Source organism: Papaver somniferum, chromosome 9 (genome assembly GCF_003573695.1).
Source record: "Papaver somniferum cultivar HN1 chromosome 9, ASM357369v1, whole genome shotgun sequence".
NCBI classification, from domain to species: domain Eukaryota; kingdom Viridiplantae; phylum Streptophyta; class Magnoliopsida; order Ranunculales; family Papaveraceae; genus Papaver; species Papaver somniferum.
Window position 1 is genome coordinate 155,317,763 of NC_039366.1, and position 72,089 is coordinate 155,389,851.

Here is a 72,089-nt window from a genome sequence, read left to right on the forward strand (position 1 = left end):
TTAACATTTTGCTCGGTTCGAGGAGTCTCCTCCCTACGGTCGTCTCCTCAATTCCTTAAAAACCAGCAAATCATTTTTCCCCATCTACAGATTGGCGACCACAGTGGGAGATTAATCTCTCGGTAGCAATCTAACAATCTCACAAGATGGTTGGTCTTAGGACTAATTCAGCTAATTCAGATCAGAATATTTCAAACGGCAACATTCCTCATGTTACACCTGGCGGCATGGAAGGCAGAGGGATCCCAACTTTGGCAGAGTTGGATCAAATCCTAGAGGTCCATACCAGGAACATGGACCTGATGAAGGAGACGATAAACCACATCCTCGACTTTCTCATCAAATTAACATCCTAGTTAGGCGGTACCTCCGCTCCAGAAGTCTCAACACCGGGGACTGAAGCGTCATCTGACCCTAAAATCAACAGCTTCACCACATACGAGAAGCCGGTGGAACAAGAGGTCACACATTTGATCGAAAATCTATGTGAACTCCTGCACTTCTCCTGGGATCAACGCACATACAAATTTTCAGCACTCAACCAGATATCATCCAGCGTGCAAATAATGTCACCAACACCATCAGTTGAAGAAGTCTCCCTAGTGCCTGGGAATTCGATCGACAACATATCTTTTGGTGAAGAAGATCGCATGACGGATGAAGGACACAACCGAGCATTGTATGTCACTGGTTTCATCAAAGACACCGAATTTAGAAGATCTCTTGTTGACATCGGTGCTTATACCAACATTGTCACTATGAAGACTCTCAGGATGGCCAGGTTCCCACAAGGTAAAATCGTTCGCTATCCCATCCTAATGACAGGATTTGAAGGAAGTCAAAGCCATACATATGGATATGCATACATAGATTCGAAGGTGGAGCCGATTCGATCGAAAGCGAAGTTTCATGTGATCGAGCAAGAACCTGACTACCATATAATACTGGGACTCCCATGGCTCCATGATAACAAGGTGGTTCCTTCAACATACCATCAATGCATGAAGGCCATGCTCGACAACAAGATCGTTCGCATTCCGGCTTCATCATCTCCTTATGCTCCCGTCTATGATATTGAGTTCCTTGAATCTCAAAAAGGCATCCCGGAACCTCCAAGCAGGATTCACAGTACTCCACTTCCAAGCTGGAAGACTATCGAGAAGGCTGATAACGATCCGTCATCCTCAGCTGCTAAAATGATCAAGTCACCTACTACACCGACTAAACGCCATAATAATCAAGTCTCAACTCCAGGTACAAACTTCACGACCGATCGAGACGTAGAAGGGAGAGTCATTTATCGCCGACGGAAAGATTAGCAATTAATCGGGGAGAACGATGAAAAGTCTCCCCACCATGAAGAATCGTGTCAGAGTGAGCAATCACTTGAAGAAGAAGTCCAAGATGCCCCACCACAACTACAGGACGGTACTGACTCTGCCACCAACTATCTTGAAATAATCAACATTGGGACTGAAGACGATCCAAGGCCAATCCTGATTAGTTCAGCGCTATCACCAGAGGAGCGGACCGAGCTGATAAAATTATTAAAAGAATATCAAGATGTCTTCGCCTGGACGTACGAAGAAATGCCGGGTCTGGATGACAAACTCGTCACCCATCACCTGCACATCGTCCCTAGTTCCAAAGTTGTCAAACAACCGCCCAGACAATTTAGACACGAAGTCGAGGAGCAAATCAAGGTCGAAATCCAGAAACTGTTGGCAGCATGGTTCATCAAACCTATTCTTCATCCAACGTGGCTAGCAAATGTGGTACATGTTAAGAAGAAAAATGGTCAAATCAGATGTTGTGTCGACTTCAGGAACTTGAATAAATGTTGTCCAAAGGATGATTTTCCTCTACCCAACATTGACATGCTCGTCGATGCAACCAGTGGTCACGGTATGTTCTCATTCATGGACGGCTATAGTGGGTACAACCAGATCAAGATGTATGAACATGACGCAACAACAAGACTGCGTTCCGTACTCCCATTGGGAATTTTCACTACACTGTGATGCCCTTTGATTAAAGAATGCTGGTGCCACCTATCAATGAGCCATGACTTCCATATTCCATGACATGATGCACAAGCAAGTAGAAGACTATGTTGATGATGTGGTGGTAAAATCGAAGACTCGAGCATATCATCTCGAAGTTCTAAGGCAGGTGTTTGAAAGGTGCAGAGAATACAAATTAAAAATGAATCCTTTAAAGTGCGCATTCAGAGTTTCTTCCAGAAAATTCTTAGGATTCCTGGTCACGGCTGAAGGGATCAAAGTCGACCCCGACAAGGCAAAAGCTATTACCACCATGCCTCCTCCACGTACCGTGAAGGAACTACAGAGCTTTATGGGTAAGGTAAATTATATTCGACGCTTCATTCCTGGATTATCTCTACTCATTGCTTCGTTCACACCTCTGCTGAAGAAAGGAGGAAGCTTCACCTGGACAGTTGTTCAACAAGAAGCTTTCCATAAAATACAACAAATATTATTGTCACCGGCCGTCATGAGGTCTCCAGTGCAGGGACGAGCTATGATTCTTTACACAGCCTCCAGTGACGTCGTCATCGGCGCACTCCTCGCTCAGGAAGACGACGAAGGCGTCGAACGACCGATTTACTACTTCAGCCGCACAATGAGAGATGCTCAACTCCGATATCCAAAGGCCGAAAGGGCATGCCTGGCATTGGTACATGCAATCCAGAAGTTCAAACATTACTTACTATCTAACAGGGTCGTACTCATCTCCAAAGATGATCCCATAAAGTTCTTGCTATCAAAGCCAGCCTTGATAGGAAGACCAGCGAAGTGGCTACTACAGATGTCAGAATTTGACATAGCTTGCACGCCACCTAAAGCCATCAAAGGTCAAGTGGTCGCAGACTTGCTCGCCGCTTTTCCATGGGAAGACACAACAACACTACATGAATAAGTGCCCGGCGAATTCCCAGACATCTTGGTCATCAAGGAAGAAACATGGCTTCTATACTTTGATGGATCTGCCACCCCTAGTAGTGACACCGGAGGAGCGGGCATAGTGCTGGTGTCTCCATCTGGTGAAGTTTTCTCACATTCGTTCAAGTTGGATTTCCACTGCACCAACAACTCAGCGAAATATGAAGCCTTCCTATTAGGATTATCCTTGGCTAAGCAAGCAGGAGTAACACACCTCGAAATAAAGGGAGATTCAAAATTATTGGTCAAATAGATGAATGGAACATATTATCTCAAAGAAATCACACTTGCTCCATTCAGAATCGAAGCTCAGTGACTGTTGACCTATTTTGCTGACGCAACGATCGTCCATACTGTACGGACTAACAATAGGCATGTTGATCGCCTAGCAACTCTCGACTCCAAGCTGCAATTCAAAGGAGCACAGAAAACGATCACTGTACAGAGACGTACGGTATCATCAACTTGCCTCACTCAGATCGAAGACATTCCAGCGAACGATTGGCGAGCACCCATCATTCATGAATTGTGCAGCTCTATTTCAGAAGGAAAAGTCAGCCTCAAGGAATTGAAGAACTACTTCTTGCTTCATGGAGGGCTACACTATCGAAACCCCGATGGATCTCTATCACGATGTCTTGGGAGCGACGAATCGGAAGAACAACTCAAGCGCATACATGAGGAAGTCTGTGGGCAAACGTTAGTGGTAACACTTTACAGAAAGCTTCAAATAATGGGGTACTACTGGCCATCCATGGAGACTTAGTCAAGATCTTTACAAGGATCTTGTCCTGATTGCCAAACACCTCCTCATCACTTAGAGGTTTTGACGATCCACCACACTGGGGACTGGAGGGAGCCTTACATAAAATACCTCCAGGACAACGAATTACCACTGGAAAAGAAGCAAGCTGTCAAACTCATTTTGAAAGATAAGAGATTTGTCTATATCGATGGGATCTTATACCGCAAAAGCTTTGTTGGAAATTTACTGAGGTGCTTAGCCGAACATGAAATCCCTACAATCCCGAAGGAAGTACATGATGGAGAACATCAAGGAAAGAGGAAACTATTTCTTCAAATTCATGAGAAATATTATTAGCCAACCATGGAAGATGATGCAGCCGCACACGTTCAGAGGTGTCACCAATGCCAAACTCATGGTAATCTCATCCACACTCCTTGTCTCCCATTGAATTCTATGAATAGTCTGTGGCCTTTCTACAGCTGGGGACTAGATATCATTGGGAAGATCAATCCAGCATCTTCAAAACAACATGAATACATCATCATTGCGACAAAGTACTTCACCAAGTGGGTCGAAGCTATTCCTCTTCGAAGCACCACTAGAGTTACGATTGCCGCCTTCATCAAACAACACATAATATGCAGATTCGGAGTTCCTAAGCATATCATCACAGATAACGGAACTCCTTTTGCCAATCAAGATGTTGAGAAGCTGCTCAATAAATATGGGATCAAACAAATCTTCTCCACGCCTTACTATCCACAAGGAAATGGTCAAGCAGAAAGTACCAACAAGACTTTGGTCAGGATTATCAGTCGAACGATTCATGACAATCCTCGATCATGACATGAGCAATTACCCATGGCTTTATGGGCTTATAGAACTGCACCAAGGAGCTCGATCGGTACTTCGCCATATTCCCTTGTCTATGGAGCCGATGCCATACTTCCAGCAGAAATCAAAGTTCCCTCAGCCAGGTTTGCAGCATCCAGTGGTGTACAATGGGATGAGGCAGAAATCTCCAGATCAAGAATCGCTGAGCTAGATATGCTGGAATCAAGGAGGACCAAGGTGGAAAAATATTTGGAAGCTTACAAACAGAGGATCTCCAGAGCCTACAACAAAATGGTAAGACCTCGAACATTTCAAGTAGGAGATTTGGTATTAAAGACGGCAAAGCACATTCAACAAGACATGTCCGCTCCTAAGTTCTCTCCGAAATGGGAAGGTCCATATGTTGTTGTCAAATCAGTGTCTAGCGGATACTACAAAATTTTAGCAATCAATGGAGGAAAGGAAGGAAACATCATCAATGGAAAATGGTTCAAAGCTTATTATGCCTGATCCATGAAACAAACTACCTCTTCATCATTTCAGGCATTTTCAAAAATGTAATTTCATTCCTCCAAAGAGCATACGAATGCTCCTTTGTTCATTAAATATTTCATAAATGAGTAAAATTCGTTCATACCATGATCAACTGTTTCACCTAACTAGAAACTCAGATTTACACAAAAAACAACAAACATGAATGCTCACTCAGAGCAAACCATCTAGCAACGGATAATCCCTGTAAGAAGCCTCTTCAATCTTCTTCTGAAAAATCTTGGTCTTTTCCTTCAAGTCTTCGACTGCTTTCTCAACCCTTGCTGACTCCAGATCCAATATCCTCTCCTCATCCAGTAAAGCTGCATTCATGGAAATTGCATCAGCAGCCTCTGCTGCCTTATGAACCTTGATTATCTCAAGACGACGACGGAGCCAGCTTACATTGAATCGCAATATCTCACAATTCGAGATCATTTCATCCCATTGGTGCAGCTCATGGTTTTTGACGTCTCGCAAGTGCATCTGATTCATTTACTCGATGATCGGCAATAACCCCGCTACCGTGGTTAAAAGGGTTGGAAGAAAACCTTTCCACACTTCTGTAGTGGCAATGTGACCATACTTCTTCCAGATCTTGGTGTACAGAGATACATGACATTTGGGAACCACGAATCCGCCGACCATTTAATTGTCTGGGAAGGTATTAATCAATGGGGATTCGAATAAAAGTCCAGCGGTTGGGTATTTCACGAGCATGGAAACCGTCTCCGGTCTCCATGGATCCTACAGAATCTTCACATGCCTGGTTACTGCTTTCCTCAACCTCAACCACGGTCACAGACTTTCCACTCTTTCTTCGTCTAGCATCGACGACGACACGAATATCCGCCTACGATGAAATGAAGGAGTGTTAATCCCGGGACTCAGTATAATCTCAAGAGTCATAGGTTTACTTACAGACGATCTTGCTTCAACACGAGCCGATCCATACCGGGAAGGAGCTCTAACAGTGCGCTTAGGCCTTGCATTATGAGGAGTAACATTCTTCTTACAGTCCTACGACAAATCATTCTCTTGTGATCAACAATCTCGATTGAACAGAGAAAAGAAAGGAAAAGAAGAAGAAGTGCACAACTTACTGAGATAGACGATGCTATTTCACGCTTCGACTGAAGATCATCTTTATAAGAAATGTTATTGCTCGACATGGCGGCAAGAGGGTAGGATCAAAACTTCTCTGCACGATGAAGCTAACTCAGGAATGGAAGAAATATTTGCGTGGATCATAGATTTGGAGTCTTGAAGATATATATATGAGGCGATAGTCATACAGTCAACTCAATTACGAGTTTTAATGAAACCCTAGGCTTCAATGATCGATACCAAAGACGCGTTGGAAAATAACACACTGGATACTGAACATCACGGGTCAAAGGATAGGCCACTCGGCCTTGTACACGTCATGAATTCTCAGCCGTGTTATGTTACTTCTCATGAAAATCGACAAGTCATAATGAATTTGGATATATGGACATTGGTCCATATCATGGATTAGAAGAAATCTACGTTAACAAAATGTTCATCATTCAGAAGAAAAGTCTAATTGAAGTAAAGTCTTTAAACAGTCAAAAGAAAGATATCCACTATGAAGACTAAAAAGGGAACACTCTACCATCTAAAAGAAGATGGAAGTAAAACTACTCGTCGGACTCATCCGAATTGTCAGCTTCATCGTCACTGCCCTTCTCGGAATCATCTTCTTCAGAGTCACTATCAGGATCATTGATGAAGTCCGGTGGACGGAAGATAATATCATCATTTGAATCCGAATTATCTTATGCTGCATATTCAGCTTCAATTTTCTTCATCGTCCTCCGATGCTCTCTTTCATATCGATCAGGCTTAATGTAACACTCGGATGGTTCCCATGTGATCTCTCCTTCGGAAGCATCAGCATAAGAATCAGAAGGCACCCCATCCAAGAATTGACGCTTCTCCTTAACCCTCTGTCTCTTACGCCGGATGCGATCTTTTTCACGTTGACGGGCATCCTCCTTTTTGTCTTCAGCTCTTTTCTTTTTGAGTTCAGCAAAAGAGACTCTTCGCTTACCCAAAGGAACATTAGGCTTCGCCCCTTACTGGGTAACCTTAGCCTTCGATTTCGCTACAAGAGTGTCGGAATCCTCATCAGTAGATCCAAAGGAAGAAGAGGAATACCAGTAATCATAATTGCTGTTACTGTTGGTCGATATTTTCTGGAACCGGAAGATCAAAGATTACTACTATGTAAACAAACCAACATCAGAAAAAATGGTAAATTATAACTCTTACCTTTTATACTTCCACCAACAATAGTGATAGTAATACTAGAGTTAACACCTCAAAATCGTTCGTCTCTTCGAAAACTGCAAAAAACGAACGAAACTTTATTAATTTCAAAACTGATTTTTCATAAAATCACGGACACAATTTTCATAATGTGAACATTCACACAACTGACCTATGAAGTTTACAACAATAAAATATTTCATCATAAATATGTTGTCTATCTTCGAAGGTTCCTCAAAACCCACGTTATGATTTTTCAAAAAAACAGCAATTAATGCAACTTGCATACATATACTCTCAAGGATTTTATTTAATGAAAGAAAACTCATGCAAATAAAATATACCATCATATTTTACACAATATATGTCACGGCTGCATATACATAATTTTTTTTTTTATTTTTCCTTCGTATCGTCATTATTTATCTTTAAAACGAAGGTTTATTTCAAAAAATATTGTGAAAGCTCACATCTCATACATATGATAAAGTTTTGTATTTACATGAAAGCTCATAAGAAAATTTTTATCACTGGACACAAGTTCATCATACATATTTTCCTTCGTGTCATCGCTATTTGTCTTTAAAACGAAGGATTATTCCGATTTCATGAAAATTCACTCCTTTTATGATAAAACCTTGCTATACATGAAAACTCATAAACTAAGTTTTATTACTGAACCTAGGTTCACATACTAAAAAAAAAAAAATCTCTCCTAAATTAGGGATTATAGTTAGTTTGCAAAACTAACGATCGAACGAACATACGTTTTCAAAAAACGAGGGTTTTTTCATAAAACTCACACTAATATACCCACATGTATATAAATTCATCATGATAAAAGCATGAAAAACTCATGAGGATCATAAACATCAGCAAAAAAAAAATACACGTACCTGGTCGGCCGGAATTTGGCCGGCGGCAGACGGCGACTGGCGGCGGCGCCCGGCGGTCTTCCCTGCTGCTGGCGTGAAGGTGCTGAGATGATGGAGAGCTGGTCGTGAGAAAAAAAAGTATTAATCCCTTTTATATCAATTTTATTTCCAAAACCTAATTTTCTAAGGATTTTCTTATTGGGCCCGACCCGCGAATCCTAACCGACCACGGACTCGTCATCCAAACCAGCGGTTCAACGCCAATTTATACTCATCAAACGATGCTCCAATCATGACATTGAAGCCTTCATCAAGTCGTGGTTTTCTCATGCTCTCTCAATCCGGTAACGTCTCAACTTACGACTAAGTTCAATTACTGGTATTATTATTTATGGCCGGAAAATCACCATTTAATGCTGACTGAGGAACACAGCTTTCCTCAGTAATCAGGGGACTTAATGTAGATGGTGGATTTTCGACAAAGGCTAAATTCGTAAATTCATAATTATACGAAACTTTGATTCAACAATCAGACGTGAGTATCGAGACACGAATCTCTCATCGAATCCTCAACGGAGAGTACTTTCTCTCAGAGTACATGTAGATATGTAGTCTCACGACTGGACAACAACATATCTCATGAATACTGAATACTTTCAGTGATTATTTCTATATAGCATCACGAGATGGACAGCTCCTAGACAGCTTGCTCTGCTAGTATAGAGCGATAACATCTTCAGGAACAAACAACGAGTTTACCCTGACTATATGAAGGATATGACTTACCAACAAGCTCATATCGGGATAATTAACGCTCCTAGACAGCTTGCTCTGCTAGTATAGAGCCACAAAGTTAATTATTCCTAATTAAGATTGATTCTGCCGTGACATTCACTACTGAATTCCCAGAATAATCTATTATTGCTCCTATTCCATGGTCGAATCCACGACTGGTCCCATGGAATGGCAATAACAATTGCTCCTATTCCATGGTCGAATCCACGACTGGTCCACTGGAATGACAATAACCATTTTTCTGATTCTATGATCGAATCCACGACTTGATCTCATAGAATAGCAATAACTATATTATCTCATTACTCCGATTTCATGATCGAATCCACAACTGGTCTCATAAATGGTAATAGATAAATCTTAATTTGCTTCGATTCTATGGTCGAATCTACGATCCCATGGAATGGTAATGTTCACTTCATTATTATGAATTCGTAGTCGAATCCTCAGCTGATCCTATGAATTAATAATAAACATATTATTACTCAGTTTTGTGAATTATTCTCCACTGAATTCCACAATTAGTAATAAATAATTAATGATCGGGCGTCTGAGCTACCTCTAAGTAAGCCCCGATTCAAATGGTGAAGGTGTATCCAACGACGATACACTAACAGTCACCGCACGAACGAGTATTTCAAAAATTCAATGAAACGATGAACCTATGCAAAATAGAGAAGAAAATAATAAATAATTAAAAATATTGACCAGGGTGCTGGGAGCACGGACACACGACCAACCGACCGTGTCGTGGTCAATCCCACCCCAGTTTTATATTTTTAATGCATTTTTATTATTTTTCATGATTTGATGAAAATTCTCTCATTTTATCAAATTTCCTTCGTCTCGAGGAAACTCCTCGGTTTCATGGTACTTCCATAAATCCATAAAAAATAATATAAAATTAAGGAAAGGAGTGTGGGGCGTGACCATTGGCCAACCGGCCATGCCTTGGTCCCGACCAGCCCCACACCCCACGTTTCCTTATTATTTTATTATTATTATTATTTCTCTAATTTCATGAAAAACTCCTTGAATTCATGGTATTTGTGCACAAATCATCAAACAATAATAAAATAAAATAAATTATGAAAACTTGTGGGACCGGGTCTTGGCCGGCCAGTCATGCCCTAGCCGGTCCCACACGCCCCTTTGTTTTATTGTTTTATTATTATTAGTTTTCCTTGAATTCATCAAATTCCTTGATTTCATGGTATTTCTCTCAAATTAGGAAAAATTCCCTCAAATCATCAAAATACTTAAAAATATTAAAAAAATAGGGAAACTCGTGGGACCGGGCCCTAGCCGGCCGGCCAACCATGCCTTCCACGGTCCAACACGCCCTTGTTTTTATTATTTTAATATTTCTTGCTTCCTTGAACTCATGAAAACTCCTTCAATTCATGGAAACTCCCTAAATTCATCAAATTTCTCAAAATTCATGAATTTTTCATAAAATCATTATAAGATTAGGGAAACTCGTGGGACCGGGCCCTAGCCTAACGACCATGCCCTCCACGGTCCCACACGCCCTTATTTTATTATTTTAATATTTCTTGCTTCCTTGAACTCATGAAAACTCCTTCAATTCATGGAAACTCCCAAAATTCATCAAATTTCTCAAAATTCATGAATTTTTCATAAAATCATCAAAATATTATAAAATTAAGGAAAAGGCACCACAGGAACGTGGTCACGACCGGACGACCATGCCTTGACCACGGCGGTCCCACGCCTCTCATTCCTTATTTTATAATTATTTTTCATCATCTCATGGTGTTTTCCTAAGTTTCGTCGAAACCCTAATTTTGGCATATTTTCTCGAATGGATGCTCAATTGCACGCCAGAAAATATCAAAATTCTCAAGACTGAGACGCGGATGCCTTGGGGACACGAGCACGCTATCTTGACCGACCAAGATTGGCTCTTTGGCTTACAGGAGCCGGTCCCATCAAGTTTCACAGTTTTGACCTAATTTTCACAATTGCACGTATTAGGTCCAAGACTCTTCCAAATACTTTGGATTTTCACGAAGTGATCATCAGGCGGTCACGTGACAATCCAGGGACGGTTTCATGACTCCATGGTCGGTCCCTCGCCTCGTCGTAATTAATTAGGTTTTCTCACCTAAGGCTCAGACGAGCATTTTCGAATAAATGATTAAACTAGCATTTAATCATTTTTTCACCAACAAATCGTCAACTCTTAAGGAGTTCTTCGTATTTGCTCACGTGAGCATATGGACACTACATGGTTGATCCACGGTCCCATGTAGTCGCTCCCTCCTTCGTCCCATGGTTAAACTTCTGACGAACCATGAATTGATCATCAATTGATCAAATTAGGGTTTCTGAATCCAAGGATCATCATTCCAGATTCCAACCTTAATAATTTTACGACGACCTCGTGGTCATTAATTTTATTAATTATGCTCGGTTCAACGACCAGTATTCTAATTAATATTTTTGGTACGCTGCCAATAATCCATCAGATGAGCAACACATGCTCAGACGATCAAATATTCAACAATTCCATGAGAAACACTTGCTCATATGATAAATATTTTCTCAAACCAAGGAATATTGGTTCAACAATCAATATTCAACGATCCATCGAATGAGTAATACTTGCTCACTTCATCGTAAGAGCTATACCTCTGTCTCATGACATGTTCAATTCATGAGTTTCAGAACATCATGCTCAACTCAGCAACTACATGGACTCATCGTCTCATCAAACCACGAAGTCATCAATTGACTAACATACCACGAGACGTCAATCATGTCACTTTGGGGGGATATCACTTAGGGTTTTGGTCTGGCGGTCTACGGCACGTGTGTTCAAACACACGATGGAATGTGAGCAAGTCGTGCAATCAGTTGAAGGAATTCACGAGGTAGTGGGTGGAAAATCGACCAAGTCTCCACACGTTGAGCAACTGGTTTCAAACACGATCTCCACTTCCCCACTCCTTGATTCCATCAACCGTCACACTTCATGGAATCATGGTGTCTAAAATTCCAGCAATATAAATAAATCTCTGAATCATGATTGAATCATCATCAGTATCATCAATCTCACATCTCATCGACAACACGAGATCACCAACTCATCAATTGAGCAACTACTCTCAATGGAGCAATTTCAATCACTCAGAGCTTATCGTATTCGGAGGTCACACACCCACAATCTTTAATTACCATCGATTCCACACATTTCTCAGCTTCCCTCCTACAGATCAACCCATCCTCTCTTGTGACCGAATTTACTCTGGAACGGTCATTGTCTTAATTTAGGCCGAAGTATTACAGATTGATCTCTCGAATCTAAAGCACCCCCTTTGCAGCGGTGCATCTGTGTGAGGTTTAACATTTCGCTCGGTTCGATGAGTCTCCTCCGTACGGTCGTCTCCTCAATTCCTTAAAAACCAGCAAATCGTTTTTCCCCATCTACATCCGTTTATCCCAATAAACTCCTTTGTCGGTTTCTTAGATCAATCTATTTTACAACTACCAAAGTAATTGTTTAGACTATGCAATCAATACTATGAATCACAAAGAAATGTATTGATGCCGATCTACTCAACTAATCAATCCAATCTATCAAAAGATAAACCGATTATAGTTGGATCCCCAACCGATCAAGTTTTGTGCACACCAAAGATTATGAACTCAAATAAGAAATCTTCTTTGTCTTCAAATCTTCTTAGATATTCAATAAGCACCTACACACAATCAACTTGAATCTCTTGTGATCATTTAGACACAGAACGGAGTCTGTTAACGATGGATTATCACAAAACGTCTTTAGATCTACAAACAGTCTAAAGATCCACGTCGATACTTCGGTCTAGTTTGAGTGAATCTTATATCAGAAGAGAAGATTCTCAGGCATAAACAAACTAGGTGTAATCAAAGTTCAACAACCGTTTGTCAATCAAATCAATCGAAAACTAATAATAAACTGCAATTATCTTTATTCGCACCAACGGTACTCGTAGAGCTTCCCAATCAAAGTTTAACACGAGCGGTCGTAAGAGATTTTGCCTAATTAGGGTACTTTCCTCTCTTAATAGACGGCTCCACCAGTAATAACACAATAAGGTAGTTTTGCTGGCTCTGAGTATTAGTTTGCTCGAAATGAAAACTTCAATATTTATAGACCAAGGAAGTTTGGACACCAAGGAATTTCCAAAACCGAATATTCTCAAAGATATGCAATAAACCCAAAATCGGTTTTCATAATTCCTGGAAATGCTCTGTCCAAATATTGACCGAAATCTCAGTAGAAAATCTCCAATTAGTAAATGTACATTACCAATTTTTATTTTCTAAAGAAATGCATTTAATTACTGGAAATTAAAAGCATATAAAACTAAAAACCTTATTTAAAAGATTCTCAATTTATTTCGATCTGGGATTCTCCTTTAGTTATTAAGGAATATCTTTGAACAATAATAGATAAGAATTACTTCACGTGTTCAAAGTATGTCGACATCTTTACTTTGTAAATCCTTTTTCATATTTACAATCTTGGAACCGATTTGCCACACTTCCAAACGAGTTTAGAATTGGTTCATCTGATTTCCAAGAACTATGTGATTGATCAAAAACATTCAATCATCATTCATGGGTTTAACGGTTCTACCAAACACAAGTTCGGTTCTACCTCCAAGTGGCTACTAGGATCGGTCACACTAGTTTCCATAAAATGGCTAACTAAGTACCCGGATTGGTTACCACTTATTTATGGTACTTACTTGTGATCGGTTGCATAAGTTATAGGATCGGTTACACCAATTACTAAAACTTGTTAAGCTACTACAAGGATCGATTACACATCTTGTGATTAGTCCCACCAAGTTCTAGGATCGGTTACCCAATGACTAGGAATGGTCACACCAATTACAAATATCGATCATACCATCTGAAAAAGCGGGGGTCTAACAACACCACCCAATATTTCGCTTAGCAATTTGTATGGACTAACTCTGAAACACTTTCTAGAGAATCAACTAGACAGTCAGACTCAATCTAGGTAAAAATATCTCAAGGAGTTAATATCTCTCTCTTGTTTTTGATTCACTCAAGCTAATAGAAATCAGCGAGTCTATAATCAAACACAAGGAATAACTTGGACGGTACCAAAGACCAATGTCCAAGGATCAATCAATATCAATCAACAACCAAAGGTCGGATTTCCATTTGATTGATTCAAACGCACAACCTGTATTATTTCAATTATATAAACAAATATATTGCGGAAATAGAAATAACACAGACACCAGAATTTTGTTAACAAGGAAACCGCAAATGCAGAAAAACCCCGGGACCTAGTCCAGATTGAATACACAATGTATTAAGCCGCTACAGTGTCATGTACCTACATAAGAGAGGAGGGTGGCCCATATCATAATCAGAGTGGTAGTTAGTCTTTAATATTAATTGTTAATTAGTAGTTAATGATTAGTGTAATAGATGGTTTAGATGTAACCATCTGGGAGACTAGTGAGCGTCGGATGATGAGAGATAAACCTAGCTATTTAAGCTAGTGAAATCTGTGTCTGTGAACTTATCCAAAATTAACGAAATTGAATCGTTTAGTCGATTTTAGGCAGTGTTCTTCATTGAACCTGAAGGCTTGATTCATGAGAATCAGGAGGTTACCCTTAAGTCTCGATCAAACCTTGTCATCGTACTCAGGTACATGACAATTGGTATCAGATTCGTTCGATCCATGGAGCTTGATGCTGCGTTTCAGAAGGAGAAGAAAATCAGGGATGATATACAAAATCTACAGTGGCTGTATGAAGTTCATTCTCGAGAAGATAATTCACCAACCCGGGAGTATAATCTTCTGCAGATGTTGAAGCTTATCAGCAGCTCAGAGAAGAAGTTGGAGTCAGTCCTTGGTGTTATAAAAGCTAAGGATATTGAGGAAGAAATTCTGATTGAAGAAGTTGAAATTGATTCATTCATCCAAGTCTCTTCAATTCCATCATCCGAAGAAGAAGGTGATTCCCTCGACTGCAAATTGATTCCGTCGTTTTTCTTCAAAGAAAATAAAGATTCAATAATTATAGACCCACTAGCAGAAAAACCCTTACCTAATTTAGGTGATTTGAGTGATATTAGAGGTTATCAAATCGAAACTGCTACTGGTAAAATGGTGAAGTACGGCGAGCACTTATACCATACCAAACTGGTCTGTAAGCGATGTTTATCTCTTCCTTCTGATTATTCTCGAATTCAATTTGATCGAGGAAAAGATTTCTAAGTCATTAAAAGGTTCTGTTATTTGGCTGGTAGTTATGAATTTGGTTTTGATTCAGTTACTTCATGTTCCTTTGCGTTATATGTTTGTTCGATTTTGATGACCATTGACAGTGACAATGGTATTCATGAGCTGGTTAAGAAACTTGGGTACCACTCAGCTTGGTCGTTTAGTGAATCAATTATGTGTATGTTATGTAAAGGTGGTGTTACTAGTATTGCAGGGATATTGTTTTATACATTGTCTGAGAGTAACAAATCTGTGAATTTAAGTGGTGTTGGAGGCGATTTTCTTTTACAGCTTAAAATGGGTAGAGTTTTTGATCGTGGGAAAGGATTTGAACTTCTGGCAAGGTATCGTAACTTTGATGTGTGCTTGAAATTGTTGGATGGAGACTATAGAGTTCTTGTTCAAGAGTTGATTCAAAAACACGGGTACTGGTCAGAATCATGGTTTATGGATCCGATTGTCCGTATGTATGCTAAGGGTTACGTTTCTGACACTGCTGGAAAAATGTTTGTTAAAATGCTTCAAATGGATATTGTATGTTATGAGCATAAATTTTTTCTCAACCAACTGCCTACTGGGATATCTTCTCAGTGTTGTTTCAAGTCTGCTGATACGGTATTCGATCGTGGAAAAGTGTTAGATATTAAAGGGAACTTTCATTTTTTTGATGCTTATTGATTCATCTTTTTGATTGTCGTCGTATTTTTAGTAAATAGGATTCGAACTCTAAGACTTGTTAAGATTAATTTTAAAGGAATAAAATAGAGAGTTACTGGGTCTAGGATTTGGCCAAACTCATATGAATAGGTTCAATTATTCATTCTCAAACAATTATCGCTCGACAAATAAAACAACATCGACTCTTATTCTTGCCAAAGTAGATTCTCCAAACATTAGTTATAAATCGTAAGCATGGGACATCAAACATCTAAGCAAGCATGACCCATCTAATAAAATAATAACAAATTTTTTCAAATCATAATTCTATTTTAATTAAGTGCAAAAGTCAAATAGAAAATAAAAAAAATTCACCAATGTATGAAGTCTGGCTTCCTCCGTCGACCCAGTGTTGGGGTCTAGATTCTCATGATAAAAACACACTCAAAAAATATGATTTATAGATCAAATGGTGTTTTTATTAATAAAACAATGAATCTGCAACACTGTATAGGCGTTACAGAAATCACTGTTACAATATTTGTTGCAAACTAAAGCTACTTGTTACAATGGACTGTTACAAAATTTAAGACGCTAGGATGTTGGAAAAATAAGACACTAGAAATAACGACTGCAGTTTGCAGACTTATTTTCTTCGTGGCTTATTCTTCCCGCAGGTGATGATTCACTCTGCAATCTCCTATTTTACACTCAGTCTCTGCCCCAAACTCTCGATGTCCCTTCTCTTCGACTCTGCTGACTTATTTATAACCAACATCACCGAGATATTCCCCAGTGAATGTGAATAATCCCGTAGTAATTATGTTTATCTTCCACGGTCTGTTGTGAGAATAGTCTTCCTTCTTTAGCTCCATCTCGCGTCTGCATGGTTGCAGATTCACTCCTACACGCTTCTGTTGACCACGACAGCTCGTTCTCAAATAAAAACGGAAAGAAAATCTCACCAACTCTGCTCGGGATTAATGGAGTGTATCTTCTCAGCACGTACACCCTGTTTTCTTCTCTCCGATGATGTGGCCCAATTTTACCGGTTCTGATGGGATTACCAGTCCTGTCCGAGCGTAACACGCCTTATCCAACTGATTGCAGCGTTTTAATCTCACTAGAAATCTTCCAAATTCAAAATAGTAATATCGGGTTTATCGAAACACGTAACTCCTTGATTTATTCCATCTGATGTTCCAACCAATTCTAACCCAAACCATTGATCATACCATGCCTTATAAACTTAATCAAGTCGTCCCGTGAAATTTTAGCCATTGAGTCTCACTCAAACTCCTCTAGAATCAAAACCCTAACTCCGGCAGTTCAAAAGCAGTTTTCCCGCCAAAACTGTTCTTGCTGCTTCCATCAATCGTTGATTATCCAGCCAAATATAACTGAAACAAAGCATGTCACCACGTCTGTTTAGGCCCTAGGAACAAACCCATTTGATTTCAGCCATTTAGTCTCACTATAAGACCTCCAAAACCGAAACCCTAATTCTGCTGCCATTTTCCCGCCAAAAACAGAATTTTGAATTGTTGAAGATGAAGCTCCCCTATCCTGAACTGGGTGCGAATAGCAGATGCCTTTTGGGGTGACCTGGGGTGTCCCTTAGTAATTGAGGTGCCCCTTATCCAACGGTGAGAGTCCGAATAACACGCGTCCTCCGGGTACAAAAACCACTTTTCGAGCAACTTTCTCGATAAGAGCTTATTTCAAAAGAATACCGACAAACAAGTTTATTAGTGATAAAATGAGTCCCGGTTAATATATTTATGGGTGAAAATGCGTCGCACTTTCGTGCTCATCACTTATAAATTTGGTTTTGATACCTATACTTCTTGTATGATTGTTCTTACTGGGTCAATTTTGATGGATGCATACAATAATCATTCTGTAAGTAAGCTAATTCTAGAACCTGGCGATGTGTTTTTATTTGTTGAAAGTGGTGGCAGTCATGATGCTTGCAAGTTGTTGTATAAATGGATGCAGCAAGGGAAGGTAAGTTACGAATTGATAGTTGATGAATGTTTCATCCGTATATTCGATTTTGTGCGTAGAATGTTTGACCGTGGCAAGGGTTGAAACTCATTAAAGGGTATTTGTTATTTGATGGCGAGTATATATTCTGTTTCGATAGGGTATTTACTTATGGTTCATTCCTTATTAACGTGGATTCAATTTCAATGGCTTACTATGATAGAAAATTCTTTCATGAGCTTATTAATAAGAATGGGTTTGAATCAGATATATTGTTTGGTGATTCAATTCTATCGGTGTTGGTTAAAACTGGTGTTAATAGTAGGCTACTTGTTGAAATCTCAGAGATGAATAGAATGTTGATACTCTTGTTGGTTAGGGTGGTTGAGATTGAAATGGCAGTACTGCGAGGAAGAATGTTTGACAGTGCAGGATGGAGTTTGACTAGTGGTGAAACTAATACTCAAATGCAACTTCAACATGGTATCCCTAATGCTAGAGCAGTTTTACTTGGTAAATTTTTGGAGGTTAGTGCTGTTGAACATGTGCATGGGATTATGCTGCCAGAACGTTTAAAGGAGTTCAACTTTCTGTGGATGCTTGTTTTTTCAGTTCCCGCGAGCCTGAGAGCTTATTCACATTACTCGAGAATGGGTTACTTATTGCACTACTTATTACTTGCACCCAATGTTTATGGTCATCGTATGATGCCATTGGGAATTAAACTAGCATCCTTGTACTTCAATTTAAGTTGTTTGCAAACATTTTACTACTGTCAGAAATGGAGTTTAGCTTCTCAAACTGTGGAGAATTATAGATTTACTGGTGGTGTTCTGGTAAGAATGGTGGAAAGTCAGTTCATACTCATTAAGATTCAAGTTACCACTATGCTGCTGTCGGTGACCTTTTTGAGATGGAAACACACATTGTGCTTTACAGGACTAGGGAGTGTTAAAAATGCGAATCGGACCATTTCAGTTATCATATGGCTGATGGAAACTCAAGTCTTGCTCTTAATTCAGATTCTAGACGTGATGTTGTGGTTCGAGTACTTGAGGTGGAAATTCTGATTGGTTCCAACTGGGTGGAGTGTGAGATATGTTGGCTGGACTGGTACGAGTTGTATCTCAGTGGTATTCTTTGACGTAAACTGGACCTCTAGGAGCATTCTGTTCTGCAAATCTGAGGTACATTATCATATTGTAGCACCCTTCATGAAATTTCGCAGTTGGCGCTTGGCTGCTGCAAGAAGACTTTTCTATATGGTTAAGCATTCGAGTTGGATCTCCCTGTACACCTTGCACTGTGGAGTGAGCACAAAGTACTTCTCGGCTAGCCTTTACATTCAGGTTGTCTATCAGTGGGTGGATGCAGAGAGGGAGTCATTCAGGCTCAGGAAAATCGCTGATGGGGTGGTAAGCACTGTACACGTCAAGGTCTTTTTGGTTAAAATAAAGATGACAGTTGTGTTACACATGACAAGGGGAGAGGCTGCAATCTCAACTTTTGTTTATACTGTGGTGCTGGAGCAGCTCAACATTAGCCTTGAGTTGACTGCCATATGTTTTATTCTTTGTCTATCTATGGCAGCTAACGAGACAGTGGAGCAGCTGCATAATACCGTTTCATCTAAAGTTAAGACTGTCCATGTAAGTGGTACATTTATTGATGCCTACTCTACAGGAAGTTATGAAGACAAGGGATCGGTTCACTTTGGGGAAACGAACACTAAAGAGTTAACTCCAGTGGATCAATTTGAGAGAATAATTACGACTGTGCGACTCACATGCATTCTACCAGGAGGGAAGTCAACTGATGGGCTCGGAATAGAAATTTTATGGGCCTTACATGGGATTTTAATGGCGTTGAGCGAATTAGGCTTCTCATATGTATTGAAGTGTGCGACTAAGAAGTGGGCTTGGTATAAGAAATGTCAATGTACCTGCATAAGAGAGGAGGGTGGCCTGGAAGCTCAGCTCACATCCTTGAGAACAAGGATGTTTTCAATGGGAAGGAAATGTCATGTACCTGCATAAGAGAGGAGGGTGGCCCATATCATAATCATAGTGGTAATTAGTCTTTAATATTAATTGTTAATTAGTAGTTAATGATTAGTGTAATAGATGGTTTAGATTTAACCATCCGGGAGACTAGTGAGCGTCGGATGATGAGAGATAAACCTAGCTATTTAAGCTAGTGAAATATGTGTCTGTGAACTTATCCAAAATTAATGAAACTGAATCGTTTAGTAGATTTTAGGCAGTGTTCTTCATTGAACCTGAAGGCTTGATTAGTGAGAATCAGGAGGTTACCCTTAAGTCTCGATCCAACCTTGTCATCGTACTCAGGTACATGACATACGGACACTAGCCTACTCCAAGCTAACTTCAGACTGGACTATAGTTGAACCTCAATCAGTCTCCCACTGATCCAAGGTACAGTTGTACTCCCTAGATACTGCGCACTTGATTCCCTTGGATGATCTCACCCACAACTAAGAGTTGATACGACCCAAAATCGCAGGCTTTAACAATAAACAAATCTGTCTCACACAGACAAGTCTATCAAAGGATCAATCTGTCTCCCACAGAAAAATTCTAAAATTTTTTGTCCCGTCTTTTGATAATAATCAAGGTGAACAGGAACCAATTGATAATCCGGTCTTATATTCCCGAAAAACAGCCTAGTTAGAATTTTAAACCAAAAACCTAAAAACAAGAAGATGAAAATAATAGTTATGTGTAGTCATAATCATCGTTATTCAAAGCACTAGTTATTCTTCCAACTAAACCAAAAAGAAGACATATTAGGCAACAATAGTAACACTGGAAACTTGGTTTAAAACACCTTAAACCCTGTCAGCAACGAGAGATTGAACATGGACGAGTCCATCAGTTGCCTTCTTTAGTTCGTTTTTCAGAAAACCAAGATTCCTTGTTGCAATACTGAGATGCTCATGAACAACTTCAAAACCATGAAGAAGATTTCCTACCAGTTGTGAAGACAATTGAACTGGTAGTTTGTTTTCATGATCAACAACATGAAAGCATGTTATGGAGACATCAATCAATTCACTGGTCTTGTCCTGCTTGACTTCAACAACCTTGTTGCTTTCATCCATTGTGTACAAAAATAATTCAACTGAATCTTTTAACCTTATGGATCACAATATTTATAAAGCATTCAGAAACCCTAGGAACCATAACGTTCGTGTGGGTACAGTATGTGTACAAGCGGTCAATCGTCAGTGAGAGGGATGAACGGAGAGAAGAAGAGAAAAAATAACTTTTAAAAACAACAACCTTAAAGCACTCCTGCCAACATTCTCAAGATAAGCAACTTGAGAACAAAGAGCATCCTTATTGTTTAAAAGATGGATGCAACCCTATGCAGTCATAGTGCATTAAGATGAGCATTTGGCCCATCATTATTGACTTCATTTTTCTCTCCTTCAAGGGGATTTAGAGAAGAACCACACATCATAGTTGAAGAAGGTTTAAAAAGAGAGGAATTTGAAATACCTGAGCCAGTTGCTATCCAAGTCTTTTTGATGCCACGTTTGAGTTTATTGATTGTTGTCGTATGCGTCAAAAATAAATTACTTTCTCACTACTCAAAATATATAATATAAAAAGGGAAAGAAAGGATCGTTCCCACAGAGAGGATTAAGGTTCTCAATATGTTTCGATTTCTTATGTAAAACAAGGGGGGTATTTTCTGATATATGTAAAATAAACTGCAATAAAAGCAAATAAATAAAAGTAAACAAATAAACTCAAGGATATGTGAAAGTATTGGTCAAGGATTTCGTTTTCAGTCACTAACATGTTCTTGTCTTAATAACTAGAATTGATATTTAATCTCTCATTATCAAAATCCCTAAGATACCTAGTCGAAAGAATATCCCGCAATTTCCTGATTTCATCACACATACATGTTAAACGATGCAAGTATGAATTCTACCAAAAGAATAACCTAACTCCTTGCGCTAATCAAGTTCAATTCCCATGGAGCATTAAGATTCATGAAATTAGGCTAATCAATGCAATTGAAATACATTGCGCAAACAATTTGAACAAAGATCATGGTTCACATATGATTACAAGGATGTATCGCTACAAGCTATAACCATATTTATGCTACTTGTGTTCAAGGATTATCGCTCCATGATTAACCCTAAACTAGCAATAGATGTGATTACAAGTTCTACCAATTTGCAACTTGACAAAACAAACAATCAAATCATGTTATAATACATCAATCATATAATTATAATTCCAGAGAATCATGATCGATAAAGATGAGACAAAACTAATTCATTAAACCCAAAATCATGTTATGTGAAATCCAACTACATCTTTAACCAGTAATAAAACTCTAGCTCATGTTCATGGAGTTCATAACAAGAAGAAAAAGAATAGCTCTCATGTTTCTAAACCCTAGAAAAAAAGTAGAAGAAGAGATTCCCCCCGATTGATTATCCTAATACCTTTTTATAGGTTTACATTGCTTGGCCTTCACGTACTTAGTTTGGTTTAGGAACCCGACCCCAAAATAAGACCTAACGACTCCAAACGTGCCCTAAGGCCTTCCAACGTGTAAATACACGTTTCCTACTACCTAAGTTTGCGAAACCAGTACGCAAACTTCAAATTCCAGCAGAAAGTTTCGGAATTAAGTCTGCGAACTCGGTTCGCAAACCCAGTTCGCGGACTTCACTGTCTTCGGTATTCAATGAAAACTGTTTTGGCCACAACTTCTTCATACGAACTCGGAATGACGTAATTCTTTTTGCATTCTTTTTACATTTCAATTCTCTTCAAGATTATGATGAGAGATACTTAATTTGAATGAGTTAAGATAGGTCTTTGGCCTGTGTCTTGATTATGAGCGTTTTGCTCCTTTTCGTCGCTCTTCTTCCACTTCTCTTGGACTTGGGCACTTGGATACTTGGAATACTTCTCTTTTTAGATATTTTCAGCACTTTATAGCTCTTTTTTGGATGATTCACCTAATTGAGACAAATAAGAGAAAACCAAAGTAATAATACGAAAATATGCAAGAATAATAGCTAAAGCAAGTATGGAATGGATACTAAAATCATATGAATTATGCACTTATCAAATTACCCCACACTTAACTTTTGCTAGTCCTCGAGCAAACTAAATAAAACTAATCCTAAATACAACAACTCCATGTCGTGAAGACACGGTTACTCTTAGCACGAATAACAGGCCTTTAAACCCCTAGGTGTCCCTAGTGGGCGAGTTATAGTCTCGTGAGGGATTACAAGAGGTATACTCACAAAACCTACTCCAATTTATCGCCTTGGAAGAACCACTAAGGATAGACACAAAGCAAAAAGCCAAATGATTAGCTTGCATATTTTTTTTAGCTACAAACATCCCACATACATTCCAATCATCACACATAAGCAATTACTTACATGTGACATTCAACCTGATTGCAAAACTCTACTAAGATAGTCATCGTACTTGTTGCAACGTTTATCACAACACTTGCATACTGAAATCACATGGATAGATAAGAAAATGGAAATAGAAAAGTGAAGTGTGCAAATGTTGACTTAAGTGAAAGATGTTACCCACAATACTTGTATGAATGTCGTCAAAGGATATATATTTATTGCGCAATAGTTGAGAGAAGCACCCATTTAACTCGACCACATGATTAGATATTCTAAGTGCATGTTCCTTGTCAACAAGTATGTGATAGTTTCCTTGGATCCTGCACTCCACGCTTGCTTAGGCGACGGAGACAAGGACAACGTTTCACACATACTGTCATCCAAGTGTCAAGAACCTCATCAATAGTCTTTTTGACTTGCTATATAATGATGATATGGTTTTTGTTTTATCGACTATGATTATCCGCGATTCCGGACCTATCATTTATTAGTGTCGATTAATGAAGAGGAGCTTTATTTATATATAATTTTCTTTTCTTTTTTCTATTTTTTTTAATTGTCTTTTTTCGGCTCACTCTTTACTCTTTACGAGTGTTTTTTTTTTTGATAACTGGAGAATTTTATTGATTAATTTTTGTTCAGGCTCAAAATACCTGGATAACAAAGAAGAAATAATATGTTTATCATGACTGAACTCTTCAATCACTGACCTATTTATCCTAACTGATTTGGAAATAGAATCAGCTAACTGATTGAGTGATCTTCTGACATGACTAACTTTTGCATAAATGAAAGAACCTAACAAGAGATTAATATCCCTCAGAGTTTTCCTATTTTCCCATTTAACAAGTAGGGTATTATTGTTAATTGAGTTGATAACGGTTTCTGCATCTGCAACCAGATGTATCTTGTCCAGTTCCATTGCATTCTCCCATTGTAAACACTCCAACACAGCTCTGCATTCTCCAGCCTCCGCATCCATCACTCCAGATGCATAAAACAATCCCAGAACCACAGTCGTTAGTGTCTCGATCAATAGAGGCATCAACATAAAATTTAAATACTTGAGACTCCTCCTTGACATGCTCATTGTAGTTATAACTAGGGATACTATCATGTGTTTCAGTATCAATAGGATCTATTAGAAGTTGTGCTATACTGTCTTGCTTAGAGGGACTGAAATTTAGAATATAATGGTTAATCTTAGATACAGTGGCAACTGGGTTTAGAGACTTATCCTGAAAGACGCAATCGCATCTTTCTTTCCATATCACCCAACTCCCTACCATTAGGCGAGCTCTCCAATTCTGCAGTTCATCCAAGTCTGCAACTTGAACATTATGAAACCAGGAAATGATCCATTCCTTAACTGTCTGACAGTTGTTGAGAATTTTATCGATGTTAACATTGAGGATCTTCCAAACTTCTTGAGCATGCTTGCATCTGATTAAGAGATGGTAAAGGGTTTCGTCTTCTTGCTTGCAGATCTGACAGTGAGTTTCTAAGTTGTGCATGGCCTGAGATAATATGACTCTAGTAGGAAAAATGTTCTTCAAACATTCCCATATAAACATCTTTATCCGATGTGGAAGCTTCATTTTCCAAAGAGTTTTCTATACAACAGATGGAACAGTATCAAGTGCAACCTGATTATGAACTCTTGCCTCCGTAAGCTTATTATACGTACTTTTTACAGTAAAGTCACCATTCTTGCTGGGAAGCCAACGTATTACATCCTCTCCATGCTGAGATATCTGCATTTTCTTAATTTTTTTAACTACTTCCCCTGTGAATAACTTATTAAGAAGTGTGACATTCCAGTTATTGGTTCCATGCATAATCAACTCACTCACAAAGACATATTGCAGATGAGTAGGGTGGAGTGGTTCAACTTTTATATCCAAACCGATAATCCATCTGTCCATCAAAATTCTTGTACATGTACCATTATCTACCTCCATCATATAATGTTGCTGAATAATGCCAAGACCAAGTTCAATGCCCTTCCATGTCCATGAATAATTATTTCTTTCACCGGATAGATGTAGGAAGTCTTCATTCTTGGAGTACTTGGCCTTGAGAAGTTTTTAAAGTAAATGATCAAACTGATGAAGAATTCTCCAAGCAACTTTAGCTAAGAGTGCATGGTTTAATGATTCCAAATATCTGAAAGCTAAGCCACCCAAATATTTTGAAATGCACATATTCTGCCAAGAGATTAAATTTAATCCCCTATTAGATTTAAATCCCCACCAGAACTTCCTTTATATTATATCTAGTTTCTTCAGAAGAGTTTTAGGGATCTTAAAAGTACTCATTTGATACATGGGTATCGCATTTAGTACAGCTTTAACCATAGTTGTTCTACCATCTTGATGAATATTAATGCCCTGCCAGATTCCAAGTCTTCTTTCAAAAGCAGATTGTAACTCCTCAAATGCCTTGACTTAAGACTTACCAATGATAAGTGGAGAGTGATGTGACTCAATAATGTTGTAGTAAAAAGGTTCGTTGAGGCTTGTGAAAGCAATGGATTTTTAGACTTATAAAACTTAAAAGTAAAGAAAACTTATTACAAAATTGACTTCAAGATATTAGAAAACAACCAAGACACTGATTTCACTATTACACAAGAATAAATTATGGTAAACAATCCAAAACTCTAATTATCTTTTAAGACTCTTATTTCTTAATTCACAAATAATCTGGAAAATTCTCAAAAATTAACTGTATCCCTAAGCATAGATTATCTAAACAAAGCATAACCTATCTAATTGAATCACAACTAATGAAGAAATTTTTTGCAAACAATTAAAAACTCTGCAAAAGCAGTGATTGAGTGAATTATAAATTATAAATTAGAGGAAATAAATGATTACCAATTATTCATGCGTAAATAGCTTCCTCATTTCCTTGGTTGTGGGAGAAATTAGCCTCTCATCATGTTGGAAACACGCTCAAAAGTTGATTTCATTTATGCTCAAAGATGGGTTTACAAATGATAAAAGTGTGAAAATAATTAAAGTTACAGAGAACGATATATGTTGACTATCGCTGTCACTGTAACAAATAAGACTGTCCTGCGACAGTCGCTGAAACTGTAGCTTTTAAGACTGTTCTGTAACAGTCGCAATCATTATAGCATAAACGACACAAGGGTGTGCGTCTTATGTTCTTCGTGTTCTTCAGCAGCAGCAGAAAAATGGCAGCTCTGTAACTTGATTTTTTTCGACTTTCTGGTGCTCTAAAACTCTCCCAAACTATCTTTCCCCCTTACTGATATCCCATCACCTATTTATAACCCAGAAACAACAAAATCTCACGTAATAACTTCACATAATCCTCCATTACTCGGTAGTGAAGAAAAATATTCTCGGGAATATTTTCTTCCCTGATTTGCTTTCTCATGCGCCTGTTGTACACGGAATTGATCCAGCACGTTTCTACCTAATACCAGTAGCAGTTATACATGCAATATCCTTACGAAATCTCCTCAACATGGCACAAAAATCCCGAGTATCTTTCCCATATGTGTCTTTCCCTGTTTTCTTCTTGCGAGTTATACTGCCAAATTCGATCGAAACAAACACCCATACCAGCTTTGTTGTGACATATCACGTCTACCCACTAAGTTTCAGGGATTGAATCTCACTAAGTCACGTCTGAAATTCGATCGAAAATTCTGCCAGCAACTGTGACTATTTTCCCGCCAATTTCAATTTTCAAAAGATGAAAAAAAAGTGCCTTGAATCCATTTTTCGGGTGCCTTTAACACCGGGTGCTCTGGGGGTGCCCTTATCCAAAATGAGGGTGCCTTTAGTAATTTTCTTCGGGGGTCCAAATAGCACTTTTTGAGCAACTTTTTCCACACAAGTGTATTTCTCCAAAAACACCTACAAACACACAAAGCATCAAAATTAGTACAAAAATCGAGCACTAACAATAGAGACATTGAGTACAATTTAGACACAAAAATGTGTCTATCAAATACCCCCAAACTTATTATTTGCTAGTCCTCGAGCAAAACTAATAAAAATAAAAACGAGTTAATCTCGGGAGGGTTTACCAGAGGTGTACCCACAAAACCATGACTTCTACTTGGTCACAAGTATCCAAAGAGCTATGAGGACATACATATTCTCAACCTATCTCCAAGTAACTAGAATGCTAGAGAAATTAAAGGTGTCAGCTCTAAAGCTGACTAAAGAAAAGGGGAGACACATCTGCAACACTGCTAGATAAAGAGATATCCGCTAAACAGCTAGATAAACATTGTAAGATGCGTCCGCTGATTTATAGATGGATAAGATTAGGAGAGAGATAAAGATAAGAGGGACATCTGTTACACAGCTTGACTAATTACGTGTGATGAGTTAAACCAGTGCTAGAAAGATCTTGTGCCAGATTGAAAGCGGACTAACAAGGCAACCAAAATGCACCTTTCTTCGACTCTCTCATAGTGCTCAGTAGAAAAAACGTCTTCTTCGGTCTTCAACTGTTGATGATAAACTCTCGAACCTCATAGAACCTTGACAATTAATTCTTCTCTTCGATTTCTTGCTTGACTTAAAAATTTCTACTTCCCTATGGCCTTATTGAACAAAGAACTAATTATAGAATAAAACAAACGAAATGATGATTTTTTTTTTTGGAAACAAAAATTACAAGACAACAATTTACATGATGAGAGAAGGACTTTCAAAACTTGGATCTTCGCAACTTGTGATGTCTTGGTATCATGAATTCTAACAACTTATATCATTTGCTCTTATAACTTCAACTTTGATTTTTGAATTATTCTTTTCTATTGTTGCTTCTAAACCTAAAACGTCTTCAACTTTCTTCATAGATTTTGATGTCTAAAACGTCTTCAACTTTCTTCATAGATTTTGATGTCGCTCCGCTTGTTGATGATGATAAGTTTCTACTGAGAGAGAGTCGCAATCCAGTAACTAAGACTACATTGTGAGGTTTCTTTGTCTTTCTGGCATTTCCTGACCTACTTGCCCTTCCATCATGCATGGTTAGGTCCATCACGGTTACCCTCTAAAAGGAACAAGTTCTCTCCTGAATTTCAAGGATCTCAATGTCTTTTTCTCTAATGTCTCAAAAGGTTGTTATCCCTAGCATTCCAATTTCTATCTTTTCGGTGAGAAACAGTATGTAAACTTAGCTAACTGGATACCATGTGACGCTAGAAGTTTCAAAAGTGCAACTAAAAAGTTCTTCCCCACCCCCAAACTTAAATCTAACATTGTCCTCAATGTTTCTAATGAAAGAGCAATACCAAAAGTAAAATAACACGAGGAGAAGTTGGAAAGATAGTACCTGGGTGAAGAAAATCAAAAACTAATATACAACGTACAACTTCCTCGATGGTCAATCAAGGGTAATCAGGGTCCTCCAGAGGGACCTCCTCAACATCACCTGTAGCAAAAGGGCTCTAAAAAGGGTTTCAATCTCTGACCGTTAACCTTCAAAGAACTACTACCATACGGTGTCTCAATTTCAACAACTCCATGAGGAAAGACAGTGCGAACAATAAAAGGACCCGTCCACCGAGAACGTAACTTCCCAGGGAAAAGATGTAAACGGGTATCATACAAAAGAACTTTTTGACCTGGAGAAAATGACTTCCGTAAAATATTTCTATCATGCACAAGTTTCATTTTGTTCTTATACTCCTTCGCACTATCGTAAGCATCTATACGAATCTCGTCCAACTCATTGAGATGGAGTTTCCTATGGGCTCCTGCCTTGTCAAGTGAAAAATTTAGTTGCTTAACAGCCCAGTAAGCTCTATGTTCTAACTCAACAGGTAAATGACATGCCTTTCCATACACAAGCCGATAAGGCGACATTCCAATGGGGGTCTTAAACGCAGTGCGGTAAGCTCATAAGGTACCAGTAAGCCTAGACGACCAGTCTTTCCGATTGGGTTAACTGTTTTCTCTAATTTACGTTTTATCTCCCTATTGGAAACCTCTACCTGACCACTAGTCTACGGATGATACGGGGTAGCTACCTTATGTGTAATACCATATTTCTTCATCAGAAGCCTAAAAGGTCCATTACAAAAGTGCGACCCTCCATCACTAATTATAGCTCGCGGTGTACCAAAACGTGTAAGTATATTATTTTTCAAGAACTCAATCACAACCCTATGGTCATTGGTTTTACACGAAACCGCCTCAATCCACATAGAGACATAGTCTACGGCGACAAGGATGTATAGGTTACCAAAAGAATTAGGAAACGGACCCATAAAGTCAATACCCCACACATCAAAGACCTCAACAACTAAAATAGGGTTCAAGGGCATCATGTTCCTACGGGAAATGGTTCCTAATTTCTGGAAACGCTCACAAGTAACACAGTAACTATGGGAGTCTTTAAACAACAAAGGCCAATAGAATCCACACTGCAATATCTTAGCAGCAGTCTTCTTAGCACTAAAGTGACCCCCACAAGCATGATCATGACAAAAGGAAATAATACTGGACTGGTCACTCTCAGGTATACATCTCCTAATAATCTGGTCTGGACAATACTTAAACAAATAAGGATCATCCCAAAAGAAGTGCTTAACCTCGGCTAAAAACCTAGAACGATCTTGTTTACCCCAATGTTGGGGCATTCGACCAGTAACAAGATAATTCACTATATTCGCATACCAAGGTGCTTGGGAAACAAAGAAAAGTTGTTCATCAGGAAAACTATCCCTTATAGGAGGGGAATCATCAGGGGAATCAACAACTAGCCTAGACAAGTGGTCTGCTACTACATTTTCGGCACCCTTTTTGTCTCTAATGTCTGGAGAGAACTCTTGCAACAAAAGGATCCACCTAACCAATCTAGGTTTCGTATCCCTCTTAGACAAAAGACATTTCAAAGCAGCATGATCAGTATATATGACGATCTTAGAACCTAAGAGATAGGGTCTAAACTTGTCTAAGGAAAACACAATGGCTAACAGTTCCTTCTCGGTAGTGGTATAGTTCAACTGGGCATCATTCAGAGTTTTGCTATAGTAAATCACATGAAGTAATTTGTTTTCTCGCTGACCTAGCACAACACCAATAGCATAATCTGAAGCATCACACATGATCTCAAAGGGTAAGTTCCAGTTGGGTGCCTGGACTATAGGGGCGGTAGTGAGTAAAGTCTTAAGCTTCTCAAAAGCCTCTAAACAAGCATCATCAAAGACAAACTTAACATCTTTTGCAAGCAAGTTGCAAAGAGGTCTAGAAATCAAGCTAAAATCCTTAATGAATCGACGATAAAAACCTGCATGCCCTAGGAATGACCTAATATCTCTTACGCGTTTTGGGACCTGTAAAGTCTTGATAAGGTCAACTTTGGATTTATCTACCTCTATACCCTTAGAAGATACGATATGCCCTAAGACAATTCCTGATCGAACCATGAAATGACATTTCTCCCAATTAAGCACTAGATTATTTTCCTTACACCTAGTCAACACTAATGACAAATGATGCAAGCACTCATCGAAAGATGAACCAAACACTGAAAAATCATCCATAAAGACCTCTAAAAACTTTTCTACCATATCGGAAAATATGCTCATCATGCAACGCTGAAAAGTCGCAGGGGCGTTACATAGCCCGAAAGGCATGCGTCTATACGCAAAGGTACCAAAGGGACAAGTAAAAGTAGTTTTTTCTTGGTCTTCTGGGGCAATAACGATCTGATTGTATCCTGAGTAGCCATCTAGAAAACATTAATGACTTTTTCCAGCTAATCTCTCTAGCATTTGGTCGATAAAGGGAAGGGGAAAGTGGTCCTTCCTAGTGAACTTGTTCAATTTCCTATAGTCAATACAAACACGCCAACCCGTGGTCACTCGGGTCGGGATTAACTCATTGTTATCATTCTGGACTACAGTAATACCGGATTTCTTGGGAACAACCTGAACGGGGCTGACCCACTTACTGTCTGAAGCGGGGTAGATAATGCCTGCATCTGACAGCTTAAGAACCTCGGTTCGAACTACTTCTTTCATATTAGGGTTTAGTCTTCGTTGCATCTCCCTAGAAGGTTTGGTATCTTCCTCTAAATAGATCTGATGCATACAAACAGTAGGACTTATACCCTTAATGTCTGCTATGGTCCACCCTAAAGCTTCCTTGTTGTTTTGAAGGACGGTCACTAGCCTACTTTCCTGATCACTATCCAAGTCGGAAGCAACAATCACAGGTAAAGTCTCAGACGGGCCTAAAAACACATACTTCAGGGTATCTGGCAATGGTTTTAGGTCCAACTTAGGAGGCTCTTCTAACGAAGGAACGAGGGTAGACTTAGAAACTGGTAGTGGTTCGAACTTAGGTTTCCATCCGTTACTAATGTCTAACAAAGGGGTTGAATCTAACAAAGCATTCACCTCATTAATCATATTATCATCATCGAAATCAATCCCAAAGTGATCTAGGCATTTCTCTAACGGATCTTCTAACAAAGTGTTTGGTAATGACTCCTCAACTAATGTTCCTATCATGTTTACCTCTTTTATGCTCGAGTCATCTAGTTCAGAAGGTAACTTACAAATATGAAAGACGTCCAACTCAATAGTCATATTACCAAAAGACAAGTTCATAATACCAGTTCGACAATTAATGATCGTATTGGATGTTGCTAAAAATGGGCGACCTAAAATCACTGGTATCTGGTTCTCTGGGTCAGGGACAGGTTGGGTATCTAGGATAACAAAATCCATTGGATAAATAAACTTGTCGACCTCAATAAGAACATCCTCGATCACACCACGAGGAATTTTAACGGACCTATCAGCTAACTGAAGTGTCATCTGGGTAGGTTTCATATCACCAAGTCCTAGCTTGAGGTACACATGGTGTGGAAGTAAATTTACACTAGCTCCTAAGTCAAGCAAAGCTTTCTCAACACGGTATTTACCTATTGTGCAAGAAATTGTAGGGGACCCTGGGTCTTTATACTTAGGAGTAGTGGTATTCTGAATAATGGAACTCACGTAACTAGCTAGGAAGGCTTTCTTTTGGACACTAAGCTTACGCTTTCGTGTACACAAGTCCTTAAGAAACTTAGCATAAGCGGGAATCTGCTTAATCGCATCCAACAATGGTAGGTTGATAGTAACCTGCTTAAAAACCTCCAATATATCATTAAAGTTCGACTCGCTCTTAGTTGGAACTAGCAGCTGGGGAAACGGGGCTCTGGGAACAAAGCCGGGCTCAGCAGGACCCTCATTGGTCTCTTTAGAGACTCTATCAGTCTCCTCATTTTCTGGCTCAGAAGGGTGAACTACAGCATGTTCACTATCAGGCATCGCAACCTTATTGTCAACTTTCTTTCCACTCCTAAGGGTTGTAATAGAGTTCACATGATTGTACGATTTCTCTGCTTTTGGATTGGGTTGAGTTTGACTAGGAAACTTACCTTTTTCCCTCAAAGATTCATTTATCTGACTAACCTGGTTTTTTAACTCAGAAATTGCTTGGGAGTTAGCATAACCTATATTTTTACTTTCTTCTATCCCTTGAGCAACCATTAGGTTGATCTCATCAGAGTTTTTAATAAACGAGGCTAGAGTGTCTTCTAAACTTGTGATCTTTTTATCCGAAGGGTTCTGAAACTGGGGTTGACCTGAAGAGTTCTTAGCATAACCAAAACCTGGGGGAGGATGAGAATTACTATACTGACCTTGATTCTGGCCCTTAGACCAAGAAAAATTAGGATGGTTTCTCCAACCAGGGTTGTAGGTTTCTGAGTATGGGTCAAACTTCTGACGGTTCTCAAACCTAGCGTTGTTATAGACAGCATGGGATTGTTCTTCACTAACATGACCTTCCCAAAACGAGTTATTGGGATCTACTCCACAACTATAGACTTGAGCGGCTCTAATCCTATCATCAGGTTCAACAAGAGACCTATAATTAGGCTGATTCAATTCCAAAGCTTCTAACCTTCTAGACAAAGCAACAAACTTAGCATCTGACTCGAAGCTTGTATCTACCACATTGGTGCTACTTCTGTTGACCAAGAGTCTTTTAGGGGGGTCAACACAAGACTCCCATTGTTGGGATTTTTCAGCAATAGCTCCTAAGAAGGTAAAAGCATCATCAGCATTTTTACTGGTGAACTCACCAGCGCACATAGACTCGACCATGGCTTTGGTCGAATAGTCTAAACCATTATAAATAATCTCAATAAGTTTCATCTTATCAAATCCATGGTGAGGACACTGGTATAGGAAATCATTGAATCTCTCTAAAAACCTATAAAGAGACTCTCCCTCTTGTTGCACACTAGTACTAATTTTTTGCCTAACAGCTGCAGTTTTATGCTTAGGGTAGAATTTCATATAGAAAGCAGCAACAAGTTCCTGCCATGTTTCAATGGACTCATGTGGTAGGTTGTTCAGCCAGGTCTTGGCTTTATCTCTCAAGGAAAAGGGAAACATCTTAAGTTTCAAAACTTCATCAGTGAGGTCTTTTATTCTAACTGTCCCATAGATTTCCTCAAAGTCCCTAATATGAAAATAAGGGTTCTCATCATCTTTTCCTAAGAACATAGGGATCATATAAAGAATACTAGGTTTTATCTCGAAATTAGACGTACTGGCTGGCAATTTAATGCACGAAGCTCGGTTGGTCCTAGTTGGGAACATGTAATCTTTCAAAGTTGCCATCGCTGGCACAGCTGAAGTACTAGGGGTACCTTCCTCACGAAGAGACAGATTTTCAAAACTGAAGTTTCCAAAAAAGGGCTCTCAAAAGAAGAGTCTTCGAGCTCCCCGCCTTCACAAGAAGAACTACTAGATTTATCACTAATCAAACGACCTAGAGTGTTTCTTTTCCAAGCCCGCTCTCTGATAACCTCGGGCATACACTAGAAAAACAAAAGAAAAAGAAATGTCCTAAAAGGAAGGGAAGTTCTATGCAAACACAAACAAGGCTGACTCCACCACAGCAAACCTATTGATTTCTAGCAAACAAAAAGCATGATGGCTCCACTTAGATTGTTTCTAGAACAGCTTCTAATCCTTCGAATGGGAATTCATTACAATTTGAGGAAACCCCTCTGGAATCAATCCGAGTCAAAGTAAGTTGAATAGAGGCGAGGGAAGCTGCGTAGAGCTTTGATACCCATGGCCTCACCGCATTCCAAGGCGGCGCAGTCACGCATTCAACTCACAGAAACCATCATGAACTTCGAAGTATGCTCAAAAGAGTAACCAATATTTTTCGAACGACTTTCCTATTAATCTCGTTACCCTATAGGTCTCGTTCTATTCCAAATTTTAGGTTTAGGTTCACGTTTGGTTTTGTTTTCCTAAGGAAGGCAAGAAGAGAACGGTGATGAAATCCGAACCCTTATCTTGTATGGCCAGTCCTTGCCCTTTACTAGGAAATTAAAGCAGCCGTTTTCAAGTCCTCAGCATATATGCAAACGAAGGAATACAGTAACTCGTTGACAGGGGATTCGCGAGTGTTTCGACAAACTTACCTCCCGTTCCAGACGGGGTATGAACCGCTGAAGTCGACTCGGTCCACAACTCCAATATCGTGTACGAACCCGAGGGGCCGAGATGATATCGTAATCACCGTCCTTCTATGCAAACAGTTTAATATTTAATACTACCCTTCCGTAGGTTTTAAAAATAAAAGAATGTCCAAATGTCCAAGTCCAAAGTCCAAAAGAAAAGGAAAGTCTAAAAAAAAAAAATAATAAATAAATAAAATGTCTCTCTTTTCTCTCTCTCTTTTTTAATAAAAACAAAAAAAAATCTTCTTTCGCTCCTTTCGCTTTGTCTTTTACTCCAATTCTTTAAGTATTCACCAAAGCTTTAGCAAAATTTTCTTTCGCTCCCAATTCCAAAATTTGTAAGGAAAAGACAAAAACCCAAAAACGTAAAGAAGAACAAATAAAATAAAAACAAATAAAAACCTAAAAAAATCTAAAAACTCTAGCCTAAAGACAAGCCCGCGTCGGCGGCGCCAAAAATTGATGTGACTCAATAATGTTGTAGTAAAAAGGTTCGTTAAGGCTTGTGAAAGCAATGGATTTTTAGACTTATAAAACTTAAAAGTAAAGAAAACTTATTACAAAATTGACTTCAAGATATTAGAAAACAACCAAGACACTGATTTCACTATTACACATGAATAAATTATGGTAAACAATCCAAAACTCTAATTATCTTTTAAGACTCTTATTTCTTAATTCACAAATAATCTGGAAAATTCTCAAAAATTAGTTGTATCCCTAAGCATAGATTATCTAAACAAAGCATAACCTATCTAATTGAATCACAACTAATGAAGAAATTTTTTGCAAACAATTAAAAACTCTGCAAAAGCAGTGATTGAGTGAATTATAAATTATAAATTAGAGGAAATAAATGATTACCAATTATTCATGCGTATATAGCTTCCTCATTGCCTTGGTTGTGGGAGAAATTAGCCTCTCATAATGTTGGAAACACGCTCAAAAGTTTATTTCATTTATGCTCAAAGATGGGTTTACAAATGATAAAAGTGTGAAAATAATTAAAGTTACAGAGAACGATATATGTTGACTGTCGATGTCACTGTAACAAATAAGACTGTCCTGCGACAGTCGCTGAAACTGTAGCTTTTAAGACTGTTTTGTAACAGTCGCAATCACTGTAATATAAACGACACAAGGGTGTGCGTCTTATGTTCTTCGTGTTCTTCAGCAGCAGTAGAAAAATGGCAGCTCTGTAACTTGATTTTTTTCGACTTTCTGGTGCTCTAAAACTCTCCCAAACTATCCTTCCCCCTTACTGATATCCCATCACCTATTTATAACCAAGAAACAACAAAATCTCACGTAATAACTTCACATAATCCTCCATTATTCGGCAGTGACGAAAAATATTCTCGGGAATATTTTCTTCCCTGATTTGCTTTCTCATGCGCCTGTTGTACACGGAATTGCTCCAGCACGTTTCTACCTAATACCAGTAGCAGATATACATGCAATATCCTCACGAAATCTCCTCAACATGGCACAAAAATCCCGAGTATCTTTCCCATACGTGGCTTGCCCTGTTTTCTTCTTGCGAGTTATCTAGCCAAATTCGATCGAAACAAACACCCATACCAGCTTTGTTATGACATATCACGTCTACCCACTAAGTTTCAGGGATTGAATCTCCCTAAATCACGTCCGAAATTCGATCAAAAATTCTGCCAGCAACTGTGACTATTTTCCCGCCAATTTCAATTTTCAAAAGATGGAGAACAAGTGCCTTGAATCCATTTTTCGGGTGCCTTTAACATCGGGTGCTCTGGGGGTGCCCTTATCCAAAATGATGGTGCCTTTAGTAATTTTCTCCAGGGGTCCAAATAGCACTTTTTGAGCAACTTTTTCCACACAAGTGTATTTCTCCAAAAACACCTACAAACTTACAAAGCATCAAATATAGTACAAAAATCGAGCACTAACAATAGAGACATTGAGTACAATTTAGACACAAAAATGTGTCTTCCAGAGAGCCTGGGTATTTCTCATTTTTCTCCATGGTTTTAACTCCTAGTATGTTACTAAGAGTATTGCACACATAAGGATCTAGATTGTTACTATAATGCACTGAAGATTTGTCAAAATTAATGACCTGACCAGATTGTGAACTAAAATCCTACGAAACTTGAAGGAGATTATGCACACTGGTTAAATTTGCTTGAGTAAAAATGAGACAGTCATCTGCAAAAAGCAAATGATTAATTGGAGGAGCTCCTCTTGCTGCAGAAATACCTTTAATAGCCTTAGAATAATGAGCTTCTAAAAGAGTTCTTGAAAACAATTACATTGCAATGATAAATAGATAAGGAGATAAGGGATCTCCTTGTCTAATACCTATACTAGGAGTAAATTCATCACAAAGTGAGCCATTAAGAAGAACAGATAAAGAAGTAGTACTTATGCATTGTTGTATCAAACTGCACCAATCATCACAAAAACCAAAACTTTGAAGAACTTTCAAAAGGAAAGGCCATTCTAACATGTCAAAGGCCTTAGACATATCCAATTTGAGAGCTAACCAACCACTTTCACCTTCCTTTCTTTTCATAGAATGAACCAATTCATGAGCAATCATTGTATTATCATTAATCAATCTACCTGACACATAAGCAGCTTGATATGGAGGTATGATTCTTTCCATGAGTAGTTTCATTCTTGAAACAAGTATCTTAGAGATAATCTTGTAGGAAGTATTGCATAACCCTATATGTCTAAAATCTGCAGGTGTGCTGGCTTTCTTCTTTTTAGGAATCAGAGAAATATAGGTTTTTGTTTAGCTGTTTTGGTAGAAAAGAAGTTTTTAACCATGTTACAAACATCATCACCAACTGTATTCCACTGTGTCTTATAGAACTCAGCTTAAAAACCCTCAGGACCTGGAGCTGACCAGCTCTCCATACTTTTTAATATTTTCACAATCTCTTCATTAGTTGGAGGTAAGAGAAGTATTCTATTGTCCTCTTCAGTGATTAAGGTAGGAATATGCAGATAATGTTTTTCTTCAATAGAAATATTATTAGAAGAACTTATACTCTTAAAATGATTAGTTAGCATTGCAGCTGTATCATCTCTTGAGTGTAGCCAGTTACCTTCCCCATCTTGTAATGAATCAATATTATTCCTAGCTCTTCTCCTTTTTGTAAGAGTGTGAAAATACCGTGTGTTGTAATCCATGTCCTTTACAAAATTATCTCTAGATTTTTGCTTATGAAACTCATACTGAATTTGATGCCATTTATCTAGTTCCCTTTCAACCTCAGCAGCCTTGATATTATTTTCATGAGAATATGGAAGCCCTTGTATGACAGATAGTTGTTGTTGAAGAGTATCCACATTTTGGTTAATATCACCAAAGTGTATTTTGTTCCATTTAGAAAGAGTGATTCTTGTGAATTGGAGTATTTTGATGAGTTTATATCCAGGAGACCCTTGAACTGACTTATCCCAGGCTTTAGCCACCTCAGCTGCACATGTGCTATCATGTAACCAGGTCCTGAAAAACTTGAAAGGTTTCCATAATTTTGGTTGAGAGTAATCAGTAACCAGCATGATTGGACAATGGTCACTTCCCATTTGAGAAAGATGAAGAAGTTTAGAGTCTGTGAAACTAGTGTTCCAAGCCCCATTAACCAGTGCCAAATCAATTTTTGACCTCTTTTCACCTGTACCCATATTGTTGTTCGACCAAGTATGTCCTCTGCCTATAAAACCCAAGTCCTCTAAACTAATATCTTGAAGTATAGAGTTGACCATTCCATCACTTGATGAAGAACTCCCAGAAGAAGTATCAGTTAAATGAAAGTTTAAATCACCCAGAAGAACCCACGGTTGAGAAATATTTAAACCAATATTCTTAATGAAATCCCATTGCACTTTCTTCTTTGAATAATCACAGTATCCATACATAATGATAACAACCATTTTGTCTGGCTAGGTTCACTTTGAACCGCTGCATGTATCATATTATTTTCGCAGCTGACAACATCACACACAAAACCATCCTTCCACATAATAACAAGACCACCTGAAAGGCCAACTGGTTGCAAATATCTAGCATTTGGGTACCTCAAAGGAGACAATAAAGTTTTCATTTTATCCTCATGGATTTTGGTTTCACAAAGAAAAACTATATCAGGGTTTTGGGTTCTTATTAAATCTCTTAAGTGATCTCTAGTTGCTGGAGTAGTAAGACCTTGAACATTCCATGCAAGGACTCTCATGATTTCAATAGAAAAGAGGGAATAGCAGAAGAACCTAAACCTCATTTTTTTAACGTGCAAATTGTAATTAAGGTTACATGGGAAATTTAATGCGCTGTTGATAAAATAGAAAATGAATAATAAATGCAGGATGAGAGAAATAACAGTATGAAAAGAAAAATAATTACTAGCACAATAATTCAATAAATTATGAAAATAAAAACGGAGACAATGAGGAGATGATAAATTGGTTACCTGATTCCCCTCGATAGCAACAGTTGTTTGATTATCTCTGGAAGTGACCCTGTGAGTAGTCTGGTCAGATTATATGGCTGTCATTGCAGTGCTTTGTGAAGAAGACTCAGCAGAAAGAGCATTTTCGACACTGGTACTATCATCTCTCAGACGCTTGCCTAATCTACTTTCTTCCTCCTCACTTATATTCTCCTTATTGAGAAGAAAATCAAGATTGATAATTTCCCCATCTTTTGGAGGCACAAACACGGCTTTCTTAACAAATTTCTTCTAAGTGTTCTTCACAGCAGGAGCTTTATTCGATTTGATAGCAGCAATGTTCATTCGAAAATTTTCTACTTTCCCAACAAAGTAAGGCTTCTCATGAGCTGCTTTCAAGTAAGTAGCGGCTGCCCCACAAGCATCCTGTGAATGATTAATGACATAGCATTCCGTGCAGATGTCAGTTGGTTGTCTCTCATAAAAGAATTTTTGCCATTTTGTAACTCCAGCCATAGTTGAGCACTTTACTCCTCTTTGCATTGGCATCGATAAATCAACATTGACACACACCTTAACAAGATTATTTCCAACTGGAATACCATCTTTAGGTTCGATGGCAGTGACTTCCCCAATAACTTCACCAATTTTTGTGACAGAGAAAGCATTCATATGTTCTGGCAGCAAGTATTTAAGTTGGATTCAGAATTGTTGAAATCCCCAGTGCTTTTCAGTGTAGATCATGCCTGGGATATAGTCATGCACTACTAGTAAATGCTTATTAATGATCCATGGACGCTCTTCGATTACTTTGTTCAGCAAGTCCCATTCATTGAACTTGAAGATCATCATATTCGGCTCTACCTCCACAATTTTAAGATTTTCTTTTGTTAAGAAAGGCCAGGTGAAAGTGATATACTTTTCAACAGCATCATAGTTCATTCTACCTTCAAAGACAATTTTTCCAATAGCACACACCTCCCATTCTGATTCATCACTATTTCCAGCATTGCTTGTTCGATTGACCACAATAACTTCATTAGTATTACCCAGATCTAGAGTAGCTTGTTTGAACCTATTAACCAGCTCCATCACATTACTAGAGTTACCTTTTTCCATGATTTCCATAATTTGATAGTTTGCCTTATTACTTTTCTCCAAACTAAGAGTAGTTGAATAAACAATAGGGTTTTGACTATCTAAGGTTGAGTGCAGATTAAGTGGGTATAAAGGTAATTGAATATTAGGGTTGTGAGGGTATTTATGGGTGAAGAGATCACTGCTGAATAAATGCGGATTGGATTTGAGGCTAAAGTTATGGAAGCAAACTAAGTTATGATTTTCCTGAATATGGTAATTGATACAGCTGTTCATGAACGTATGTAGTAAAATTAGGCAACATAATAGCTTCATGCGACTGACTTTTTGAAATTTGAAATTTCTTGAATCTTGGCTGTGGCGGGATAAGCAAAAATCGGTTCTGAGCGGGTTGAGTTGACTCCGGGACTTCTTCAACAAAGCACCATATGCAAAAGCTTTGAAAACCATATCATCTAATCTTGGACTTATTTACGAGTGTAAGACAATTGTCTTATGGGGCTTTTATATAAACTCAACCAATGATTACCTTGCTACAACATCCATGGCAGTATCAGGATCCCACCAAATCACTTTAGAGAAACATATAACTGCAAAAATAAAAAGAAAGTGATTCGGTAATGATTAATTGCGAGGATGACTCTTTCAAACGACTACCATAGCTTAGTTTCGCATTCAATTACGAACATATATATTTAAGGATTGAAATAAATGGAACTTATTCTATAGCCGTAAGAACTGTTTCAACCTAAAAAGGTTTAGAGTGTCATCCTAATTAGCTCATAATTAACTCCAAAAGATGAAGTCTCAAGAATGCAAGAAATCAAAGAGTATGATTATTATGTGTATATGCAAATAGTAGAAACTAAATGCTCCCCCACACTTAAACTCAACATTGTCCTCAATGTTCAAAACCGAAAATTCTGATTTCTAACATAACATCCCTGAAAAACTCAAAAACTGTACCAATGCGTAGAGAACTAGGAAAAACATCCTAAACGAACGTTGTTCACCTACATATTTTATATAATGTGTAAAAAGGGAACAAAGTTTCGATAAATGGTCTGACTTTTATGGCCTCCGGACTGACTGACATGCAATCTGAAAAAGTTCTGGAAAAATACCGAAACTCAAATGTCCAGGCCTATCGCTCCAACTTAACAGACTCCGAATTCAGATTTTGTTTTTGTAAAAGAAAGGTATGTATGTCCTCTTTAAAAATTGGGGTCAACCACTCAAATCGGACTCCGTATGAAGTCTCAAGAGCTATTTTCGTAACAAGTGTGCAGTCAGAATTTTCTGACGAGAAATCGTCAAACTTTCATTATAGATATAGGACTTGTAAAATCTAAGATGGAAATGAAAGATATGAAAAACTAAGAAAATAAAAACATAAGGGATAGAGATACAAAACCGATGGGTTGCGTCCCATGAAGCGCTTGGTTTAACGTCGTCAAAGCCCGACTTGCAAAACGAATTCTCCATACACCAATAATCGGAAAAGTTGGGGATCCACCCATAGCACCTGGTTCGCAAACACTAGCTTCACACAAATATTAGTAATATAAAACATAAATGAATCTATTAACAGAAAAAAGTTTCCCCCACACTTATTCTTGTCCACACTTGGAAGTGGGTAAAGAATCAAGTATCTCTAAAGGCGGAAATCGAGAAACAAAATCATTCAACAATATTCTCGAAGCACATACATTCAAACCAATAAGAGGTAAAGGAGAAGAATCAATATGCAAAGGGTTAGACAAACCTATCACAATCTCTTGTATTACGGAATCCTCTTCATCCTTGAAAAACTCAAGTGAATTAATTACCTCTTGTATATCATGGTCCTTTATCTAACATTGCAACCATTCTTCGTCTGTTTCTGCCTTAACCAAAGTCTCGACATTAACAGCATCATTACAATCATATGCAAGTTCAATTGGGTCTTCCAGAATATCGGTCTTAACGGTCACATTCTCAACATATTCCTCCTTGTTATAAGGCACATACTCCACTGGGGGTCCAAATTTCACTATAAGGAACTTTTTTGGAACACTAAAAAATGCATCATCCTCAAGCTCCACCCTTTGAATAGGCTCTTGATCATTATTAAGATCAATGCTTGAGTAATCTACACAAGTGTCATCATATTCCTCTTCATCTTGATCCCAAAAATATTCCATTGTACACTCCTCTTTGTTGTCACCATGAGTTGGTTCAAGCAATGTATCATAATCACCGTCACTTTCATAGTTAACACAAGATTGGTCCTCGTTGAATTTAGTGTTGATAATCTCGAACTCATCCTTTTGAATAGGTGAATGATCATTATTAATATCAAGAATTGAGTTAGCTACACAATTATCAACGAAAGTGCCCAAGGATTGGCCTTTTTCAACATTAGCATCAATCAAATATTCATCACAAACCATATGCACATTAGAATTATCCATATCTTCCTTACATTGATCAATGCCTCTTCGCAAGATAGCCATACCTTCACGAAGTTCTTGGAGTTGCTCTTCGGTAGTCTCTTTAGCTTTTTGAAACTCTTGTTGTACAAAGTTGGAAAATTTTTCCAAAAAGTTAGAGACTTGTTGTTCACGAGCATAAGAATCCTCCCATCCCTATGGTTGATCACACACATACCTGCCATAAGGTTGTTGGTACATATGAGGACCACAAGGTTCCATGGAGTATTGGCCGTAACCAATGAATTGGTTTTGAATATACCCCTGGAATTGGTAGTTGTCATATTGTTGAGTTTGTTGAAAACCATATTCATTCATGTAGTATGCTCCTTCCATGAGAAACAAGTACCTGAAATAAGATTCTCAAACCAAGGTTAAAAATCAGAAAATAAAAAAAATTAAAAACAAAAATAAGAAACCAAAAACAAATGACAACCGCTGCCTCCCCGGCAACGGCGCCAAAATTTGATCGTTGTCCTATGCGTCAAAAATAAATTACTTTCTCACTACTCAAAATATATAATATAGCAAGGGCAAGAAAGGATCGTTCCCACAGAGAGGACTAAGGTTGTCAATATGTTTCGATTTCTTATGTAAAACAAGGGGGTATTTTCTGATTTATGTAAAATAAACTACAATAAAAGCAAATAAATAAAAGTAAACAAATCAACTCAAGGATATGTGAAAGTATTGGTCAAGGATTTCGTTTTCAGTCACTAACATGTTCTCGTCTTAATAACTAGAATTGATATTTAATCTCTCATTATCAAAAGCCCTAAGATACCTAGTCGAAAGAATATCCCGCAATATCCTGATTTCATCACACATACATGTAAAACGATGCAAGTATGAATTCTACCAAAAGAATAACCTAACGCCTTGCGCTAATCAAGTTCAATTCCCATGGAGCATTAAGATTCATGAAATTAGGCTAATCAATGAAATTGAAATACATTGCGCAAACAATTCGAACAAAGGTCATGGTTCACATATGATTACAAGGATGTATCACTACAAGCTATAACCATATTTATGCTACTTGTATTCAAGGATTATCGCTCGATGATTAACCCTAAACTAGCAATAGATGTGATTACAAGTTCTACCAATTTGCAACTTGACAAAACAAAAAATCAAATCATGTTATAATACACCAATCATATAACTATAATTCCAGATAATCATGATCGATAAAGATGAGACAAAAATAATTCATTAAACCCAAAATCATGTAATGTAAAATCCTACTACATCTTTAACCAATAATAAAACTCTAGCTCATGTTCATGGAGTTCATAACAAGAAGAAAAATAAAATCTCTCATGTTTCTAAACCCTAAAACAAAAGTAGAAGAAGAGATTCCCCCTGATTGATTATCCTAATACCTTTTTATAGGTTTACATTGCTTGGCCTTCACGTACTTAGTTTGTTTTAGGAACCCGACCCAAAAATATGACCTAACGACTCCAAACGTGCCCTTAGGCCTTCCAAAGTGTAAATACACGTTTCCTACTACCTAAATTTGCGAACCCAGTCCGCAAACTTCAAATTCCAGCAGAAATTTTCGGATTAAGTCTGCGAACTCGGTTCGCAAACCCAGTTCGCGGACTTCACTGTCTTCGGCATTCAATGAAAACTGTTTTGGCCACAACTTCTTCATACGAACTCGGAATGACCTCATTCTTTTTGAACTATTTTTATCTTTCAATTATCTTCAAGATGATGATGAGAAATGCTTAATTTGAATGAGTTAAAATCGGTATTTGGCATGTGTCTTGATTATGAGCGTTTTGCTCCTTTTCGTCGCACTTCTTCCACTTCTCTTGGACTTGGGCACTTGGATACTTGGAATACTTCTATTTTTAGCTCTTTTAAGCACTTTATAGCTCCTTTTTGGATGATTCACCTAATTGAGACAAATAAGAGAAAACCAAAGTAATAATACGAAAATATGCAAGAATAATAGCTAAAGCAAGTATGGAATGCATGATCTTAAGTTAATATCATTTATTTATGCAAGAATAATATCTAAAGCACTTATCATTTATTTATGCTGATCTTAAGTTCTGTGACCCGATAATTAATATGCATGAAGTTTGGATCAAGAGTCTTGGAACCACATTCTTCTACAGGGCGAGACAAGAAATTTACCCTTATTTTCCTATGACTTTTTCTCTTTACAGAGTTATTCAGGAAATCTGTAGCTCTGTTGTTGTTCTTTCTCCTACCTTTGTTGGCCTTTTTTGATCCAGCAACACAATCAAGAAGAAACTTACTACGGTGTCCTGTTTGATTGTAGAGCCTGTTATTTGGCCCAACAAAATGAGGGACAGGTTTAATAACTTCCTTAGACACCCATGTAAGAATGTTGTGAAGTTTTTCATTCCTAATCCGAAAACGACATTTCTGCTCAGGATGCCCTTTGTTTCCGCAGTAATAGCAGTTCAAGGGTTTGCCTGTCTTTATGCGAGTCGATTTAGAGGGAGAATAATTTTTTCCTTTAGATCTATTGCATGCTGCGAGCGGTTTCACATGAGGAATTTTCGCTAGCCTTAACAAAATTAATCTTACTAGTCCTTGGAGCGTCTATTCCTTTATATCCCAGTGGATGGGGCAAAATGATTTTCTGGTTTTTAAGGAATTGAGGAGATGACCGTACAGAGGAGACTCCTCGAACCGCGCGAAATATTAAACCACACACAGATGCACCGCTGCAAAGGGGGTGCTTTAGATTCGAGAGATCAATTTGTAGTACTCCGGCCTAAATCAAGACAATGATCGTTCCAGAGTAAATTCGGTCACAAGAGAGGATGGGTTGATCTGTAGGAGGGAAGCTGGGAAATGTGTGGAATCAATGGTAATCAAAGATTGTGGGTGTGTGAATTATGAATATGATAAGCTCTGAATGATTGAAATTACTCAATTGAGAGTAGTTGCTCAATTGATGAGTTGATGATATCGTGTTGTCGATGAGACTGTTGATGTTGATGATTCAATCATGATTCAAAGACTTATTGATATTGCTGGAATTTTTAGACACCATGATTCCGTGAAGTGTGGCAGTTGATGGGATGAAAGAGTGGGGAAATGGAAATCGTGTTTGAGACCAGTTGTTCATCGTGTGATTACTTGGTCGATTTTCCATCCACTACTTTGTGAACTCCTTCAACTGATTGCACGACTTGCTCACATTCTAACGTGTGTATGAACACACGTGCCATAGACCACCAGACCAAAACCCTAAGTGATATCCCCCCAAAGTGACACGATTGATGTCTCGTGGTATGTTAGTCAATTGACGACTTCGTGGTTTGATGGGACGATGAGTCCATGTAGTTGCTGAGTTGAACATGATGTTCTGAAACTCATGAATTGAACATGTCATGAGACAGAGGTATAGTTCTTACAATGAAGTGAGCGAGTATTGCTCATTCGATGGATCGTTGAATATTAATTGTTGAACCAATATTCCTTGGTTTGAGAAAGTGTTGCTCATGTGATGAATTGTTGAATATTTGATCGTCTGAGCATGTGTTGCTCATCTGATGGATTATTGGCAGCGTACCAAAAATATTAATTAGAATAGTGGTCGTTGAACCGAGCATAATTAATAAAATTAATGACCATGAGGTCGTCGTAAAATTATTAAGGTTGGAATCTGGAATGATGATCCTTGGATGCAGAAACCCTAATTTGATCAATTGATGATCAATTCATGGTTCGTCAGAAGTTGAACCATGGGACGAAGGAGGGAGCGACTGCATGGGACCGTGGATCAACCATGTAGTGTCCATATACTCATGTGAGAAAATACAAAGAACTCCTGAAGAGTTGACGATTTTTTGGTGAAAGAATGATTAAATGCTGGTTTAATCATTTATTCGAAAATGCTCGTCTGAGCCTTAGGTGAGAAAACCTAATTAATTATGACAGAGTGAGGGACCGACCATGGGGTCATGAAACCGGCACTGGGTAGTCACTTGACCGCCTGATGATCACTTCATGAAAATCCAAAGTCTTTGGAAGAGTCTTGGACCTAATACGTGCAATTGTGCAAATTAGGTCAAAACTGTGAAACTTGATGGGACCGGCTTCTGTAAGCCAAAGAGCCAATCTTGGTCGGTCAAGATAGCGTGCTCGTGTCCCCAAGGCGTCCGCGTCTCAGTCCTGAGAATTTTGATATTTTCTGGCGTGCAATTGAGCATCCATTCGAGAAAATATGCTAAAATTAGGATTTCGACGAAACTGAGGAAAACACCATGAGATGATGAAAAATAATTATAGAATAAGGAGGCGTGGGACCGCCGAGGCCAAGGCATGGTCGGTCGGTCGTGACCACGGTCCCGTGGTGCCATTTTCCTTAATTTTATAATATTTGTGATGATTTTATGAAGAATTCATGAATTTTATGAAATTTGATGAATTTAGGGAGTTTCTATGAATTGAAGGAGTTTTCATGAGTTCAAGGAAGCAAAAAAATATTAAAATAATAAAAAACGGGCGTGTGGGACCGTGGGGGCGTGGCCGGACGGCTAGGGGACCGGTCCCACGAGTTTTCATAATTTTTTTATATTTTTTAAGTATTTTTCATGATTTGAGGAAATTTTTCCTAATTTGAGAGAAATACCATGAAATCAAGGAATTTGATGAATTTAAGGAAAAATAAAATAAAATAATAAAACAAGGGGCTTGTGGGACCGGCTAGGGCATGGCCGGCCGGCTAGTGGCCCGGTCCCACAAGTTTTCATTATTTTATTTATTATTTGATGATTTGTGCAAAATACCATGAAATCAAGGAGTTTTTTCATGAAATTAGAGAAATAATAATAATAATAATAAAATAATGAGGAACCGTGAGGTGTGGGGCCGGCTGGGACAAGGGCATGGCCGGTTGGCCTACGGTCACGCCCCACACTTCTTTCCTTAATTTTATATTATTTTTTACGAATTTATGAAAATACCATGAAACCGAGGAGTTTCCTCGAGACGAAGGAGATTTGATAAAATGAGAGAATTTTCATCAAATCATGGAAAATAATAAAAATGCATTAAAAATATAAAACTGGCGTGGGATTGGCCACAACACGGTCGGTCGGTCGTGTGTCCGTGCTCCCAGCACCCTGGTCAATATTTTTAATTATTTATTATTTTCTTCCCTATTTTTCATAGGTTCATCGTTTCGTTGTATTTTGAAATACTCGTTCGTGCGATGACTGTTAGTGTATCGTCGTTGAATACACCTTCACCATTTGAATCGGGGCTTACTTAGAGGTAGCTCAAACGCCCGATTGTTGATTATTTATTACTAATTGTGGAATTCGGTGGAGAATAATTCACAAAACTGAGTAATAAGATGTTTATTATTAATTCATAAGATCAGCTGAGGATTCGACTACGAATTCAGAATAATAAAGTGAGCATTACCATTCCATCGGATCGTAGATTCGACCATAGAATCAGAGTAATTAAGATTTATCTATTACCATTTATGAGACCCGTTGTGGATTCGATCATGAAATCGGAGTAATGAGATAATATAGTTATTGCTATTCTATGATATCAAGTCGTGGATTCGATCATAGAATCAGAACAATTGTTTATTGCCATTCCATGGGACCAGTCGTGGATTCGACCATGGAATAGGAGCAATTGTTATTGCCATTCCATGGGACCAGTCGTGGATTCGACCATGGAATATGAGCAATAATAGATTATTTTGGGAATTCAGTAATGAATGTCACGGCAGAATTAATCTTAATTAGGAATAATTAACTTTGTGGCTCTATACTAGCAGAGCAAGCTGTCTAGGAGCATTAATTATCCCGATATGAGCTTGTCGGTAAGTCATATCCTTTACATAGTCAGGGTAAACTCGTTGTTTGTTCCTGAAGACGTTATCGCTCTATACTAGCAGAGCAAGCTATCTAGGAGCCGTCCATCTCGTGATACTATATAGAAATAATCACTGAAAGTGTTCAGTATTCATGAGATATGTCGTTGTCTAGTCGTGAGACTACATATCTACATGTACTCTGAGAGAAAGTACTCTCCATTGAGAATTCGATGAGAGACCCGTGTCTCAATACTCACGTCTGATTACTGGATCAGAGCTTTGTATAATTATGAGTTTACGATTTTATCCCTTGTCGAAAATCCACCATCTACATTAAGTCCCCTGCTTACTGAGGAAAGCTGTGTTCCTCAGTCAGCATTAAATAGTGATTTTCCGGCCATAAATAATAATACCAGTAATTGAACTTAGTCGTAAGTTGAGACGTTACCGGATTTAGAGAGCATGAGAAAACCACGACTTGATGAAGGCTTCAATGTCATGATTGGAGCATCGTTTGATGAGCATAAAGTGGTAGCACCGCTGATTTGGTGATAGAACCTTGGTCGTTTAGGATTCGCTGGCCGGGCCCACGAAAGGAATTCGTTTTAGCACGAACGCTCGTTCGTTCGTTAGTTTAAGAAACAACAAAATAAACCTGAGTCTAATGATAAAAATTTTGTCTATGAGCTTTCACGAAAAACAAAATTTTATTTTTTTAAATATGTGAGATTTCACAAAATGGAATAAACTCTCGTTTCAAAGGTGGATGCTCGTACGAGAGAAAAGTTTTTTTTTTTTAAAATAGACGTGCGTCTGTTAGTAATAAAATTTTGTTTATGAGCTTTCATGAAAAAATTTATCTCGAGCTTTCAGAAATGTTTGAGAATATACTCTCGCTTCAGAGACAAATGCTCGTGCGAGGGAGCAAAAATATATATATATATTTTCCAAATTTACGTGAGTTTCACGTTAAATATTTATATAGTTTGTAAAATCATGTTTTGATTTTGAACAACTGTTGAATGTAGACCATTATACATGGTAAAATAATGTCTATATGTGAGTTTTCACAATCGTAGAATGGACGTCTGTCCAGATTTTGAGAAACCAGTGAATGTTCACATTGTAAAATTTACGTGGGTTGTTCACGGTTTTATGAAAATCATGTCAGAATTTTGCTCGTCTTAGCGGGTTTGAAGGAACGATCAAGATTTGAAGTATTAACTCATGTACTGTTAGTGGAATCGTAAACAGGTAAGAGTTGAAAGTTACCATTTTTGCAGACGCTGATGTGAGCATCTTTATTCCATGATTCGTTGTTTTGTTGAATCCTGTGCTTTGAATGATGCGCTGAATGTTATGCATCTGTCACATCCACTTTGCAAGAATGACTGACTCCCATGATGACACTTCCAAAGACGATATTTCCAGGGATGACATCTCCGCGGGTGCAACTTCAAGAAATGGTACTTCTGGGACCTCTGAGTGATGGTGAGAGATCCTTCATACTGAGTTGTACTCCTGGTTATTTCATCAACTATACCACAGGATGATCGTGTAGTGAGGTTTCAGATCAATATAGACTCCTCGGAAATGGAAGAAAGTCTTCGGGGCGGAGCACCCAGAAGTAAGGACTACAGGATGTCAGCAAATGACGTGCAGTCCCCAGCCGTTTCTTTGGTGAGTTGTTAGCGCTCCTTGTGTCATGACTTTTTCCTGCCCGTGCAATTAGGATCACGAGACCAAGTTTTTGTTATTTCTTTTCAGAACTTTTCTCCATCGATTGACGGTCTTCAACTTGTTCTCAGGCGAACAATTCAGGAATCCAGTACTGATGAAGAAGTCGATGTAAATATCTCTTTCGTGCAGGTGGTCATGGCATCTCCTTGAATGAAATAATAATAATTTTTGTTGATGAATCCAGGAAGAAACCATTGTATAAGAAGCATGTTGATGAAGCGCACTCTTCTTTGGGACATGGGAATATGGAGAATTCCCGAAATCCCGAATCGAATGGAGATAGTGGTGTTGTCAACGGAGATTTTGGCATTGTCACGGCTTCAAATGATTTAGAGACTCCCTTAGTAAGTATATCTCCTGTAATTTCTTCAACGAAGTATGATATCGCCGATTCGTGAACGAATGAATGAAAATCCATGTGAATTTATGGATAACTTTGCCGAAATACGTCACCAGAAAATTTCAGACTTCAGATTTTACTAGAAACGCTGTAGAACCCTCGTCCGAAGTAAGAGTTTCTCGGTTTGCATATGTAAGTTTTAATCCCAGGAAATTTCCAAGCTTTAGCAAAGAAGCTCTTTGAAGTTTGAGCATGTTTAGGGCCTGAAAAAGGCTAAATAGTGAACTTCCAAGAGACCTTCAGAACTTTTCCAGATTGCATGTTGTCCGATGTTTTGGCCACATCTGTTAGCTCGTTCATCTGATTGCTATGAGATTTTGATATGTTGTAGTCAACATCCATACGAAGATAATAGACCAACCTTAAATTCCTTATCAATTGCTCCCAGTTCTCCGTTGAATACATGGCAGTGTAAAATCTCTTCAGCTGAGCTTGTTTGAAAACGTGTTTCATGACTTCTACACTATTTGCGCATGTCTTGGGTGCATAATAAGGAACTTAGATGATGTTAGTTCACTTACATTCTGAATTTTATGGTTGTGTTGGGTTTCCACGCTTGAATCATTCTAATCCCATGTAATCTTCACATTAGGTGCCAAATGCTGAAGTTGGGAATAATGGATCCAACAATGATGACTTGAGCAACTATGGAGCCGTTGATAATGAGACCTCCATCCCTGTACCTCAAGGTCATGGAAAGCTTGTTGTTGATGCCGTGGAGGTGACTGAAACTCCAATTTTGCGTGGGATGGTGGAACCCGAATCGAGAATGGAAGAAGCTGCTTCAACCGAAGTTGTTCCTATGATTGCTGACGCTGCTCCAGCGACTGAGAACCGGATAATAGTGCATGAGTATCCCAACGCAGGGACTGCTTTTACTCCTTCATTTGGTGAGATACTCCCATATCGCAGGTTTGTTGGTGGATTTAGCGTTCCCATTAGATATGCTGCTATGTACAAGAAACCGTGGAAGACGTATGGGCACATCGTCGTTACCAAGGATCCGGAGCATAGTTATTTCTTGACGAGGCAAGTAGAAGCCATCTTGCGTGTTATAAATGATATCCGCATCACAGCTGGAAATACTGTCACCCGGGATGTACTCTTTGATTGGGAGTACAACTTGAAGAAAGCTGAAGAACTTGGCTTCAATCTGAAATGGCTTCGTCAAAGATTGATGCTATCAGGAAAGCAGTGGAAGGTGACACTCCTTTCACCACCAGTGATGCCGTGTTGAGAAGATGGATGAAGTTGCTCCAAAGACCGAAAAGGCTAGAACCATGATTATAGATATAATCTTTGCTACTTCATCCAGTGAGCCTTTTACATTCACGAACTAGTTGATGAGTTGAGCGTCCGTAAGATGAAGGTGTACTGAGAGTTCAACCTGAATGCTCCTGAAAGCATAACTTTACCACGAACTGGCTTTGTCAGTGAGTCGACATTGTTGCGGTAGATGGCATCAAGAGTTTTCATACTGGAGTGATTGTGTGAAGAGAGAAAGTTCCTCAATCATGCAGGGGCTTGTGACATAGCGAAAACCCGTTGATGAAGTTTCACGGAATCACCTCAGGTTGCCCGGTGTATATTGAAGGAGTTAGCGCCATCCATGATGTTGCATATGCTTCAGAAGTCTTATCATGGGATAATGAAGACTTATCGTTTAGTTACACTTTGATCGTGCTGGTGTTGAATCAATGTGTCATCGTCGAGATATTTGTGCTGAAGCTGTACTCTTTGATTGGGAGTACAATTTGATGGCTTTTTTAGATGCTTGAGCGTTGAAACGTATATTCCTTAAGCATCGAATGTCTTAGGGGTTTGATCGTCTCGGCCCTGGAGTATCTTCTGTTGATTCAGCATCCCTTTCGTTGCAGTAGTGGGATTCGACACTTGTGCAGACATCAGAGCTTTCTGATTTTGTGGAACACATGGACTTGCAGGAGAAACGCCCAAAGTGTTCTTTGCCATGTTTGGACGTCAATAATGAATATTTCAGTGCTTGATTCGGAGAAACGTCAGATTCAACCACTTGGTAAAATACTAATGCGGTGAAGCTACCATTCATAACGTCTTGTAGAGTTGCTAGCATAATTAAGTCCCCATGCTAGGATAGCATGTGGGGAAATAAATGACATAGACATGGAATGAGACTTGCCTGAGCGCGGAACCTCTTGATGAATGTCTATGCATATTTTGCAGGTTCTTGCTTCAACCTCGTCGAAATTACTCAAAGTACTCTGAAAGGAATGTCCGTCAAATCTTCTGGATTAGAACTTTCTTCGTTGGAGAGATGTGTAACCAAAGGCGCTTTGTAAGTACTCATCTTTTCAGCATGGATCCACGCTCGTCTGAAGGACATGTCATATCCTGGATCTTCTTGATTGATTATGTGAAACTTGGTTTCTGTCCAGGTTGAACTTATGTTCACTTCGAGAATGATGTAGCCATAAGTATTTTCGAGCGCTCCTTCAAGGTCTCTGATTGATATGGAGCATGAGTATCTTCTTGTCGAGTGATGCATGTGGATCCGATGGTTTTCAGTGGAATTTTGTTGATGGAGGTGTCAGTATCGATCAACGTTCTTCCAAATTCGTTTCTTCTGAGATTGACTGTGGTAAGCAGTCCCCAGTCGTACATACCTTGGTCTGTAGTTGGAGGCTCAATAAGTATTTTCGGAATGGACTTCTTGACACGATGTGGTTCAGTACTGTGAACATGTCTCTCCTTTCTGCCTTCGACAGATAACGCAATTCATGTTCGACCAAGGATTGAACTGCCTCTTTGATAGGTTGTTCAGAGAGTGTAAGGTTTTGACTGGGAGAGGATTCTTGTGTACTCCTTCAGTCCCCAGTTGAAGCTATTGTGGATTAACCTTCTCTTTGAAAATGTGCTTCAAAACTCCGCAGTCGCTTGTGGGATGATTGACGAACCTGTGGAAGCGGCAGTAACGAGGACTTTCCATGTCTTCTTCAGTTGGTTCTTTCTTGACATATGGCAACTTGATTGCACCATCTTGGACCTAGACATCCAGGAGTTCGATCACCTCTTTAATGGAAAAAGGAAAGTCAGGTGCTTCTTGATCAGGAACTCTTGTGCGTTGGTCAGAGGCTTGTGCATCTTGCTTATCCTTCCTTTGTGCTTTTGAAGGAGCTGAGGTATGCTTGCGCGGCGGTTTGGATTTCCGTTGGCTCCCTTATGCAACAGTGTTTGTGGAAGGATGGAGGTTTTACTGCTTCTTGATCAGACGTCTGCTACCTCGAGTGTCTCGCGGTTCTTCAGCCTTTGTAGCTTTTGTTCTTTCCAGTAAGGTGGGTACAGTAGTTGCCGATCTCTTCGCCGCTTCATGAAGCTCTAAGAAGGTCTGGAAACGGATATTTTCCAATAAAACTCTGTAGACCGGGATCATTCCGTTGATACACAAGTCTACCAGTTGTTGCTCCGTGACATTCGGATCATCGCAATCCAACGCTTGAACTCTGAACCTTTTCACATAATCGTTAGGATGTTCGTTGTTCCTTTGAAACATCCTTCCGATATCAGAGAGGGTAATTTTCTCTGAAACGAAGAAATACTTCCTATAGAAATCATTAACCATTTATCCCCAACCGTTGATAGTTCCTGGTGCGATTTTGTTGTACCAGGTGTATGCTCTCCCTTTCAAGGATTTTGAAAATTCTTTGAGGCGAACAACATGGTTATGCTCATGTTCACCCAAAGCTTCCAGGAACCGAGAAACGTGTTCCCGAGCATTGCCGGTTCTGTCGTACAAAGTAAAGGTTGGAGAGATACAACCTTTTGGAAGAGGAATCCTCTGCGTAGCAGCAGGGTATGGAGGCGGGTGACAATGGACGTATGGGGTCTTGTCCTTTCCACGGTTCTCCATAAGGCGTTCCAAATCCTCCCGAGTGATGAAGTTTGATGACTCCTTCGCCGATGGATCGTCTGCAGCTTTGCGGACTTTATCATCATCTACTGTATGAATCGAAATTACCTCAGGATCAGTGTCTGAGGATTTTTCCTTCTCTTTTCTTTTTCCTTGGGTCTTCCTTGACATTGTATCAGTGAGAGCCTTCAGTTGATTAAATAGCTCCTTCTGTGTTGTAGCCATATCAGTTTGATTCTTTGCAAGAGTCTCTTGTACTTTGATGAGATCAGCAATGGTAGGTGGATTTTCTCTGATTTCCTCAGGGGAACGACCAAACATGGGATGTGCTCCAGTCTGATGAGGAGTGACGCCACCGCCATTGTTGGAAGCAGGAATGGTTTCTGGAATATCATCATTAGTGTCGTTGCTAGTGTTAGCATCATTTATGTTAGGATATGCGATCGTGCGTGACCTAAGATCAACCATCTTGTGAAAGCTTGAGATTGCAACCGAGAGATTAATCTCCCACTGTGGTCGCCAATCTGTGGATTGGGCAAAACGATTTGCTGGTTTTTAAGGAATTGAGGAGACGACTGTACGGAGGAGACTCCTCGAACCGAGCGAAATGTTAAACCTCACACAGATGCACCGCTGCAAAGGGGGTGATTTAGATTCGAGAGATCAATCTGTAGTACTCCGGCCTAAATCAAGACAATGACCGTTCCAGAGTAAATTCGGTCACAAGAGAGGATGGGTTGATCTGTAGGAGGGAAGCTGGGAAATGTGTGGAATCAATGGTAATCAAAGATTGTGGGTGTGTGAATTCTGAATATGATAAGCTCTGAATGATTGAAACTGCTCAATTGAGAGTAGTTGCTCAATTGATGAGTTGATGATCTCGTGTTTTCGATGAGACTGTTGATGCTGATGATTCAATCATGATTCAGAGACTTATTTATATTGCTGGAATTTTTAGACACCATGATTCCGTGAAGTGTAACAGTTGATGGGATGAAAGAGTGAGGAAATGGAAATCGTGTTTGAGACCAGTTGATCATCGTGTGATGACTTGGTCGATTTTTCATCCACTACTTTGTGAACTCCCTCAACCGATTGCACGACTTGCTCACATTCCAACGTGTGTATGAACACACGTGCCGCAAACCGCCAGACCAAAAACCTAAGTGATATCCCCCCAAAGTGACACGATTGACGTCTCGTGGTATGTTAGTCAATTGATGACTTCGTGGTCTGATGGGACGATGAGTCCATGTAGTTTCTGAGTTGAACATGATGTTCTGAAACTCATGAATTGAACATGTCATGAGACAGAGGTATAGTTCTTACGATGAAGTGAGCGAGTATTGCTCATTCGATGGATCGTTGAATATTGATTGTTGAACCAATATTCCTTGGTTTGAGCAAGTGTTGCTCATGTGATGAGTTGTTGAATATTTGATCGTCTGAGCATGTGTTGCTGATCTGATGGATTATTGGCAGCGTACTAAAAATATTAATTAAAATACTGGTCGTTGAACCGAGCATAATTAATAAAATTAATGACCATGAGGTCGTCGTAAAATTATTAAGGTTGGAATCTGGAATGATGATCCTTGGATTCAGAAACCCTAATTTGATCAATTGATGATCATTTCATGGTTCGTCAAAAGTTGAACCATGGGACGAAGGAGGGAGCGACTACATGGGACCGTGGATCAACCATGTAGTGTTCATATGCTCACATGAGCAAATACACAGAACTCCTGAAGAGTTGACGATTTGTTGGTGAAAGAATGATTAAATGCTGGTTTAATCATTTATTCGAAAATGCTCGTCTGAGCCTTAGGTGAGAAAACCTAATTAATTATGACGGAGTGAGGGACCGACCATGGGGTCATGAAACCGGCCCTGGGTAGTCACTTGACCGCCTGATGATCACTTCATGAAAATCCAAAGTCTTTGGAAGAGTCTTGGACCTAATACGTGCAATTGTGCAAATTAGGTCAAAACTGTGAAACTTGATGGGACCGGATTCTGTAAGCCAAAGAGCCAATCTTGGTCGGTCAAGATAGCGTGCTCGTGTCCCCAAGGCGTCCGCGTCTCAGTCCTGAGAATTTTGATATTTTCTGGCATGCAATTGAGCATCCATTCGAGAAAATATGTTAAAATTAGGATTTCGACGAAACTGAGGAAAACACCATGAGATGATGGAAAATAATTATAGAATAAGGAGGCGTGGGACCGCAGAGGCCAAGGCATGGTCGGTCGGTCGTTACCACGGTCCCGTGGTGCCATTTTCCTTAATTTTATAATATTTTTGATGATTTTATGAAGAATTCATGAATTTTAAGAAATTTGATGAATTTAGGGAGTTTCCATGAATTGAAGGAGTTTTCGTGAGTTTAAGGAAGCAAAAAATATTAAAATAATAAAACACGGGCGTGTGGGACCATGGGGGCGTGGCCGGACGGCTAGGGGCCCGGTCCCACGAGTTTTCATAATTGTTTTATATTTTTTAAGTATTTTTCATGATTTGAGGGAATTTTTCCTAATTTGAGAGAAATACCATAAAATCAAGGAATTTGATGAATTTAAGGAAAAATAAAATAAAATAATAAAACTAGGGGCGTGTGGGACCGGCTAGGGCATGGCCGGCCGGCTAGTGGCCCGGTCCCACAAGTTTTCATAATTTTTTACCATTAAATCAAGGAGTTTTTTCATGAAAGTAGAGAAATAATAATAATAATAAAATAATGAGGAACCGTGAGGTGTGGGGCCGGCTGGGACAAGGGCATGGCCGGTTGGCCAACGGTCACGCCCCACACTTCTTTCCTTAATTTTATGTTATTTTTTACGAATTTATGAAAATACCATGAAACCGAGGAGTTTCCTCGAGACGAAGGAGATTTGATAAAATGAGAGAATTTTCATCAAATCATGGAAAATAATAAAAATGCATTAAAAATATAAAACTGGCGTGCGATTGGACAAGACATGGTCGGTCGGTCGTGTGTCCGTGCTCCCAGCACCCTGGTCAATATTTTTAATTATTTATTATTTTCTTCCCTATTTTGCATAGGTTCATCGTTTCGTTGTATTTTGAAATACTCGTTCGTGCGATGACTGTTAGTGTGTCGTCATTGAATACGCCTTCACCATATGAATCGGGGCTTACTTAGAGGTAGCTCAAACGCCCGATTGTTGATTATTTATTACTAATTGTGGAATTCGGTGGAGAATAATTCACAAAACTGAGTAATAAGATGTTTATTATTAATTCATAAGATCACCTGAGGATTTGACTACGAATTCAGAATAATAAAGTGAGCATTACCATTCCATGGGATCGTAGATTCGACCATAGAATCGGAGTAATTAAGATTTATCTATTACCATTTATGAGACCCATTGAGGATTCGATCATGAAATCGGAGTAATGAGATAATATAGTTATTGTTATTCTATGATATCAAGTCGTGGATTCGATCATAGAATCAGAACAATTGTTTATTTCCATTCCATGGGACCATTCGTGGATTCGACCATGGAATAGGAGCAATTGTTATTGCCATTCCATGGGACCAGTCGTGGATTCGACCATGGAATAGGTAGCAATAATAGATTATTCTGGGAATTCAGTAGTGAATGTCACGGCAGAATTAATCTTAATTAGGAATAATTAACTTTGTGGCTCTATACTAGCAGAGCAAGCTGTCTAGGAGCATTAATTATCCCGATATGAGCTTGTCGGTAAGTCGTATCCTTTATATAGTCAGGGTAAACTCGTTGTTTGTTCCTGAAAACGTTATCGCTCTATACTAGCAGAGCAAGCTGTCTAGGAGCCGTCCATCTCGTGATACTATATAGAAATAATCACTGAAAGTGTTCAGTATTCATGAGATATGTTGTTGTCTAGTCGTGAGACTACATATCTACATGTACTCTGAGAGAAAGTACTCTTCGTTGAGAATTCGATGAGAGACCCGTGTCTCAATACTCACGTCTTATTGCTGGATCAGAGCTTCGTATAATTATGAGTTTACAATTTTAGCCCTTGTCAAAAATCCACCATCTACACACGTGCATCACGATGTTCTTTACATGCTCCAATCATATAAGATAATTTTGTAGAGCTCGAATTGAACCTTCTCAGATTCTCTTCCAGTTATTTTACATTATCAAGAGCAGCATCAAGATCAATTTCCAAGGATTTTTCTTTGGCAAGGAGACTGAGTTCTTTGTCACTAAAACATTTTTGTTGAGAGTCATATCTTGCATCAGCATCTACAAGTTTTTCTTTCAACAAAGCGAGATTTCGGAGAAGATTATCACATTCATACCTTTTTGTGCGTAAATCTTCATCACGATATTTAACGATAGATTTTAGGAGTCTATACCCACCATCATATCCTTTAAAGAGTTTTCTCAACTTTCTGTTTTCTTGACAAAGAGGAGCCATGTATTTTCTCAAGCAAGATGTTGACTTCTTCTCTTTCAAAGCTTGATCAAACAGCTTGATATATTGAGAAACTTCCTCATCAACACTTTGCCCTTCTTCTGAATCACTATCATCTGAAAGATCATCCAATTGTTATCAAGAGATTTTTCCCAATCAAATGCAGATTCAGACAAAAGACATGAGACAGAGGTTTTCTTAGAGGTTTCAGGACTTTGAAACCCATCAGAGTAATTCTGAGTTGATGTTGCATCATTAGAGATAAAAATGACCATCCTCAGATCGCCACAAACACAGACTTTTGAGGTCTTAAACGTGTTTACCCGCTCTGATACCAATTGAAAAAATGGGGGTCTAACAACACCACCCAATATTTTGCTTAACAATCTGTATGGACTAACTCCGAAACACTTTCTAGAGAATCAACTAGACAATCAGACTCAATCTAGGCAAAAGTATCTCAAGGAATTAATATCTCTCTCTTGGTTTTGATTCACTCAAGCTAATAAAAATCAGCGAGTCTATAATCAAACACAAGGAATAACTTGTACGGTACCAAAGACCAATGTCCAAGGATCAATCAACATCAATCAACAACCAAAGGTCGGATTTCCAATTGACTGATTCAAACGCACAACCTGTATTATTTCAATTATATAAACAAATATAATGCGAAAATAGAAATAACACAAACACCAGAATTTTGTTAACGAGGAAACCGCAAATGCAGAAAAAACCCCGGGACCTAGTCCAGATTGAATACGCACTGTATTAAGCCGCTACAGACACTAGCCTACTCCAAGCTAACTTCGGACTGGACTACAGTTGAACCCCAATCAGTCTCCCATTGATCCAGGTACAGTTGTACTCCCTACGCCTCTGATTCCAGCAGGATACTACGCACTTGATTCCCTTAGATGATCTCACCCACAACTAAGAGTTGCTACGACCCAAAATCGCAGGCTTTAACAATAAACAAATATGTCTAACACAGACAAGTCTATGAAAGGATCAATTTGTCTCCCACAGAAAAACCCTAAAATTTTTTGTTCCGTCTTTTGATAATAATCAAGGTGAACAGAAACCAATTGATAATCCGGTCTTATATTCCCGAAGAATAGCCTAGATTAATCAATCACCTCACAACAATCTTAATTGTATGGTAGCGAAACAAGATGTCGTGGAATCACAAACGATGAGACGAAGGTGTTTGTGATTACTTTTTATATCTTGCCTATCGGAGAACTCTCACAATCTCAATCTAATCAATATGATTATACTGTTACGATAGAAGATGCAAGATCAGATCACACAACTACGATAAAAGTAGTATCGGTCTGGCTTCACAATCCCAATGAAGTCTTTAAGTCGTTAACCTGGTTTTAGAAGAAGAAAACCAAAGGTTAAAGGAGAATCAACTCTAGCACGCAAACTAGTATCACACGTAAGGTGTGGGGATTAGTTTTGCACAATACTAGATGTCTCCTTTATATAGCCTTTCAAATCAGGGTTTTTCCTTAGTTACAAAGCAATCAATATTCACCATTAGATAAAAACCTGATTTATATTCAAGCTAATATTTCTCAACCGTTAGATCGAAAACTTAGCTTGTCATACACAAATGAATGTACGCTTCTAGGTTTGTTAACCGCACCCAAATGTGTACATTGTTGGTTCAACAATAGTCTACCTAAAGAGGTTAACCATATGAGCGTTTCATACCAACCATGTTCTTCTTCACCATAACTAGTTCAATTGACTCAAATGAACTAGTTAAGAGAGTTGTTCAACTGCAAGGAAATCTTATGTAACTACACAAGACACAATTGAAGCAAAGATGATTTGATTCACTCGAATCGGTTCATGAACTTTAATAACCACGGTTTGCAAATGCATTCCTTAGTCTTTTAAGATTAAGTTCAGAAATCATCTTTAGATATATAACCTTCTCAAGTTCGCAGACTAGGTTCGCGGACTTAAGACACCGGATAGAGTTTACAAACTCCAGCAGAAATTCTCGGGTTCGAGAACTACGCCGGTTTGCGGACTGGGTTCGCGGACTTGGCTCCCGCAAGTAGTTTGTCAACTCCAGCAGAAATTCTCGGGTTTGAGAACTTCGGCATTTCGCGGACTTGGTACTTGCCATACTTTCGGTTCTCTTGATCAACAAAGTTCGAGAAATTTGGTTCAAGGAATCCATTGGTTATGCAATCTAAACTCTCATTCCAATCATTGAAACATTCATAGAGGACGTTATATAGTTGTTACACTATTTCTCGTCAAAGCAATTTTCAAAGTGATTGAAACATTCATGACTTTCGTCACTAGGTAAAGATAAACTTGGTCGAAGCGAAAAGCTTACCAACACATATTTCGAGATATAGATAGGCGAGATATACTCGGCTCGAAATACCAAATGTGTATGATCTAGACTATATATATAGCATACGACTTTTGTCTCAAAGAGTAGCAGATAGAATAGATAGACTTTTGAGTGACAGATAAGTTCAAGTCTCCACATACCTTTTTGTCGAGAAGTTCCACCGGTTCCTTGAGTAGATCTTCTAATCGTATGATGAATCGCCATGAAGTTTTTGAGCTCAACTACACTTATTATCCTAGTCCGAGACTTAGCTATAAGAGACTAGAAATCAAGACTTATAGTTTTGATCACTAACATTGACAAACATGCTTGAGATAGCAACGCATGCGAGTTTGACCGAGCAGTGCTCTAACACCATCTCGGGTGATTACTTAAGATTGGTTTCACTAACAAAAGTCATACTGATATATAAATCAGGCATCGTGAATAGTTTTACCAAGATACATAAACAAGTTATGAGTGTTTATACTAATCACACATATTGGTAATCCAAAGATTTGCAACGAATAACAATACCAATAAGCCTAGCGATTTCCCTTTCGATTCACAAAACAAGTTTATGAATGTACTTCCCTTAAAAGAATGTAAAACATTGTTTCCTAGGACGAAATCTTCACCCATACCCATACATAATCACAATAGCATTCATACGATTATGTCTATGTCTTATATACGAAGTTCAAAAATAGGCGTTATACTTCGTATTATAATTCCTTAATACTATGTCCAACCAGAGTATAATCATTCACAGCTTCGCATTTATGTTTTCAATATAGCACGACTTGAAAGATACGTTAGGAATGAAACAGTTCAAGTCAAAATATTACTAACCTCGGGAGGAAGGATGATGTCGTCGTTGTAGCTCTTTACTTCTTCATATTCTTCAAGTCTTCGAGTAATACTTGTATGTCTCATATCCTAATAACTTTCTAGATAACCTATACGAAGTTGACTCTAGTAAATAATCAAGCGACTCTTTAAATGAGTTTTGGTTCACTAAAATATGACAACCAAACTTGGCATACCAACGCTTGGTGGGTTCAACCGAGCAATGCTCTAACAAATCCTCTCACTGTAGATTTTCATGGAAAAATTTAACGAGGTTTTGGTGAAGGGATTGATCAAGCCTTCAAGATTTTCTCATATGGTTAGCCACATTCATTCAGAAGATCGTCTAGAAGTTCTATTAAAATTTATCTCGACTCCCAACACCATAGAGAACAAAGAGATTCGAAATTAGAATCCAATTATTGGTTTTGCAACCTAAATAGTAGTTGGGGATGCATAGGATTTGGGTATCCAAAAACTGGATAAGGGGGACCTAATGAGACTGAAAATTCAGATTTACCTTTACCTAATATAATTAATCCAAATCAAAATCTAATCTTAATTCAAAACCTCAAAACACTGAAAACCTAAAACTAAACACTCAATTCAAATTACACTTTTTATCTTCTTCTTCTCAAAAAACAAAACCTAAACCTATCTCTTCTTCATCGATTCTTCAAACAACCCAAATTGATTCGATTCTCCAAACAACTCACGTTAGTTCTCAAAATGACAACAAGATCAAGAGTAGCAACATTAGGTTGACTGAACCATGATTCTGAAACAGGCCAATTCATTGATGTCTTTGATGGAAATTGGAGAATCAATTTGTTCAAACACCAGCGAATCCTCCACAAATGACTCCTACTCGGTAAGAATCGAAAAACCCATCAGTTATTCTAATGTCACATTGAAAAAATAAGTTTGATTGATGAATTTAGGGTTCCGAAAAATGGTTTTCTGAAAAGATCATGGCTAGGATTTCATAGCCATAAGCCAATACTCATGGGTCGGACTTGAAGAACTTCCAACCGAAATGTACTCCTACAGTTAGGAAATATCGATATTCTAACGGTGAGTTCCTTTATACGGATTGGAATTTTCTATCCGTAAGAAGTCATGTTTCTGCAGAAATTATTTGAAGATGAATATTTCGGCTGGGACTTTCCCCACCGTAACTAATTTTCCCAACCGTCTTTTTTCGTTTTCTAGACAAAAATATGTTTACGGTAAGATCGTCCTAGACGAAGATATATTTACGGTTTGATCGTCACGTACTTCAAGATGATTTGTTGTCCTACGGATGGGTCGTGTATTGTTTCCTAACCGTAAGTCTATCAGTGTAAATGAATTGCTTTTATCTTCTTATATGTTTTTCTTACCATTTTTAGGAACCGAGAAAGTGAAAACAAGAAGGGACCATAGGAACCTTCAATGTCTGATATTTTTATGATGATCGTATGTATGCTACCTATATCATTCTTAATTTTGTATAAGTTTTCCAAATTATGTACAAGTATTGATTGAAGGATTTTTATTTGATATGAAAATAGGTCGGGGGAACTAAGTGGATGGTCAGGGACATGGCCAGTAACATTGACGAGGGTTTATATTTGGATTGCGATCAACAAAAGACACTGCTTCTCAGGCTTCTGAAGCTACATAATCCTATGAAGGATTTTCTCTATACTTATGATGAAGATGAGTGATTCCAAGACGCCCGAGAGTTCTTCATCATCTTCTAAGGATGTTCTCAAGAATGTTGCTCGTAGTGGATGAGTGGATTATGTACTTGTTTAAGTATTTTCAGCTTTTATAATGCAAGACTTTGTTTTAGTATGTTTGGTTTGGTTATGGATTTGAGTGGATTTACTTTGTTTTAAGTAATGGGATATTAATTTACCTTTAATGAATGAATTTTAGTATTTTAATTTATCTTATTCTTGTTTAAGTATAATGGAAAGAAAATCGAAGGATGGTAATCCGGGGTTACTTACGGCTAGGTTTACCCTCTTTATAACCTAGTCGTAGAGCAGATCCGACTGGGAATATCTTCCGTAATTACGGCTTATGGTTGGTTTAAGTGGCCATAAACCTGCCATAAATATGAACTCAAAATTACGGTTTGTATTCCCAGCCATAAATATGGAAATCATATATTACTGCTAGGTTTCTAGACAATCCCAGTCGTGAATCTGCCGAGATTTCATTTTTTTTTGGACAATCCCAAATATTGCGACTAGGTTACTAGACAATCCTAGCCGTAAACCTGCGGAAATCTCATTTTCTTGGTAACTTTCTTAATTACGGTTAGGTTGTGGCTGCGTAAAACCTAGCTTTTAGTGCCTGAAAAATAACCAATATATTTGGTTTTCTAAAAAAAAAACAACTAGGAAATACAATAATACCAAAATAAATCGTTCATTAATCGTGAGTGATTCAAAATACATAGGTTCACTTATAATCACCGCTCTTCAAAATACATTCTTATCATTTTAATCACCGCCCTTCAAAAAATATTCTTATCATATAATCACCATCCTTCACACCATATTTACTTATCCTCATCGGAAGTATTAGTACACACGGGGCATCCCTCAACAACTGTAATGTCGTCCGCAATTCAAAACTTTCCTCGAATCGATTACACCAACCCTTGGGTATTGCACCCATCACCATTGTCTCCATCCTTAATGGAGGTAATGGGTGATCTTCTTTCAATTGGAGGCCAGTAAAATGGTTCATTTGCTCAAACCCCATGATGACTCTTCTTGGTGACAATTCTTCGGTAAAATTACGTCTTGTTGGTGCTATGTAACACTATGTCCACAGGATATGCAATGAATACGTAATGGAATGGTTGGTGAGTAGATAGCCACATATTGGCATTCTCATACAATATTCACTTGTCAATCTAGTGTTTCCCATTAAACGATGTTCAAATGCTTGGAACTTCTCATTTAACATTGTTTCCGTTTTTTCTCTACATAAGAAATTTGGTCTACACCCCAATATTTTGTCGTATCAAAAGGTCCAAGTTGATCTACGAACACATGGTAACCACAATTTTCGTCGCCCTCAACATCGTCAGTGGCCTAACGTACTCATGAATAAAATATGGTAAAAAGTGCATGTAATTTTTATATATTATGTACGTAGGTCGGATGTAATTACCTTCCTCATCAATAGGGGGTAATTTTATCGGACCTACTTCCGTATAAACTATCTCTTTCTCACCACTAATAATTCTTTGTACGGTGCTTTGGGGAGGTTCGACCATCGTTGTTTTTCCTTTAACAACATTACCTCGGATTCTTGCTAATTTGTTAATACCAAGTCCACTACCAACCTTTCTTGTTGACCCTTGTTTGGATGGAACAGTCGTTTTATTAATTTTGACTCTACAATCAGCTTTTCTTGTTGAACCTTTTTTAGATGGAATAATCGTCTCCTTGCGGACTTTTACCTTCAGTTCACTACCTCAATTTGGTCTTCCTTATTCAATTTCCTTCGTTTACGTTTGTTTGTAGCCGTATCTTTCCCCTTAACATCCTCCTCCTTATACAACTCGTTCAAGTCTCAAAACCCAAAAGATCTCTTTGACTTGAATGTGCCAATTGTAGACCCTCTTGAACCGTTCTCTTCGCTTCTACCCAATCTTATTTCTTTTGTAACTTTTTCCGAAGGCTTACCCTTTCCCTTCCCCTTTGTTAGTTCAAGAATATCTTCTCTAGTGAAGGGACGGCTGAATTTCCACTACTCACAAAACCAAAGTTGTCTTTGCGCCGGTAGTAAAGAAGCGTACTTCTCAAAAAGTTCCTTGTATGCCTCAGTGTTGTAAAACACTTACCGAGACGTTGATTGGGTAATGGATCGTTGAATAATAGTTGTTTCCAAAATGGATCTATATCTTCGATTGGGATCATCTTTGAGGGATAATTGGCGATCACATGCTTACATAGGAGTCCCAAAGCCGACATGTTGAGACAATTACATCTCATTCCTGCGGGAAATTTCGTCTCCTCCCAAGCATCCACTTCCTTCATAATCTTCTTAATTTCCCAATGTGAAACATAGAAACTAATTCCTCGGTTCCAAAGGCTATCCAAATAATCAACGGGCTTTCTAGATCGGTTCTTTTCAAAATTCCCTTTAATTCCATTGAGATCACGCTTGAAATACTTGTTCATAGCTTCAAAAACAACAACAAATCCATCACCGCACCCATTTAGCTTACTTTTGAATCGATAGTGAGACGACTCCACCATGCTTGTGGCTTGATTGTCATAATGTCTATGTTGGTTTACCGATACACTAACGAACTTTTCTTTTTGGGGATCCAACAATTCATTCTTCAAAGACACTATAGCATCCGGGTAGGTAGCCCATTTTTCTAAATAAAGACGCTCCCTTTGAGAGAAAAAAAATGCTTCTTCTGTGAGCAACCATATATATTAATTCTTCTCAATCCAATTGAAATTCCGCCTATTTGACCGTGGATACTTTTTCATGGATCTTAAATTTATCTTTCTCTTCTTGTTGTTTCTTCAACGTTAGTTTTTAACCTTCTCCATCTCGGTTTTCTTTGGTGGCCAAATAACCCTCTTGCAATTACTTTGCACATTGTTTCATATATGGAACATGCAAAGATGATGATGTGCCTCAGGAAAAACACGTGGTATGGCCCACATCAACACTTGCTCCTTATCCGTAATCAACACCTTAGGAGTATAATCTTTTAGATACAATAACTTGACCTTTTACAATGCCCACATATAAATTTCATTTGTCTCGTCTTTCAAGAAACAAAACGCAACACTAAACGTCGACTTGGTAGATGTTTGAACAAAAAAGTTCAATATTGGCATGTTGTACTTGTTTGTTTTATACGTGCAATCCATAAAGAGAATTTGATGGAAGAATCTTTCCAATTTTACAAATTCCTTTTCTTGCAATCCAGAATGAGCAACGAAAAGATATTCCTTTTCTTTTTCTTCATTTTGTTCATAAGCTGTAGAGTAGTTTGCCTCCTCAAACAAAAACAATAATTGTTGCATAAGCACTCTCTCTTGCCATGTCTCATTTCTAAACTTTTCTCTTTCAATATAGATGGTAGTCAATGTAGATGGGTTTCTGGGGTTTAACACCTTCACACCACTATGGATATCAAGGGGTCTCGTGCATCTTTGACTCAACACGTGAAGTAGCTCATTTTCTTTGGGGTTGAGCCTTGCCAGATAAGGATGGTTGACCAACTCTCTGGAATTGGATGGCTATGAAAACCCGAGATGAATTCACTCATAAACCATACTTTCTTGATGTTGTTGTATCTAAATTGAAGCTTAAAAGGGCATCTACAACACTTCTTCATACTATGAGATCCCTTTCTCCTCGTGGTTTTTAGTTTATACTCACAACCCTTTTTTCCAATGACTCTCGTACTTTACACTACACTCACTAACAATTTGAAAGTTGGTGTCTCTAACTTGTTTATTTTGGAATATTATACACATGTTTTCCAGCCCTTGTTCTCGAGCTCACTTCTTTGCATCTTCTTTATCTTTCCACTCATAGTTGTTTGCATAGTGAGCACTTATGTCCATTAAAACTTGAACATGTGAAGGTTGGTTTTCCATAACTACCACTTGGTCTTCCACCATAATGTATGGTACAATCTCTAATCAAATGAAATATATCACATCATTAGTTAAAAATAAATTCTAAAAACACAAAAAACGGCTGGGTTGACAAGGAAAATCCCAGCCGTAAACAAGTCCACGGGTTAGAATTCAAATCAACCCAACTATATCCTAAAGTTACAGTAGTGTCGAAAAGGGATATCCTAACCGTAATTTGACCTATTTCCTTAGAATGTTTGGAAAGTTTAATTTATGGGCTAGAAAACAAGCATTAAATCAAAAACGGTTGCGCAATGCAGCCGTAAGAATAATACACAGATGGGTATCCAACTGGCGCCGACAATATTAAATGCTAACAACCAGGAAACCCCAGCCGTCGCCGACAGAATACCATTTAATATTTCTCATGCAACGTAGAAAAAATCTGGCCGTAAATTTGTATTTACGACCAGAAAGTGTTATCGTTCCAGCTGTAAGTCTTTCATAATGGCTGGGAGTTCATCCAAAAAGAGCCGTTAAACCTAATTACGACCAGCAATTCATGTTTTCCCAGCCGTGATCGGACCTCACAGCTAGAAACCTAGGGTTTTCGGAAAGAAAAAAATCTAAACTTCTTGCAATTCTAAACTTGAAAACCGAAATTGGAGTTAGATTAGAGATATACCTGATTATCTTGAGCAGTCGTTTCTTCGTTTTCTTCTTCTTCTTGGGTTGGTCCTTTGAAAGCATAGTAAGCTTCATGAAGGTTATGTTGGGTTTGAGAAAAAAATTCATAATTTTCTGAAAAATCAACGGAAGAACTGATCGTCGTCGATGAGTATTAATATCTTATCGAATTTTGAAGATGAAGACTCACCTACGTCAAAACTCTTGTTTGGATCACTTATTTTGAATTTTTCCCCAAATTTTCTCTTAATTAAGTCACTAATCATACTTTTGATATTAATCACATTATTATCACTAATCAAAACGGGGCCTATTAGCTATTATGTAAAATGCTCGGATAAGGGGTTATAAGGATTATTGTTTGATGACCGTATGCAGCCCTGTCCAACCCCAATAATGGGGTTCCAAAATTATGTTTTTTATTTTTAACAAAACTGGTGGTATTCTACCGTAGTTACAATAATGTACTTTACCCTAATTTATGCTGAATATTGGACTCCACCTGAAGCCTCGAAGAAGAAAATCTCATACATCACTTACAGAACGCACACGAGAATTAGGGTCTCGACTCTTGAGGAGGTTTCAGAGAAATCCACCCTTCAAGTCCTAAATATACTAATATCTTCTGCTGTAGATCTTTTTCTTTCATGAAATTTCAGGATTCATTTCTCTACATGAACCCAAGAGAGAAGAAACGACTTCACAATTAAACAGTCCATAAACCAAGCATTAAACAAGTGATAACCAAAAAGATCGTAGCATTGAAACTTTTCCTCATCAAAACTCTGAAATTGAGACTAAAAGTGACATCACATAAATCTTGGTTTTAATATCTGAATTAGGCTTCAGCGCCTGGTTCACGAATTTGAAGTGATGTCTTCGATAGGCTTGCCTCCAGCTCCTCTAACTCGTCCAGATCCAGCTCATCATCGTCATCATCAGCAAAAAGCTCTTTGTCACCATCAACAGCGGACGTAGAAGTACTTGCCTCCCCTTTGGCAGCATCCTTTGGCTGAGAATTGAACCGATAAAGCATGAGCATGCAATTCTCAATTAGAATTGTTAGTTTCTCATAGATGCTATAAACCACGAAACTACAAATGCATGAGTTCCAAGACTCTATTGACATTAAAGATCCTATTACCAGTGGAAACAAGGTAATATATATTGAGGGGAAGTTATCATCTAGTTATCAGTATACAAGATCTTGAGATTGTCATAAACATGATTATGTATCACATGGGAAAGCAAAGGCAAGAAAAGCAAAAGGTTAAAATAACCGTAAGTATATCACACTGCCTCCAAGACTAAGGGTGTAAACACACTGCTGCCTTCAGAGATCAGAAAGAGAACCAGGCTATACTTTTATCATCCACCTCGGGAGAAAACACCTTCACTCATACTAAATTCATGCACCTCTCCAAACTGACTTTGACAACATGGGAAAGGTAATTGGCAAAGGGAGGCAGGCAAAGGAGACCATGCAGTAATTAAGACAGAAACTAACAATCTGCACATGCGTCAAGTGTTAATTAGTTAAATAGGTATTTTATCTGAGTTGGAAGCATCACCCCGGCACGCCAAAGATGTACTATTTTTAATTTCAGTGACACGCACTAGAAAAAGACTACCACTTTCAAAACAGGGAAGCGACAATCAGAGGCTTGAATGGAAATGGACAGGGTTTAACTTGATTTTGCGCCTGACTGTTCTCAACCCATCTTTTTATCCTATCAAGGACTTTGCTAAAAGCACGTATACATTGTATAGTAACCCTAAAGTAAGATACTGTACATTCTTTCTTTGTTCAAAAGCGAGGCAATAGTATTCAACATTTCTAGGAACAACTTCTCGTTGACCTGTTTAAATTTTTTTACAGATATATATGGGGGGTAGTATACTACACAAAGCAGCGCCAGCGGCCTATAATTTATACCCAATGCCACACTGTACACCTTGCCCCCAAACAACATAGAGTGTTCTGAGAGAAGCACCAAACAGAAGCCGGTTGAATTTCTAAGCATTTACAAGGAGACTCCAATACCCCCATTAAGTAGACATATAATAGAAGAGAACAACAACAAGGGCAATGAAAGAGTACCTTCTCTTCAGTAGCTTCAGGATCTTCTCTTTGGTACTTCTCATATGCTTCTGCGTCGTCCACAAACAAACTAGCATCTGCCAGAAACAGCTCACGACCACTACGACAGACAAAAGGATCAAAATATTTAATAGAGTGCCAAGCAAATGTGTCTTCATGGTACCATTCACATAATCAATAGATAACAAAGTACCTCATGCGGTCATTCTTAGCCCTTTCTGCCCTTGATAATGCGAGACCTGCTTCTTTTTCGTCGAGTTTTTTCTTCTTCCATTGATTGAAAATTTCAGTAGTTATCTGGGTTGAACCTACTACTTTTGCACGCTGAAGGCCAAGAAACAGAGAACCCAATTATGAGAACCACCATTAGGAAAAACAAACGTAAAATATGAAGATGCAACACAATGCCACTTGTAAGTCTGTATTAAGAAAACTGAAAATTAGACTAAAGGACCAAACTCAAAGTCTCAAAAAATTTAAGGCATTAATATTCATTTATTTAAGAAAATCCACCAGAGTATGCAACTCACAAAGTGTGTCCTAATCTTATATTTACTATGTTGTTTTCTTAGTTTCAGTTGATAAGCAACCTAAAGAATGCATACCAAGGTTCTCAGTGTGATCCTTTATATTACTACAGGGAATCTATGCCTTTGGAAAACCATGTCTTCATATTCAGTCCTTATCACTTAAAAAAGTCAAACATATTGTCTCTTTACTAGTAATTTAATATTATTACCTGGTTTTCAATCTCTTCCTCGATAGATATTTTCTCCGACTCCTCTTCTAGTAACGCCTTCATCTGAGATTTTAATATATAACCTGGAGGAAGAGCATGTCTGTAACGACACTCTTTATTTCCATTTGGACAAACCCAAAACCACCCATATTGTTTCCTCTCAACTGCATCCAGAAAGTGCTTACACACCTGCTCAAATCACAAGAGAGTAAAAGCATTTAAGTTTTACTTCCCTTTCACCATGATAGAAAACATCAATCAATCACATTCTACAGCTAACATAAGAGGATAGAAAACATACAATCTCAGTTGCTTTATTCTGGTTACTATAATCATTTTTCTTGGACTCCACAACCTTTTCCAATGTCTCCTGATCCCAATCCTCCATATTATCTTAACCAACAACAAATGACAAAAAACAAATAGCAGTAAAAACATCAAGAATTTATCGAAACATCAACACCCGAACATAAAAGTTGAAGAAAACAAAGTAAACTA

At 38.4% G+C, this 72,089-nt stretch overlaps 3 protein-coding genes across 3 annotated transcripts in view; all 3 read right to left on the reverse strand.

Annotated features, from left to right (window-relative positions):
* Positions 1-24,255: 24,255 nt before the first annotated feature.
* LOC113312750 lies at positions 24,256-24,990 on the reverse strand. The gene has a single exon (XM_026561488.1). It carries the CDS (start codon positions 24,988-24,990, stop codon positions 24,256-24,258), a length of 735 nt encoding a protein of 244 aa, XP_026417273.1.
* Positions 24,991-37,795: 12,805 nt separating this feature from the next.
* On the reverse strand, positions 37,796-38,857 carry LOC113312751. The gene has a single exon (XM_026561489.1). The coding sequence runs from the start codon at positions 38,855-38,857 to the stop codon at positions 37,796-37,798; it is 1,062 nt and encodes a 353-aa protein (XP_026417274.1).
* A 30,517-nt stretch (positions 38,858-69,374) lies between these two features.
* Positions 69,375-72,089, reverse strand: part of LOC113311122 (zinc finger CCCH domain-containing protein 21-like) — a 3,602-nt gene continuing 887 nt past the window's right edge. The window contains exons 4-8 of the mRNA XM_026559968.1: positions 71,893-71,984; positions 71,592-71,780; positions 71,046-71,176; positions 70,853-70,952; positions 69,375-69,763 (exon numbers count right to left, since the gene is read on the reverse strand). Of these exons, the coding sequence (XP_026415753.1) occupies positions 69,590-69,763; positions 70,853-70,952; positions 71,046-71,176; positions 71,592-71,780; positions 71,893-71,984 (686 nt within the window). The 3' untranslated portion in view covers positions 69,375-69,589. The remainder of the gene's footprint in view (positions 69,764-70,852; positions 70,953-71,045; positions 71,177-71,591; positions 71,781-71,892; positions 71,985-72,089) is intronic.

Coding starts and splice junctions, on each gene's coding strand:
- LOC113312751 (XM_026561489.1), bottom strand. CDS start 38,857: ATGGTTGTTATCATTATGTATGGATACTGTGATTATTCAAAGAAGAAA.
- LOC113312750 (XM_026561488.1), bottom strand. CDS start 24,990: ATGAAGCTTCCACATCGGATAAAGATGTTTATATGGGAATGTTTGAAG.